Below are 72089 nucleotides of genomic sequence, written 5' to 3'. Positions count from 1 at the left end.
AAGAGGAGTTGAATCAATTCCAAAGAAATAATATTTGGAAACATGTTCCTAGATTGCCAAACCATACCACCATAGGAACAAAATAGGTCTTTACGAACAAACTTGATGAAAGTGAGCAACTTGTTAGAAACAAGGCTAGGTTGGTTTCCCAAGGGTATAATCAACAAGAGGGAATTGACATTGATGATATGCACCCGTAGTCCGGTTGGGACTCCATAAGAATGCTATTGGCATTTTTATGTCATACAAACTTTAAGCCATATCAAATAGACGTGAAAAGTACATTTTTTAATGGACTCATTATGGAGGATGTGTATGTTGCATAACCTCTGGAATTTGAAGACTCTACCTACCCTAACCATGTATTCAAACTTAAAAAGGTTTTATATAGACTCAAACAAGCTCTAAAGGCTTGGTATGAAAGGTTAAGTATATTCCCTAGAAAAAATAAGCCCAACCTTAGTGTCTTAGATGGCTTGTTGTTTGGACTCAAATGGCTTGCCATTTGGGCATTTAGAGACACACCAGTTGACCAGAATACACTTTTGATTATCTTGTCCAAAAATGATCCAATGGCCATATTAATGACTATATTTCTAAGTGGCTTGCCGGTTGTCCCAAACGGCTCACCATTTTGGATTGAAAACTGGCTCATTTTGCTATCTGTTATGACTTATTTTGTGGTATTTGAGAGCTGCTGTGAAGTGCAATCAACTACACACTCTCATATACTCTCAAGCTGTCAAATTTCTTGTGAACTTGTCTCTCACCCTTACCCACTCCCTAAAGCTTATCCTAAGGAAGGAAGCAAGCTTGTTGAAGCTAGATTGTAATGGTTAAAGGCTTTTTGATCATTCTTGTGTTGCAATTCATTCAATCTTGAGCACTCATTAATATTGCATCAATTTCACACTAAGGGTAAAGTGTCACACTCCTTATTAGGTAATACCATACATCAACTCTTGTAATTAATTAAATTGTTGTTGCTTAATTCTAGTCTAGGTTTGATTAGAATTGTAAGTGGGTGCTCTTGCTCGTGAACAAAGATTTGTAAACGAGGCTTTTGCCCAACACATAGATTATAAGAGTTTGATTCTCTACCCACCATATTGAAAGAAAATCACTAGTGGAATCTCTTTTGAAGGCTAAAAGAGGAGTGGACGTAGACTTGGAAAGTCAAACCACTATAAAACTCTTTGTGATGTGGGTTGATTACAATTGCTTACTTTCCATTTGTCAAATTATTATTGAAATTGCAATTAGTTGAATACTTAAGCTAATTTGCTAGTTTCAACCTATTCACCTAACTCTAAGTTGCTTTAATAGTTGGTATAAGTGTGGGAGCTCAACTTGAGATTGAAATCTGTAACAACCCTCCTAATTTTGAAGCAAGATCCGTATTGCAAGTCTGATAACCCGAAGGAACAGCTGAAATGAGTTGTGGAGTATCCGGATTGAAGTCCATGATCCATACCCTGAGTCCATAGATCTAGATTCTAATGATGAAGAATGTGCTTTGGAGAATCTAAAGAAGAACCCGTAGAAACCTTGATGGACTGGGAAAGTGGATCATCAGTCAGAGTCAAGGTGTGTTTGAAAATGTCCGGAATCAAAGTAAGATCACCCATACATGTGGTATAGGGTTAGGTTTGAGTTGCGGATCAACCCCTTGAGCAAAGCACCCAAGTACTAAAAATTACTAGGGGGTGGTTGCTTAAGACGATTGATTGGCCAATCAACCGCCCCAAGCGATCGCCAGGTATGCTTGTGGGGTTTTAACCCTAATTTCCCCCAGTCTCATATGTATAGAAAACCTTGACCTTTTTACTCATTATTCTATTCAGGATTGCTGCTGTGGACAGTTAGGAGGCAGAGAACACGTGCTTGAAGGTGAGAGAAGCGTGATTGGTGAAGAAGATCCAATCCTTTGTCAGTTTTGCAAATTAAGTGGAGGTAAGTGATCCCATACTCTCTATATATTTTCCTCATCCCTTTGAATACTATGGATCCATCCTCCTTGATGAGAGGAAGAGTTAATTGTATTGGTTCTATTCCCCATCTGTGATCTTGGTTAGGTCATGTCCGAAAACGGATCCTTGCATTCGAATAAAAGATAGATCTAATCGAAGGAGATGACTTGAATATTGAATCAGTACAATTTTAGGGTTTTGTTTCATGCTTGTCTTGTAGACTCCTTAAGGACGAAATTCAGATTTAGATCACAACAAAATTGGATTAAAATTGGGAGATCAAAGTCAGAATTTCGGATGTAGAAGTAGTCTGGAATAGGGGCGCTCGCTTGACCAACCAACTGCCTCAAGCGACCGGCTGGGTCATAGCAACTCTATGAAGTTGGTTATTGCTCTAATTTGACTCATGTCTTCAATGTATTTTTGCAACTCTATATTTTGGTGATCTCTTAGGTTCTCTGAAACTGTTGTGGGTGAGGTCTACTTGCATTTTTAGTAAGTTTTTTACATATTTACAAGTAAGGACACACTCTTATATATATATATATATATATGATATGCTATATGATGAACTATTTGGTTTCTTATATATATCATTGCTCTTATAACTTGTTATAATTGTATAATTCAATCATTAGTAGTTGAATATATATTGTAAATGATGTTTGTTGTAGTTGATTACTTTGTGATATAAAATGAATGGTTATGTAATAATGGTTGGTGATGTGATGTAATTGTGATGGAATGGGTGTCCATTTGGGTATCCATTGCTTGGGATATCAAAATGCTATGGCACTGCTTATTGATGCCCCTAGCACTATCATAGTTGTTGGATGACATACCTAAGGAGTCTAGATTGCATGGCTAGGTACCCATACATGCTACTACTACCCTTTTGAAAGGGGAATTGAAGCCGAATGACCCGTGATAATAGTGACGTGATTCTATTTCATCCTACAGCGGTAACCAATCTATGTGGAGATTCAGTGGTCCAATGTTGATCATGCATTGGTAGGGTTGCCTATGTTAAGGTTTGGGCTCATGGACATCCAAAGAGTGGCCGGGAATCGTGAGGGGTCATGAGAGCATCCACCCCAACAATATGTGGATGACCCTAGGGTTAGGGAGTGGAGTCCAACAGCGTTAGCCAGTCTATGAGGGTTCTCATTACTAGGTAGGGAAGGATATTGAACCGAGTTGGTTGGTGCCATAAGGGAAGTATCTGAACTAATGTAGCATGTCACCTTATGACCTTGCATTGGATTAGAAACCTTGACATGTGCCAGTAATCAAGCCAATGGTCATGGTGAGAGAGTGTGGACCTAAACCCCAGCCATGGTTGATTGACGAGGACTAAAGCCCTTTGCCCGGGATCCCAATAGAGGTAACCAGTCCGTGAGGGATCATAATGACTAGACCTACCCAGAGGAGGGCTGGTGTTATATCTTAAAGCATGTCTGCCATTTAGAGACTTGCATAGTTAGATTCTAGTTGCATTCATATATTTGCATATTATTATTTATATATGTGTTTTCCTTACTAAGATTGTCAAAACTCATTCCTTTTCTTTGTATGTTACATTATATTATATAGATGGGTTTACCGAATCAGGAGAAGTTCCGTATGACTGGAGTGACTCCTGTGAAGAGGATGTGGCGGCGTCAGTGGGTGATGGAGATGTATGTCATGAAGCCTCCTACAGATGCATGGAGTGCGCTTATAGCACCCATTGACTGCAGAAGGAGACAGATCAGTCGGTATTTTGAGAAGTCTTTGGAGCAAAGCTAGATAGCTCCCATCATTGCTAGAATTGAAGAGAAGGATTTAGCCCAGGGGCGAGCTAAAGGAATAAAACTGTTTCAATTTAATTTTTGCTTCCGTTGAACTTGATAAATTTTGGAACATGATTTCTTTAATTCCTTTTCTTTGATTCATTCCTTTGGAGTATTTGGACTCCTGAAACCTTTTTATTTAATTAATTGAACTTACTCTTGCTCTTGATTATTATTACTTGCATTTATTGTTATTAATGATAAAACCGTGGATCCTATGACAGATCACACCCACGGTTTGTCGGGCGGGACCGATACTGGCAAGTGGGGTGTGACAAAATCAACCTATAAAAGAGTTTATGACCGTTGCCTCATTCACAAACCAAATTCCCTCAAGACCTGAAGGACTTAGCACCTCTAGGTCTCTAGACTTTGATGGAGAAGGATTTTCCTATTGGAAAAATAGGTTTGAAGACTATACTTGTGCTTTTGACATTGATATTTACGACATCATTACTTGTGGAAGAGATTACAAAGGTGGATAAGGGTGGTAACAAGGTACTCAAACCCAATTGAATCACAAAGGAAAAATGTTCTTGTAATGTGCCTCAAGTGAATGAGCTTATAATAGATGTGACACTTATAAAAGTGCTAAGGAAATCGTTGATAAGTTGGTTGTCACATATAAAGGGACCGACCATATCAAATAAATGGACTTAAATGTTTATATGCTTTAATATGAAAATTTTAGAATGTTAGATGATAAGAATATTACTTCTTTATTTAATAGATTCACTAATATTGTTAACAAGTTACATAGCTTTGGAAAGGATTTTACAAATGTGGAAGTGGCAAGAAGATTTCTAAAGGCACTTCCACCTTCATAGAGAAGACCATAATTCAAGAATAGAGTTACTTATCAAAAATCAATCTCTATGAGCTTATGGGGTCCCTACTTGCATATGTGGCAAAACTAGAAGATGACAAGAAATATGAAGAAAGTCATCCGAAAGAACAAAAAAAGAAAACCATTTCCCTCAAGAGCTCAACCAAGGTAGATGAAGAAAGTGAAAGCGAAGGAGATGACTCCGACATTGAAAAAAAATATCATAGATTATAAGGAAGTTTAAGAAGCTCCTCAAGAAGAGAAAAGAAAAGTACCCTTACAAAGGACAAGGATCCAAGGAATCAAAAATCGAAAATTTTCTAAACAAAAAGAACCTTGCCTACAAACAATAGAGATGTCATTTGCTTTGAGTGTAGGAAATTGGGCTACTTCAAATCTGAGTGCCCAAATCAGGGCAAGAAGAAAGCCTTCTAGGCTGAAATCTCCTACACTGCAAGCGATTATTAAAAAGAAATGAGGAATCCAATGATGAAAAGATCAACTTGGCCCTAATGGCAAGATCAGAAGAAGATAAAGAAGACCTTGAGGTAAATTCTTCATGTGGTAGCTTTAGTTCAATTGATGATAATAATGAAGATATAGATGAAATAAATGATATTGATGAGGAAGATCTTGCAAGTGGCTCTGAAATTCTATATAATATAAGCAATAAACTTAAAAAGAAGAATAACGCCTTAAAGGGGGAAGTGTCTTCTCTAAAGAATACCATAAATGATCTACATGAGTAAATCAAGAAAATTGAAAAGGAGCACATTGATCTAACAATGCACTTGTCATATTTACCAATGGGCAAAAGAACCTAGACAACCTACTAGGAACCCTTCAAAAGAGACCTCAAGATAAAGGAATTGAATTCAATGGTGAAACCAAAACTTTAAGAAAGAAAAGGAGGTTAAATTTGAAAAAAGGATAGTCTAGTAAAAATATTATACCAAAACCCCCAAGTACTCAAGGAAACAATCAAAATAGAAACAAAACTTATCCTCAAACCAATAAAAGAAACAATGGAAAGGGAAATTACAGTTACCAAAAGAAAAGGCAAAATTGGAAACAAAATAATGGTCAAAAGGATTACTTTGGAGGGAAAAACCAAATTATTCTAAGCAAGGTTATTAAAAACAAAACAACTATCCTCACAAAAATAATGAAGGATATCAAAACATTTATGACCATAGGTAGCAAAGACCCCAAAATTAATATAATGTCCAAAGTCAATATCTACACTGATTTTGGTCACATCTAAATCAAATGATATTCAATTATAGTTGACCATATCTCTACTATAACCCTTTTGATTATATGTCTCGACCATCTTTTAGGTCACAAATGCCTAAGCAACAAAGACTTAAAAGAAATTCAAATTACTGTCAAAATAAAACAAAGGGAATAACTAATGAAATCAAAATCCCAAGGGCAAAGGAGTCAAAAACCTCGAGTTCAAGACCTCTTTGATATTTGTGATGCAAGATACCAATACCCCAAAGGCTACAAATGCACATGGTATCTAAAACACCCATTGAATTTAACAAAAGTGGAACCATGTAGACATGGGGATCAATGCATGTCCTCTATTGTCTTATGTAAGTTTGCATGATGAACACCCAAAGAAGTAAAATATATATTGATAGCGGTTGTTCTGAGCACATGACATCCAATCCAAAGCTAAAATCATACATGAAGGATACATCACTTATGGAGACAATAACAAAGGACAGATTATAGGCATCGGTAAAGTCAACATTGGAGGTGTTACTGCACAATCCTATTCGTCCCTTCAACCGGTTAAACCTGCAAGAATGAGCTCGACCGTGGAGGTTGAGTTTTTACCTCCGACGATCTAGTTAGGGATCCGACTAAGGAAGACGAGAAAGTAATGAACAATAAGAATTCGAATAGTGATAGTTCTATTCAGCGTACCTTTCTCTTGTGATGTCATACCTTTTTATAGCTTTTCTAGTAAGTCGGCTACGCGAATCCTAGTGATTGAGTATCACCCAAATACGAAGAGTTGAATTCTACTGGAACACTATTCTTCTTGGAATATGACTCACTATTCCGCCAACCTTACTTGGTCCAGTTCGAATCTTAGTCATTCTGCCGACCTCCATAAGGTCGGTTTTATCCTGGTCGGCATCTTGGTCTGACCTGGTTAGGTTTGTACTAAACTGGTCAGGTTCGTACCAAACTGGTTCGGTTCATGCCGAGCTGGTTTGGTTTGTAATGAACTGGTTTACTTGATATATTTCTCCCTTATTAGGAGGTACCTCTATTTTAAATGTATATCTTGTTGATAAATTAGCTTATAATTTGCATAGTGTAAATAAATTATGTAGCACAAACTATCAATTCTCATTTGATGTGTCTTATTGCCATGTTAAAAATGCGAATAGAAAATTAATTTTGAAAAGTAGTAGGAAAGAAAATATATATATACATGTATGTTTGAAAATGTTCCTTTAGCATGACTTGTCTCACATCACATAATGAATCTATTGTTGACATAAAAAACTAGGTCACATTAACATGAAATTAATAGAGATCATTGCATTAAAGAACCCAGTTAGAAATCTTCCCAAAATGAAGTTTGATAAAAATTATTGTTGTGATGCATGTTAAAAGGGAAAAAAGCATTGGAGTTTGGATTACCTTGTCTCATACCTCTCTACACCAAAATAACCAACTAGGCCACCATTAAGCAACACGAAAATTGAGAAGAAGTTAAGATCATCTGTAACCACCCTCTACATTTGTCAAAGAAACCAAACTAGGAGAACTATCAGGATCTAAATCCCACACTGCCCCTTTCACTATCTTTTCTAAAGATAGAGAATTGAGTCTTCTCCGATCCCCATCCGACAACACACTAGGGATGACATTTAACAGCTCAGAATGAATCAAAGTGTCCTCTTTTTATGAAAATCAACACAATAAGCATAAAAAAACATGTTGCCAAATATCAGCCGAAAGTCGCTAAATTTCGGCCGATTCGACATTTACAGATTTTTTTTTCTAAGCGAAGCCAAAATGTACGAAAAATGGCCGAAAATTTCAACCTATTTTTCATGAATTTCTCTCTCTTTTCTAGAGCTCCCCAGACCTTCTCTTTCCTACTTCTTGCATTCTTAACATATTTTTCGTAGATCTTCAACATATAGTAGTTGGTCTCGCTTCATTCTTGCCATATTTACATATGCATGGCTATGGTTATAGGGACGATACTCGATCATATGGCTCATACGGCCATTTCGATTTGACAGACAGCTTGTCGAGTGTGATGGGGTCCATGAGCTTAGAGGAATCCCTAGGCTCCACATCTACTTATGGCTATAGGGCTTATGGTTATGGTGTCTATCTCGCTCATGGACATAATGGTACATACCCGTTTGTTAGGAGTTCGCACTACTATGGTATGATGATGGATCATTTATGAGCTTGAATGACTCCAAAGGCGCCACTTGGACCACATCTACTTATTGGGGTTATGATGGTTGGGGTCATCATCATCAAGTGTCCCGATTATCCCTCCCAGGGGCCCGAGGACAATTGGTATGCTGGAGGCGGTATACCAATATGGTATGCAACCAAACCTACCATCATACGAACCAGCACCAACACCACCACACCCAGAAGGGTCTCCTAACTCTCTTCCATATCTATATTCTCATTACCCTGCTGATGGGAGTCATTTTGCATCAATAGATGATGTCAATTACGGAGCTCTAGTTTCTCTGTACCTCAATACCCATCGGCATGAAATGTCATGGAGTGACTTTAAAAATATTATGGAGGAGAAGCTCATTATTGTAGCCTTTAGGCCTTTTAGCATGAGACATGAGTCACATGACTCACAACAGATGGATCCACTGAGGCATAGTACTTGGTATTGACATGATGCAGGTGGTGCTAGCACAGGTATATTAAACTTAGTTGTATTTGTATACTAATATTTTATAATAATGTTTATTGTCCTTGTGCATATTTATTTTGGTTTAATTGTTTAAAATAATGTTCTAGAATTCTAGTATTGCCCGATATGCCAATCGAAAACACTAATTTAGGTGAGGTTTTAGGCAAACAATTCTAGTGTGTTATTGGCATCAAATTAGGGTTAGACACCAAATTTGTGACCAAAATGACCCCCAAAATTGGGGGGGGGGGGGAGAGAATCTAGCGAACACGACGAAATTCGCCAAAATTTCACACTATGACGATAAGAAGAAACAAAATCAACAACATTAGACTGACTTGTCACCAATACCCCTTCCGCCATCTTCAATGATCGAATACAAGCATTAGCCCACTTGATTTTCACACTAAGGTGGAAAAATCTGAAATTTCTATCATATCCCTTCAACCACCTAATGTGGGACTTTCATGCAGCTCTATAGCTCTAAGCTGTTTTTTTCATCCGCCTCCCTTACAAAATTGTCATTCATCCCATGGAGAGAAATAACACCTTGGACAGCATCTAATTCTTTTTTGCACTCTCAACAGCCTCATTCAAGTGGAGGAAAGTAAGTTCGGCCCGTGTGCTAATCATTGCATTTCCATTTGGAGATAGCCTCCATGTTGCACTAACCAAAGGCAAAAAAATCTGATCTTCCATCCCAAAATTATTAATCTAAAGGGAATGTTAGATGGACGTTCTCCGAACTCCAAACAAATAATAACGGAGCATGGTCTGACACCACCGACTACAAAACCTCTTGATGACATTCTCCAAACCCATCAAACCAAGACCCTATATAGAATCTTTAGTCCAACACAGTAGGCACATGACCCCTTCTTCTAAAGTTAGACCAGGTAAAGAACTTTCCATGGGAAGGCACTATTACTAACTCATAGTGATCTACCATGTTTGAAACACAACCACTGAAGCACTGTTAAAGCACCTTGACCCCCACTTCTTAGATGATAATAAAATAGTATTAAAATCCCCCAATAATTGACCATGGCATATGAATAGAGACTAAGGCACAAAAACTCTCCCTCAACTCTCTTCTATCCGCCATAAAAGAGCTTGCATGTGCACACACCACCACGACTTTGGAATTTTTCCAAAGCAACTTCAATGCAAAAATTGAGTAGAACCTGATGGGAGGCCAAACAATATGCTAGTGTAAATTAAAGCAACAAACACAGCAATAATGGACCAAGCATTCAACAAACAAATCACCACAGACACACAAAAACTTTTAACTTGGAAAAATCCACAAGGGAAAAAACCACGGGACTGTTATCGGAGTCCACCCAAACTTCCATTATCACTAAATGATGATAATATGGGTACACAATCAACATTCCATCTCTAGATAACACTAGAGGAACACAAAGTCACAACCACATCATCAAAGAATTGGAAATCTGAGAGAATGTAGAAAAGTCACCACAGAGGCTTCCTGTGAACTATGGTAGAATGATATTCTGACCGCTAGATATAAAGAGCTAGGTGCCATGACCATTCCTTTCAAATTTCAGCTCATTCTAGCAACGTTTCACCATCAGATTTGCCGGAGAAACCCAGGAATGCCTCTTCTTCTTCTTCCTCCCATTTATGCTCTCTCTCTCTCTCTCTCTCTCTCTCTCTCTCTCTCTTATTTTCTGCATTTTTCTGTTTCTCTCTCCTGTTATGTGGCTACTGTTCAAATCCAAAAAAACCCTATTGCTTTGCTTTTTGATTCTTCTAAAAAAAATGGGCTCCACATTTGTTTTATGGGTTGGACCCAACAAATCTCCCCCTCTATGCCCATGAGGGAGAAACTACAAGTTGACTCCTTACTTGGAATTCATGTGCGCAAGCTCCTTGCACACCTCAAACTTCTCTAGAGTAACAATCTTTGTTAACATATCAGAGGCATTCTTATTGGTGCGAATTTTCACAATCTTCAACAACTCATCTTCCACCATTCCACATATCTTACATCAATGTGCTTTGTGCGAGAGTGATATGTAGAGTTCTAGCTCAAGTCTATAGCACTATAACTATCACAATATACCACGTACTTGTCTTGCTTCAAACCCAATTCTTGGAGAAATCTTTTCAACCACAACATTTCTTTCCCGCTTCTTGCAGCGGCAAGGTATTCAGCCTCAGTTGTAGACAGAGCCACACATTTTTGTAGTTCGGACTGCCAAGAAACAACTCCCTTGTAAAAATAAACAAATACCCAGAAGTTGACTTTCTACGATAAAGGTCACTCGCCATGTCAAAATCAATATACCCTTCAAAGACTGGATCTAAACCTCCAAAACATAAACACAATTTGGAACTTCCTCTCAAATATCTGAAGATCCATTTCACAACTTCCCAATGATCACTCCCTGGATTATCAAGAAACCTGCTCAACACTAACTGCCTGTGCAATATCTGGTCTAGGGCAGACCATGGCATACATATGACTACCAACTGCGGATGAGTAAGGAATACATGGCATTGTTTCTCTTTCTTGACTGGTAGATGAACATGATTGCTTACTCAATTTAATGTGACTAGCAAGAGGCATGCTTACAGGCTTAGCACCCTGCATGTTGAACCTTTTAAGCACCCGCTCAACATATTTTTTTTGTGACAACCAAAGCTTCCTAGCCTTCCTGTCACGAAGAATCTGCATGCCCAATATTTGTCTGGCTAGCCCTAAGTCCTTCATATCAAAGGACTTGAAAAATTGTTCTTTCAACTTCTTAATCATATATGCATCTTGCCCAATGATTAACATGTCATCAACATAAAGGATAAGAGCAATGAACTTACCACCTAGAAATTTTTTAAAGTATACACAAGGATCTGATTGAGTCCTCATATACCCAATAGCCACCATAAGTGAGTCAAACTTTTTGTAACACTGCCTTGGTGGCTACTTTAGTCCATAAAAACTCTTCTTTAACTTGCATACCAAGTGATCCTTCCCTTTGACTTCAAACCCTTCTGGTTGCATCATATAAATTTCTTCATTTAAGTCACCATGAAGAAATGCAGTTTTCACATCTAACTGCTAAAGCTCAAGATCCATGCTAGCTGCTAAACCCAAAATGATTTGAATGGATGTCAATTTTACAACAGGAGAGAAGATCTCATCAAAGTCAATGCCCTTCTTTTGTCCGAACCCTTTCACCACAAAAACGAGCCTTATGCTTCACTAGCTTCCCAGATGCATCTCTCTTTATCTTGTATATCCATTTGTTCTTCAATGCTTTTCTGCCTTTAGGAAGTTTTACCAACTCATAAGTATGGTTCTTATGCAAAGAAGTCATCTCTTCTTGCATAGCTTTCTTCCAACTAATTTTATCACTGTGGATCATTGCTTCCTGAAAGCTTTCGGGCTCCCCCTTATCAGTAAGAAGAATATACTCAAAACTAGGATACCTTTGTGTTGGTCTACTCTCTCTTGTGGATCGCCTCACTTGAGATTCTATAACCTCTTCTTGTGGGGGCTGCTGCCCCTACTCAATATCCTCATGCTCCATAGAATCATCTATCACAATCTCTGGATCATTAAGATCAACATGTTCTTCATGAGTAGGTTCTCCTCAACGAATGTGGGATCAAACATAAATTCTCAACATGAGTAGGCTTCTTAGACTTCTCAAAGTGTGTAATATTTTCAGCTTCACGAAATATAACATCTCTACTTTTGAAAGTCTTCTTCTTTTCTGCTATAATCTATACCCAAATTCTTCATTTTCATATCCCAAGAATATGCAAGGAATCGCCTTGTCATCAAGCTTTGATCTTCACTCCTTTGGTATATGTACAAATGCCTTGCAACCAAACACCTTCTGATGAGAGTAGGAGGCATCATTCCCTCTCCACACCCTTTTTAGAATATCAGACTCTAAAGGAGCTGATGAAGACCTGTTCATCAGATAACAAGCAGTGCTGGTTTCTCCCCGAAATGGTTTTGACAACATAGCCATCTTCAACATGCATCTCACTTTCTCAACAATGGTTCGGTTGTATCTCTTTACTACTCCATTGTGTTGAGGGGTTCTAAAAACTGTTTTCTCACGTCTGATGCCATACCTAGAACAATCTCTTGAACTCTATTGATGTGTACTCTCCTCCATTATCAGTGCGGAGACACTTTAAAATTTCCTATTTCTCTTTTGGCCATGACATGGAACTGCTGAAAATAATGGAATGTCTGGTCTTTCGTTTTCAACAAAAACAACCACACCTTTTGTGATGCATCATCAATAAAAGTAATAAAATATCTATTACCTCCTAATGATGGAACCTCAATTGGACCACAAATATCAAAATGTCCAATTCTAATAAATTTGATTTCCTACCATAATGCTTTTGAAATGAAACTCTATGTTGTTTACCAAATAAACAATAATCACAAGGATTTAAAAACATACCTTTGGCAAGAGGAATCAATGACTTCTTTGCCAGAACCTAAAGCCCCTTGTCACTCATGTGATCCAATCTCCTATGCCATAGATCAGGTAAGGAATCATCCTCTAGTACATTCAATCCACCTTAAAAGATTCTCACTTTTGTCTTGTACAAAGAGCAACAAATATCTCCTCTAGCAACTACCAATGACCCCTTGGTGAGCTTCCATCTTTCATTAGTGAAGATATTCTGAAATATTTTTCTATCTAAAGCAATCCTCCATATCAAATTGAGACGCAAATCAGGAACATGCCATACATTTTCCAAAATGAGTGTGTAGCCCATGTTTGTCACTATATAAACATCACCAATACCTACAATATTGCAGGCACTGGTGTTCCCCATCTTCACAGTTCCAAAGTCTCTTGCTTTGTATTTAGTGAAGGACTAGCTAATAAGAGTAGCATAATAAGAAGCTACCATGTCAATAATCCACTCAACCTGATGATCTGACACGTGCAAACACTAATCCTCACCAGAAAGAAGAAGAACTAAAGCATCCTTAGATGCTATAGAGGCGGTGTTATTATTTTATCTTTCTTCTGACTACTCTCTTCATTTTGCTCTCTTTTCCAAATTCTGCAATTTCTTTTCATATGCCCCTCTTTGCCACGATGGTAATATTTGAATTTTTCTCTAGATTTTGATCTGTCTTTTGATTTACTACAACTCTTGGCTTTATCACGACCTTTGTTAAACTTGTCTTTGCTCCTCCCCCTGTTCTCTATGATAAGTGCTTGTGCATCATTTGAACCCATGGACTTCCTTCTTGTCTCTTCATTCAATAATGCACTAGTAACCAAACTCATTAATACTTTACCCTTTGGAGCAGAATTGTTAATTGATACAACCAAAGCCTCCCAAGAATCTGGTAAGGAACTCAATAATAATAAAGCTTGCAAATCATCTTCAAGCTTCAACCTCATTGTGCTCAACTGATTTACTATGCTTTGATATTCATCCAAGTGCTCAATAAATGAAGTATCTTCTTTCAACTTCACATTAACAAGCTTTCTCATTAGGCTTTATTCTCAGCTGTTTTCCTCTCATAGAGACTCGCTAACTTCTTCCAAAGTTCTTCCGCCACTGTCTCATTTGCAACATGATGGAAAACACTAATGTCCAGCCACTGTTGAATCGTGGCAACAGTTTTCCTATTTAATTTGGTCCACTCAGCTTCAGACATATCTGATGGTCGATTAATATCACCTTCAATAGGTTCATATAAGTCTCTACAAAATAAGAGATATTCCATCATAGGCTTCCAAATCAACCAATTTGATCCATTAAGCTTAACCATAGTACTTGCAGTACTTTCCATTTTAATTTACACAACTATCAACCAAGCTCTAATACCACTTTGATGGGAGGCCAAACAATATGCTAGTGTAAATTAAAGCAACAAACACAACAATAATGGATCAAGCATTAAACAAACAAACCACCATATGCACACAAGAATTTTCAACGTGGAAAAAACCCACAAGGGAAAAAACCACGGGACTATTATCAGAGTCCACCCAAACTTCCACAATCACTAAATGATAATAATATGGGTTACTATCAACATTCCTTATCTAGATAACACTAAAGGAACACAAAGTCATAGCCACATCATCAAAGAATTGGAAATCTAAGAGAATATAGAAAAGTCACCAGAGAGGCTTCCCGTGAACTGTGGTAGAATGATATTCTAACCCTTGGATATAAAGAGCTAGATGCCACGACCATTCCCTTCAAATTTTAGCTCACTCTAGCAACGTTTCACAATTGGATTCACCGGAGAAAACAAAAAATGCCTCTTCTTCTTCTTCCTCCCGTTTCTGCTCTCTCTTATTTTCTGTGTTTTTTTGTTTCTCTCTCTTGTTATGCGGCTACTATTCAAACCCAAAGAACCCTATTGCTTTGCTTTTTGATTCTTCTAAAAAAATGGGCCCCATATTTTTTTAATGGGTCTGACCCGATGGAACCCGCCTACACAATTGGCTTAACAATCTCTCTTTTCCATTAAATCCACAAGTTAGGTAATCCCTTACTTCTTTAATGCAAAATCACATCATTACAATAATCCAAATGATTAAAAAACAACAAAGTGATCAAGTGACCCCAATCATAGGCTCTACAATGCATAAAACCTTTGAATTATGCTGCTGCAACAGTAAGCTTCCCCTATAACTTTCTTCTTCATCCCACTTACATTCCAAAAGAGGTTCTTCATTAGATGCAAGAATCCTCCCCACTCTGAGACTGCAAACCAGCCCCCTCTAACAGCTATTCATCAACATGCTTTAGTTCTCCTAAAGCCACTGCCAATCTCTCCTCTATACCTTCTATAGGTTAAATTCTAGATCTCTATACTCGAAATAGAAGGGAGAAAGATCCTTACCTGGATTTGCTTTCCCAAATATAGAATTTTCATAGTGGAAATATTTTGGATCCACATCCTCGTTCCTCCTTGAAATCATCACTGGTTTGTTTCCACAATCACGAGGAAAGGGAATGTATTCCACAACCCAAATGCAATATGGATGGAAGAAAGTAGAGACCAAGACTAAGGAGAAGAAGATCGACGAAGAATTTCTCCTTTCTACGTTTCTTGGAGAGAGGGAGAGGGAGAGAGAGAGAGAGTCGCCTTTTCTTAGAAATCTCATGTATGCATAATGCAATCACTCTCTTAAGTTATGTGGTGGTTACCAAAATATATAACCCTATATTTCGTAACTGCCCAAAAGTGACTTTCCAAATTTGCCCTTGGGCATATTATTATTAATAAATGCCAACATCTCCCACTTGCACAAGGGCAAGTGTTAATCTCTCTGTCACAGTGTGTCCCAGACACACGTATATCCTAGATATACACATTCGATTTCTCTATCATAGTGTGTCCCAGACACACATGTATATCCTAGAAATACATATGTTGATCTCTCTATCACAGTGTGTCCCCAACACACATGTATATACCAGATATACATATGTTGATTTCTCAGCTATGCATCCCAAACACATAGACTACTTGTGTCCTAGACACCAACATCCACAAGTCATACTGGCAAATGGGTTGTGCGACCGATGATATACCTGCACTCGTGAGCCCCAAACTAGAAACCTTCCCAGAAGGCCAGAATGGCACATCACTCAAAGAAACACATTAAATAAGCATTAGTATAGCACAATGTCATAGGTTTATTCAAACATACTAGACTAAAGGTATCTTAATTAATTCCTCTAAGAGATCACCTTCTTGTCCATAAAATGTCCACTACTGTAACACATACAGTTGGCACCAGTAAACACTTTTAGGGTGCAATTGAATCAAACCTTTGTTTTTGCCCCAAACTATCACTAAACTTGGGATTGACTCCTTTCCCGGTAATGCTCCTTTAAGTCGAATCAATCATGACCATAGGTAACATCTCAAAGTAGCCACATCAACCCTTCGTCTCATGATGTCAACGAAAGTTACTAAGAACACTAATGGACCATAAGGTCCATGACTCACACAATGAAAGGAGCAGGGATCCGTGCTCTCATTATCAATGATTGCTAAGCACACATAGTATGATATACGTGCTATGGTGGAGCATTCTATACACAATAGAACATATGTTCCTCTCAACACCATATAGGTCTTAGTCTAGTCGCAACCTCTTGTGCCTAACCTGGGTTTCTTTATTGTTGCCACCCTAGCGCCACATAAAGTACTCGCACTGACTTCTATAGGCAACATGAATGGTGGGAACATTCATGTCGATTCTCTTTATAATAGAGAAACTCATCTTGATTCCAAATTAAGGTGACAACATGGTTATGAATTGACCTACACAAGGTCATTCACAATCCGTCTCATCTTTGCTCACCTCTAAAGCGCCAGAGGCGAATGCTCGTGTGAGTGAGCCATTCTCATGCCTATTGACATATCATGTTTTATGCTAGAAGACACAATCACACAGAAAGTGAAAAATAAATGCTGGAATGAACTCGTATTACTCAATAATCAAAACGTTTCAATACAAAATTAAGTCACAATCTATGCAAACCCAAGAACTTTACATGAGAAATAAAAACATCATTGCTATAGGTTTGGTAAGAGGGTCAGCTACCATATGATTAGTAGATATGTGCTTAAGTACAACTTTTTACCTTGCTATAATGTCTCTAACAAAATGATATCTTAGTTGTATATGTTTGGTCTTCCCATGATACTTGGGGTCCTTGACATAGTTAAGAGCTATCGTACTTTCACAGAAGACAAGGGAAGGCTCTTTGGATGTCAACACAAAACCAGTATGTCGTAGGAATCTCCCAAATAGCCTCTTGAACCACAGTTGAGCATGCCACATACTTTGCTTCCATGGTCGAAAGTGATATACAAGTTTGCTTCTTGGTACACCACGAAATCGCCCCACCATTCAACAAAAAAGCATATCTAGAGGTTGATTGTGCTCATCAATGCCTCCAGCCTAGTCAACATCGCTATAGCCAACTAACCACAAATCCGATCCTTGGTAACACAACAAGTAATTGCTCGTTCCTCCGAGATATCTCAATATTCTCTTGACTGCTTTCTAGTGCTCTATGCCTGGTTTTGATTGTTACTGACTAACCAAACCCACTACATAACAAATATCCAGCCTGGTACACATCATAGCGAACATAAGGTTACCCATTGCACTGGAATATGGAACTCTTTCCATCTTGGTTTTCTCCTCTGGAGTCTTAGGACCCATGTCTAGGCTCATATGCAAACCCTTTTCCATTGGAGTATCTATTGGTTTGTAGTTGTGCATCTGGTATCTTATTAAGACATTGTCAATATAGGTCTCCTGAGATAAACCCAGTAATCTCTTTTGCCTATTTCTAACAATCTTGACACCAAGCACATAGCTTGCTTCACCCATGTCCTTCATATCAAATACGGAGGACAACCATTTCTTAATGGTTTCCAATAGCTCCTTGCTATTGCTAGCCATGAGTATGTCATCTACGTACAGTGTTAGAATGACATAATTACCATTAGATCTCTTGGTGTAAACATAGCTCTTCCTCAAGCATGGAAAAACCATCTTCCATCATAGCTTGGTGGAAGCACACATTCCACTATCTAGATGCTTGCTTTAAGCCATATATGGACTTCTTGAGCTTGCACACTTTGTGCTCTAGTCCATTAGCTTCAATGCCTTGAGGTTGATCCATATAGATCTCTTCCACAAGTTCTCCATTGAGAAAAACAATCTTTACATCCATTTGATAAAGCTCCAAGTTCAATTAAGCAACAATGGCTAATATGAGGCAGATGGAGGCAAACCTAACCATGGGGGAAAAAATTTCCTCATAATCAACGCCCTCTTGTTGGGTGTAGCCCTTAGCCACTAAACAAGCCTTGAATCTCTTAATAGATCCATCTGCCTTTCTCTTGATCTGGAGAACCCACTTGTTCCCAATTGCCTTTCGGCTCGGTGGTAAGTCAACCAAGTCCCAGACATGATTGACTTTCATCGACTCCAACTCTTCCTTTATCGCTTTCAACCATTCCTTTAACCTTGTCCCCGCAAGAGCTTCCTACACGCTCTTCGGTTCATGCTCATCGATTGGAGTCATCTCACGGTCAGTCTCTTCAGGAGCTACCATGTAGGCTTCATCCTCTATGTCGAAACATCGACGAGGAACTAGCCCACGCTCACTACGGTGCAAGTGCATGTAAGATTGCTCATCCTCTGAGGAAGCTATGACATCTGCACTCCCACTCCCACTAGGATCTTCTAGATGAACCCCAGGTTCATTATCCAGAGTTTGAATCCCTGGAGTGACCTTATCTTGTATTTCAAAGAATTTCGATGATTATTTGCTAACTTCTGAAAGAGATGGAAAATCATTTTCCAAGAATGTTGCATCCCTAGACTCGAGTTCCAATCTCCTCTCTCTCATCTAGCCCAATGAAGATGTGGCCCTTCGAGAGTTCAAAATATCTTACAAAGATACATTTTCTTCCTTTGGGTCCAAGCTTCCCATATTGGTGAGATGTAGAGTGAATATATGCTGCACATCCCCATGCGCACATGTAACTCAAATCTGGCTTCCTTCTGGCCCACAACTCATATGGTGTGGAAGGAACTGATTTGGTTGGAACCCTGTTGAGGATACAAGTTGCAGTCAGTAAAGTGTCTCCTCGATAATAGATGGGTAGAATTTCCTGTGTGATCATGGATCTCACCATGTCTAGAAATGTTCTATTCCTCTCTCAGCAACCCAATTTTGTTGTGGAGTCCCTGGAATAGTAAGTTGCCTAGATATCCCCTTTTCATCACACAACCCTTTGAACATATCGAAGAGATACTCTCGTCCGCTATCCGTTCTAAGAGTTTTAATTCTTTTATCCAACTAATTCTCAACTAAGCTCATGAACTTCTTAAAACATTCTCGAGCTTCTGACTTATGAGAAATTAGATAAATGTGACCATACCGTGTATAGTCATCTATAAATGTGATGAAATAAGCCTGTCCTTTTCTAGTAGGCAGATTCATGGGTCCACACACATCTGAATGAATAAGTTCTAGAGAAAGAGAGGCTCTCAAAGCCTTTTTGAATGGTTTTCTAGTTGCTTTCCCTGTTAGACATGACTCACCAGTTGGCAAATCAAATAGTGAACCTTGGCTCAAGAGACCTTCTCTTGCCAACTTGTTAATCCTATCTAAGCCAATATGTCCTAGTCTAGCATGCCATATATTAGAATCAATACACATAGTATCTTGGCAAATAAAAGCACTACTAGATGATAAATAATCCATTGTATCTAATACAATAAAACCATTTTGAAGAAAACCATAACCATAAACTGTATCACCTAGATACAAAACCAAAGAATTGTTCTAAAAAACAACATTAAAACCATGTTCCATAAGAAAAATAACAAAAACAAGATTCCTCCTAATCTCTGGAGCATACAACACGCCATGGAGTAACAGCGTCCGACCACCTCGCAAAACTAATTTGCACTTTCCAATGCCATGAACCTCCACACTTGAGTTGTTCCCCATCGTTATTCTTCTGCTTCCCTTTGAAATACGATGGTATTCCACGAAGCTCGGGCGTTCCCTCATTATGTGTTCTGTTTCACCTAATCAACAATCCACAAAGGACTTAATTCAGTAAGCATAGTAGAACTTGTTACATAACAAGATGAGGTATAACACACAGTACATACCTCCTGCTCAGTGCAATCATAAGAAAAATGATCAGGCTTTCGACAATTGAAGCAAATCAAAGATGATTTCTTCTTGCTAGCACTGGTCCCCCTTGAATGCTTGGGGCCACTCTTGTTTCTATCCCCACCTCTGTTACTTTGCCTGGGACGCTGAGGTTGAGCTTTTTCCCTTTTGTACTTAAAGCCTACACCCTTACTAGTGCTCGCTTCAACGGTAAGTACTTCAATGGGAGGGGCATCAGCCAACATCCGATCCGCCTCCAGCTCAAGGTGCTTGGTAGCTTGATCAATAGTCTTGACATCATCAACATGAGTCAAGAAGATCTTTATATGCTCCCAAGTCTTTGGCAGTGACCTGACGACTACAGAGACTTGTTCCTCATCAGTCTTTTGGCACCCACATAATAATGTGTTGCCTCATGGTGTGACCCTGGCGCATCTTGTAACCATCAAAAGTGAGTCTGAGCTAGCGGCCTTTAGTGGTGGAAGTCCCTCCATACTAGAACTTCACAGCCTCCTATAAAGACTTTGTAGTCCTATGCTTCTTGAATCGAAGCATCAGGTCATCTCTCATAGAATTTAGGATAGTAATCCTAGCTACCCTGTCTTTCTTCTTCTAGGCATTGTAAAGCTTAAGGTCCCTGTGATGCTGTGTAGTGGTACCTTCCTAAGGTGCGGACATTGTGAAATCCAGCCCAAACCTAGCCAGGACACCCTATTTGTTTTGGGTTAAAGAAAGGCTTGTTTAATGTTAGACCTTGAAGTCGAACCTTGATTTCAATGTTGCTATCTTTGAAAGCCTTAGGAGGTCATGTCCGACCTTTTCCTTAGGGTAGATCCAATGTCCCGAAGTGAAGGAAGAAGTCCTTGTGGGTCCTCTTTATGGAAGACATGGTGTTTGACCCGAAACCCATGGATTTTGAGGATAGTGCTTCATACTTGGAAGCATTGTCAATGACTATTGAGAAACTGTGCATTGAAGAGGGTTAAATTATCTGAAGTACCTAATGAACTCCCATCCACGATCCAAAGGTATTTCCTGAAACTAGACTTCTTGATTGACTTGTAGGAGAAAACCCCACTCAATTTGATCCCGTAAAGCCCTCTGAATCCCTGTCTGAAGTTGCTGAACTATGCTTGGTCGATCCCATCAACCAAGGAGCATCGACCAAGGCTGTCCAGCTACGAGTTAAAGATTCTTTAGGAATATTCCACCCTCTATTTAGCCTAGCCTCGTGTTTTGAACCCTATTCTAATCATTGCAACACCTGAAAACTTGGAGAAGGTTCCCCAAAGCTCCTCCTTGATATTGGTGAAGGATATTCTACTCTAATCATTGCAATCATTGTCTATTGCCTCCATTATCATTTTCTAAGGTATGATTCTCTCTCTTGCTACTCATCCCTCTTCTTCTTCTTACTGTTGAGACCATGGCCAAGGTGCTGCAACCTTGCAAACACCTTTTCATGTGTGTCCCCTCCCATTTACATTAGTTTCCCCTTCATTCTTTTTATGCCTCACTTTCATTTTGATCCTTGCATATGCATTACTATGATTCCTTGCTTAGCAACTTGATTTCTTGTCCTAAACTGAAGTGTGAAGTATGATTAGCCTATGTAATGGCTTGCAAATGATTGTAATCTTGTTCCTAACCCATCCCCCAACTAATTCCCTAGCTTCCCTTTCAATTACATTGATTTCTCATTGATACTATGATTCTTGTCTCTAGAATTTAGTATTCCAATTTGGGGCTTTCTAATTAAACCATTAGATGATGTAATTACTTGCTTAGATGTATTCTTATATTGTTATTAATCATCCCTCCAAGTTTCGGATCGATCCGAGCCCGGGAAGATTGATTTCAGACCAAAAATCCCAAAATCCACTATTCTGCCCGCACTGAATTCTGTTTGGTCGATCCCATCAACCAAGGAGCATCGACCAAGCATGCTGCTGAACTTTGTTTTTCGCCGTTATGACCCCTTCGACCTCTGATTTCCCGATTACTTCTCTAATCTTTCATTTATGTTTGTCTAGGGTCTTAATACCATCATTGGATCATTCTTTTGTGACCTTTGGATCATCATCATCACGGCTTAAGGTAAGGACGGTTATCTCAATATAACATAGACTATATGACTTTTACACTGTTGTTGGCAACTTAGTAGACTTAGCTTATTAGTTGATTTTAGACATCATATGACTATTGTAGTACCTTATGATAGTAGCACCATGCTTAATTACTTTGTTTATCATGTCTATTTATCCTTGTCATTACTTATACACTTGATCATGAGATGTTATGACATATCTTTCAATATGATGATGTATCGTTGATATATGATATGATGGAAATAAGCATGTGATTGATTAGGTATAATTTGGGATTGGGGAGTGTCCTATTGACGCTTCTATCCTTGGACATCGAAGGGAATAGTATGGGATGTTCTCCGAAGATGTCCATCGACACTTTCTCGGATTATTTGATGACATACATAGGACTGTCTAGTGGTGTGGCTAGGATGTCCTTATCGTATCAGACCCGAATCGGAAGGGTATTTGACCGAACGACCCGTGGAAGCAGTGGGGATTTGTGGGCACTCAAGACCGGTGAAATGATCCGTGAGAGGTCATGAATCACATTGTGGGAGCCATTTATTGGTAGGGTTGCAAATGGCTAGACTTGGGCTCACGGGCACTCAAGACCAGTGAAATGATCTGTGAGGGGACGTGAGAGCTTCCTGTCTACTATTTGTGGATGTACAACAGGGTTGATGAGTCCGTAGTCCGAGAGGGAATACTCTGACTCTAGAGTGAAGGATACCGGAAAGGATCCAAGATATCTTAAATGGTTGAGGAGGAATGGACGTATCCGGATCTGATTTGATACGACTGAGTAGATGACTTGCATTGGGCTATGCTTTACCGTGACATGCGCCAATACTTATACCAAATGGTGATGTGAAAGAGTGGTGACCAAACCCTAGCCAAGGAATGTCAGAGAGGGATGCAGGACCCATTATCAACGGGCTGCCCAAGATATCTTAAATGGTTGAGGGTGTGAGCGGACCTACCCAAAGAAGTATGGTGCTATGACTTAAAGCATGTCTACCTTAGAGACTAGCATTCATAGAGTTAGAATCATACTTGCATTATGTGTTCATATCATATTGCATCATGTTATGGCTTGTATTCATATGGCTTATGTTTTATGGAATAACTGCTGAATTTTTTTGAACTCACTCCTTTTTGCAACATCTTTTGTTAAACTTTCCTACAGGTACTACTACTATTGACTATAATGGTCAACACTTTGAAGACCAAGTTGGTGACTCATACAATACTATTTACGGCGACAACGTCGGTGAAGACTATCAATTCGATACTGATATTTTTCAGGAGCAAATTCGGCCTTGTCTAGTTTCTTATGATTATCTTATTACGGAAACATTGTATAAGTTAGAAGAAACTGTAACTTAGTCGTTTACCTTTTTCTTTCCCTTCTTTTGAGAACTGGTTGTAACCTTTATTTTTATTCGATCTACCTTCCGCTGTTATTGTAGAATGGGTTTCCCCTTTTATTTCGTACTTTGACTATTTATTCTATTAGTATCATTTTCCGCACTTTGATGTTCTTTGTGATCCTTCTGAGATCATTTCTTGATTTTTATTATTAAATTACTTGAGTACAAAGATTTGTTCCTGCTTTTTGATTATATTATTATGCTAAGTGGTTATGATCGTTCCTAAACTAGATCGTCGGGACTGTCGATCACTCCCTTGAGTAATCTAGATAGGGTATACCCTAGGTGGATTTTAGGGTGGATGTGACAGATGGTTTGGTTTATGGTTTCCAACATGTCCTGTCTTCTAGGAGATACTACACCTTTCGGTGCCAGAGGTCATAATTCCTCTCATTCAACTTATCTTCTTTTGTGAGGTCAGCAACGATGCTCTTGGTAGCAGCCTTTAAACTAGAGCCAATATATATGCAAGGATGAATTCAACTATTCTAGCATAAAACACAACACAAGCAACAACAATTCACACTAGGATAATCAACCTATGGGATAAGCATTTGAAGAAAAAAAAAATGTTAACAAACATCCAATCAAATTTTCATGCAAACCCACATAGACTTATATAATAGTTTCATTCTGTGCTAGAAACATGATTAAATGACCCATAAACAATACTATTTTACTAAAAATAAAACACCCAATCATGTTAATGCTATGAGGTGGTTCTCATAGAACGCTTCTACCTTAGTAACTCCCACTTAGTCCCATTAGGATCTCAATGCCCACACATCACTCAGAGTGTTGGGCTTCTGGTGTCCAGTAAGTTAGAAACACATTCTAAACTGGATAGACCACCGACTCAAAATCCATCTCCCAGATGAACTTCCTTCTGAGCAAACAGAAATTCTGTCAGGTCCTCTATGACCAGATGGACTTTCCGTCTGGTAATAGTGGACCAGATGGTCTGCCGTCTCACAAGACGGACTTTCCGTCTAGTCCACTGTGACCAGACAGACTTCTGTCTGGTCCATCGTGGACAAACGGCATTAGTAATTCTCTTTTGCGAATTTCGGTTCCGTGGAACAGAAAAATCCATTTTTCCTCCCGAAAATTCATAAAAAAAAAATAATAAAAAAAAAAATTAAAAAAAAAACCCATGAAAAATCTAACAAACATTAAACAAAAATGCATTCGTGGATTATCAATTCATGTAGTTTTTACAGAAGAAAAAAAAAATACAAGGATCCTCCTCCTTGGATCCAAATATAAAAATTAGGGTTTCTATCAAACCCTCGTTCTCTCATGGGTATCCATTAAACCTTGGATTCTCCACAAGTTTATAAAAACCCTTAATCTTCTCATTGGATCCATTCAAGAAAAAGAAAAAAATTGGGAGGAACAAAGAATCGTGGGAACCTGGCTCGATACCAATGTAGGTTAAATTCTATATCTTTATACTCGAAATAGAAGGGAGAAAGATCCTTATCTGGATTCGTTTTCCCAAATATAGAATTATCGCAGCGGAAATATATTGGATCCACGTCCTCATTCCTCCACAAACTCGTCACCGGTTTGTTTCCACAATCACGAGGAAAGGGAATGTATTCCACAACCCAAATGCATTTCTTGGAGAGAGGGAGAAAGAGGGCCGCATTTTCTTAGAAATCTCATGTATGCGTAATGCAATCACTCTCTTAAGTTATGCGATGGTCACCAAAATATACAACCCTATATTTCATAACTGCCCAAAAGTGAGTTTCCAAATTTGCCCTTAGGTATATTATTAGTAATAAATGCCAACACCTTCATTGTGGGGGAACGACCCGGCATCAAGGTCTTGAAGCTCGCCTTCTCTACTGTACTCCCCAACCGCAAGAGTGACAATGCCGAGAAGCCAACCCGAACTCAAGATATGCTTCCTACCCCCCCCCCCCCATTTTGTGTATATATCTCGACCGGCGAGATTAGTGGCCACCTGCTCAACCAGATTTTCTTCTTCGTGTGGCGCCAAAGTCACCTCTATATCCGCTGCCAATATAGCCATGTCATGACCATTATTTTCCACACATCTCACATTCAAAATGGATCCTGGATCTTCGGCCATATTGCATTCAAATCCACCACCGGTTCTGGTTCGCCCACACCATTCATAACATTAGATATCGGCATATCTGAATGGCGGGAAGAATTTTCTCCACACGACCGCTCAACGGAAGGCTTCTCTGCCGGGAAAGGGATACGTCAAGCGTATCTATCTGGGATTCAAGGGGCTATAAAGTCCGACTCAAAGATGACTCCACACCAAACACACTAGCAGGCTTTTCATCTCAAATTCTACAGCACACACCTCCTTTGGAGTGTGGACAGTCCCAATTGCAGCCTTGCATTGTGCCGCCAAATGCCTGAATTGTTTGCATGACGAACACATACAGTCTCCTTCATAAACCACCTTGAATAAAACTGAACACTGTGGCCAAACCAGGTTCCATCGTCTCCACCCGAACCTCACAAACATGGTCAGTATCTTTTTCAATTCAACAAAGACCCCGCAAAATTCCCAATCAAACCCTGCAAAATCTTCTTGTCAAATGCAATTGAGTGGCCTACCTTTTTGGCAATCGAAAACAATACCCTGATATTTTAGTGTTCCAATGGAAGTTCAGGAAAATGAGCCAATACCAATTTTATGTAGGGTTGGGCGACATTCACATTGAAATTAGGTCTCATCGCTGAAGCCACACCAGTTGTGATCAAATCTTACACGGACTCCTCCACCAAATCGCCGACTTATCTCCCTTAGATCTAAATTGAAAAATCACAAAGCCTGTCCCAGTTAGTGAAGAATCACAGGAGCCGATAGTTCCCAGCCTCCTTACCTCTAAGCACAACATTCATAGTGGTTTTTCGAAAATCAAAACGTTTGATCAGAGCAAATTTGAATGGATCTCAATGGGTTCATAGTCTTCCTAAGGAACTAGAATTCTTCTGAATTGTCCAGCCTGAATTGGATCAGGCAAATCATCCAAGGAGGTCAAGACACCCTGTCCCACCACGCCAGCATAAGATATCCTTGTCATCGACACGAATCTGGTAGATCTGATCAAGAGTCCTGCGGCATAGCAGAGACATGAATTTGGTCTCCAAAATAGTCAGAGGTTCTCTCTACTATCTTGAAAATTCCTCCCTCCTGCTGTTAATCCTTCATCGACTGTTCAGTTTGCTTATCTAATGTTCTAGTAATCCTGCTTAACATACATTCTCCAGTACATACCTACTACTTGACATGCATTATCTGATGCAGATTGAGCAAGCAATGGATTTGAGTAGCACTCCCCTATTGGCTATGCCATATTGCTTGGCATTTTCCTAAGCATAGAACAGTTGTCCATCTTTCACTTGATCAGATCCGAGGCATTAATTTGTAGATTCATGGGCTAAAATGATCTGGCTTGAGGTTTTATTTATTGAGTTGGAACATACCCTATCAAGTTTCTTGATGCTAAAATGTGAAAACATTGGGTCTATTTTTATAAGATAATCTACTATTTCATTCTTGAACTAGACATGTTGAGATTGATCACCATTTTGAACAAGAATATTTCACCACTCCTCAGCCTTATGTTTAGTTAGTTTCTACCGTTGATCAACTTGCTAATGTACTGATTAAAGTGGCACAAAGTTGAGCAAGAGAGACAAGGGAAACTCTGTTGATAACTCATGCACAGCTGACCTATATCAATGTTGTCAAATAGCAAATTAACCACAAAAAGATACATGGACTATATAAATATATATGTACCCAAACCAAACACTTTTGAAGATAAGTTTCAATCTTGATGAAGGAACAACTAGTTGAGAGGCAGAACTTCGATTGAGTCACATCAAAATTCTCCTTTAGGTTTTTTAACTGTCTCTTATTTTGCAGTTCGTGTTGATGTGTGATTATAACTCCAAGATAAAAAAAAACCCACTAACTACAAAGGCAAAACTCCAAATGAGATTATGGATGGAACCTAAAATCTATTCTCAAGAATTCCTTGGTCAAAGAGAAGAGTAAAGAATCCAAAAACAAAATTAGAAACATAAAAACCTTGAAGGCTGACAGAATACAAGTCGACAACACTCTTGAGTTGTGAGGGTTTGAAAAGCAACAGTATTACACTGCTGATTCTTTAGTATTTGTAGAGAAGTTAAGTATGGGTAGAATTTATGGACAGATATCAGGAGCTTTTTGGACAACAAATCAGCTTGGAAAAGACTATTACTGGGTCAGTTACCTCCCCACAGAAAACACAGAATCGTACATCCTACACATTCCAATCACTCAAGATATCTTGAATTCTAAATTTTTTAGAGGAAGAGTGACTCGCAAAGGCTGCTGCCAGTGCTTGATAAGATCAAACGTCTCCTTCAAGGGTGGAGAGGAAAAAACTCATGTCTATGGCTGGTAGGGTTGAGTTGGTTTGCACAGTGATTTCCAGTATGCCGATACATAATTTTTCGTTATATTGGTGGCCAGAGAACATCATCAAACAGGCAGAGACTTTGATGCAGAATTTTATTTGGACAAGAAGCACTGAAACAATCAAGGAAATTACAGTGAAATTGGAGTTGATGTGTAGCCCAAAATGTGAAGGTGATTTGGGCATTAGATGATTGAAAGATGTGAATTTTGCTTGCATCAGTAAATTGGCATGGACACTTAAAACACAAGGACTCCTTGTTTACTCACTTCTTGAGGGGCAAGTTGTTGGATTCTAAAGGTAATCTAAAAGTTGCAGTGCAATGCTCTTCCATTCTTTCTGGACTTAAAAAGGTGTGGGAGTTTGTAAAAGAGAATTAACAGTGGACAATTGGTGATTACGTTGGGCTGCATCAAGAGGTGGAGGTCTCTCTTCGAGTTGTAGACTGTATCCATGAGAAAAAGTGGAGGATTATTACTGAGGTGCAGTCAGGTTGCTCAAAAGAGGTGCTGGAGTTGGTGTTTTCTACCCCTCTTCCAGATTCGAATAAGCAGGACATCTGTCATTGGAAAGGTACCATTCTTGGCGATTTCTCTTTAAAATCAGTTTGGAATCTATATAGGAAAAAGTAGAGAAAGTGGCATGGGCAAATCAATTATGGAAGTCACACTTACTGCCTAGGCAGCTGTTGCTTGGCATTTTTTCCATGGTAAGCTCTGTTGAATTCAAACCCGACTTGGAAGGTCGGCAAAAATTCAAAGCAAAGACTAGAAACTTGAAGAAGATTTCAGAACTGTGCAGAATTTTTGAACTTCAAGTCAATTGTAGAAAGTTGAAGAAGAGTCAAATAAATCAAGCATCAAAGTCGGTTCAGTAGAAACAGAAACATTGTAGAAGCTTAAAGAAAGATAAAGGCTGTTGAAGAACAAAAATCGGTTTAGGAACCGACTGTTTTCTCTAAGCAGTTAAGAATCACTATAAATTGAAGTTTTTGGTATTATGTAATGAAATTAGAAAAAGAAAGAGAGTTAGTGGAAGGAGAGAAGAAAGCAGGTGTAGAAACTTTGTTTGCCAATACGCGTGAACAGAACGCGTATGAAAGGAAGAGTGAAAAGAGAGAGTTTAAGAGAAGTGCTGTAATACTTCTTATATGTAACCCTTTTTTATCTTGATTATAAAAGTGTTTTTTTGTAGTGTATTTAATCCTCTTTCTTGTGAAAATCATATATAACTGTTTTGTGAGTGATTATACCATCATCTTGCTGCACCAACACCTGGTATCAGAGCCCTGTTTGATTCTAGTTCATCGGAAGCATCAACTTGATACGAGATGGCAAATTTGATACAACCTCAGATTCCTAAATTAACGAAATCTAATTATGATAATTGGAGCATTTAGATGAAGGTACTACTCGAATCTCAAGATCTATGGGAGATCGTCGATGAAGGTTATATAGAACCAACTGTAGAAGTAGACTTGTCCGATGCACAGAAAAGTGCGTTGGAGGATTTAAGAAAGAAAGATAAGAAAGCTCTATTTCTCATTTATCAAGGAGTTGACGAATCAGTGTTCGAGAAGATTTCAGATGCCAAATCAGCAAAGCAGGCATGGGATATTCTGTAGAAATCCTATCAAGGCTTTGATAAAGCAAAAAATGTATGCCTTCAAGCTCTAAGAGCTGAATTTAAAACTCTTAGAATGAGTACATCTGAGACTATTGTTGATTACTTTAGTCGAGTTCAAACTATTAGTAATCAAATGAAGAGAAATGGAGAAATATTAGATGATGTCCGAATTATGGAAAAGATCTTTAGATCCCTTGTTCCTAAATTTGAACATATTGTGGTGGCGATTGAAGAATCTAAGGATCTATCCACAATCTCTATTGATGAGCTTATGGGTTCTCTCCAAGCTCACGAGCAAAGGATAAATAGAAATAAAAATCCCAGTGAAAGTCTGGATCAAGTCTACAGAGTAAATTATCCATGAAAGATGAAGGACCAAGTAGTAGAAGTCAAGGACAAGGATAAGGAAATCATGGACGAAGCCGTTGTGGACGAGAAACATTTAGAGACAACAACTATAGCAATCATGGTGGACGTGGAGGATGGAGAGAACAAAGTAACTATGATCGAGAACAATCCAATATAAGAGGTCGAGGTTGGACATGGTTCTTATTCTCAAAGAAATGAAATATCCTAATATCAATGCTATAATTGCAAGAGGTATGCTCATCTTAGCTATGAGTGCCAGGAAAAGCTAGAAACAAAGATCAAAGAAAAGACTCACCTTGCTAAAGAAGAGGCGAACGATCAATCCATAGTGGTGTTGACCTATAGAGGAGATGGAAAAGAACAAGAGCATACTTGGTTCCATGACACTGGCGCAAGTAATCACATGTATGGCATCAAGGAGTATTTTACAAAATTGAACAAGACAGTCCAAGGAGAAGTCATGTTTGGTGATTCATCTAAGATTCTAGTCAAAGGAAAAGGCAAGATAATGATCCAGGAAAAGAATGGAGACCACAAGTTTATCACAGATGTCTATTATGTTTCAGGACTACAAAGCAATATAATAAGTCTTGGACAACTCCTAGAAAAGGGGTATGATATCCATCTCCAGAATTTCACAATCACTATTATGAACAAGGTTGGAGATTTGATTGCAAGAGTAAATATGTCTAAGAATAGACTATTTACTTCTTAGACTATTTACTTTGGACATCAAAGAAGAAAAGGTGAAGTGCCTAAACTCCATCATCAAGAATGACTCATGGTTATGGCATTTGCGGTTTGGGCATCATGGCTTCAGCGGCCTAAAATTACAATGGAAGTAAAAAATGGTAAATGGTTTACCAAAGATTGATCATCCAGATCAAATTTGTGAAGGATGCATCTGAGGAAAGTCGCACAGAAAAGGCTTTGAAGTTGGAAAGTCAAGAAGAGCAACAAAGCCATTGCAACTGATTCACAACGATATAGTTGGACCACTTGAGGTTGCATCACTTGGAGGTCACAGGTACTTTATTACTTTTATTGATGATTTTAGGCACATCAATTGGGTATATTTCATTAAAAAAAAAAATCAGATGCTTTAGATAAATTTAAAGAGTTTAAGGCACTAATTGAAAAACAAAGTGGCTATCGTATCAAAACTCTCAGATCAGATAAAGGAGGCGAGTATACTATAAGATTATTTGAAAATTTTTGCAAAGAGAATGGAATCTTGCATCAATTTATAGCTGCTTATACTCCACAACAAAATGGAGTCATAGAACGGAAGAATCGCACGATTCTCGACATGGTGAGAAGCATGTTGAAAGATAAGAATCTACCAAAAGTCTTTTGGGCTGAAGCTGTAGCATGTGCTGTCTATCTACTCAATAGATGCCCAACTAAAAGTGTCAAGTTCAAGACTACACCTTTTGAAGCATGGATTGGGTACAAACCTAGTGTTGGTCATTACAAAATCTTTGGATGCATTGCATATGTACATGTGCCAGAGAAAAAAAGGAAAAAAGCTAGATGATAGAGGAGAAAAGCATATTTTCATAGGCTATAATGCAAGAACAAAAGCCTACAGACTCCACAACCCAATTAGCAAGAAAGTTGTAATATCAAGAGAGAAGTAGACAAATCAAGAAGGAAAAGCTGAGAAATACAAGGTAAGATTGGTTGCAAAAGGCTACAAGCAACAACAAGGTATTGATTATGATGAAATATTTGCACCAGTTACAAGGATTGACATCATCAGACTTTTGATTGCATTGGCAGCTCAGAACAAGTGGAGAATCTATTAGATGAATGTAAAGTCAGCTTTTCTCAATGGATACTTAGAAGAATAAGTATACATTGAGCAACCCCAATGATATGTGAAGAAAGGCCAAGAAGATAAGGTATACAAGCTAAAGAAAGCATTGTATGGCTTAAAGCCAGCACCAAGGGCTCGAAACATGAGGATTGATGCATATTTCTAGCAAAACGGCTTCATAAAGAGTCCATATGAACATACCTTATATACAAAGATAAATGGAGATGGAGATATCATGTTCATTTGTCTCTATGTGGGTGATATGATTTTCACAGGTAATAATCCATGTATGTTCAAAGAGTTTAAGAAAGCCATGACTCGAGAATTTAGATGACAGATATTGGAAAGATGTCATATTTTCTTGGAATAGAGGTAACGCAAGTAGATATAGGAATCTTCATTTCACAGAAGAAGTATGCATAACAAGTACTCAAGAATTTCAAGGTGGATCGTTGCAAGGCAATAGAAACACCAACAGATACAAATGTGAAGCTGAAACGTGATTTAGAAGAAGAGCATGTCAATCCTACTTTTTATAGAAGCCTGATTGGAAGCCTAACTGATTGGAAGCCTAAGGTACTTAACTTTCACAAGACCAAACATCATGTATATAGTAGGTGTCGTCAGCAGATACATGGAAGAACCAAAGCAGTGTCATTTCATTGCAGCAAAGAGGATTCTAAGGTACATAAGAGGTACAACTTCTCAAGGTCTGTTCTATACTCAGTCAAATAATCCAAGACTAGTTGGCTACACCGACAGTAATTATGGGAGAGACCTAGATACAATAAAAAATACTTCAGGGTATGTATTTCATATTGGATTTGCAGCAGTTTCATGGTCATCAAAGAGCAATCAACTGTGGCGCTTTCATAATGTGAAGCAGAATATATTGCAGCAGCATCATGTATGTGCCAAGCAATATGGTTGAGGAATCTTATGCAAGAGATGCATCATCCACAAAAGGATCCTACAACCATATACATTGACAATAAGTAAACGCTTTCTCTCGCGAAGAATTCAGTGGCCCACAGCAGAACTAAGCACATTGATACAAAGTACCATTTTATATGATAGCATGTGAAAGACAACAATATGAAGCTGGTATATTGTCAAACTGAAGATCAAATTGCAGACATTTTTACAAAGCCACTCAAGACTAAAGTGTTCAAGAGATTAAAAGCACAACTCGGCATGACAAGTTGAGTTTGAGGGTGAGTGTTGAATTCAAACCCGACTTGGAAGGTCGGCAAAAATTCAAAGCAAAGACTAGAAACTTGAAGAAGATTTCAGAACACTGCAGAGTTTTTGAACTTCAAGACAATTGTAGAAAGTTGAAGAAGAGTCAAATAAATCAGGCATCAAAGTCGGTTCAGTATAAGCAGAAACATTGTAGAAGCTTAAAGAAAGCGATAAAGACGGTTGAAGAACAAAAGTCGGTTTAGGAACCAACTGTTTTCTCTAAGCAGTTAAGAATCACAATAAATTGAAGTTTTTGGTATTATGTAATGAAATTAGAAGGAGAGTAAGAGAAGAAAGCAGGTGTAGAAACACCTTGTTTGCCAATACACGTGAACAGAACGCGTATGAAAGGAAGAGTAGAAAGAGAGAGAGTTAATGGAGAAAGAGAAGTGCTGTAATACTTCTTATGTGTAAGCCTTTTTTTATCTTGATTATAAAAGTGTTTTTTTGTAATGTATTTAATCCTCTTTCCTGTGAGAATCATATATAACTGTTTTGTGAGTGATTATACCATCACGTTGCTGCACCAACAAGCTCCATGTGGATGACTTGATAATGTTTAAGGGAGTGTCTTTAGCTTCTCGCTGTAGTTTGTGCTTGGCAGCCAAGGAAGACTTCATGCATCTAATGTTTTCTTGTCCCTTTAGTCACTCTTGCGGGGAAGGTCTGGTGGCAACGTTTGGTTTGAATTGGGTAGTTCATTCTACCATTCAAGAGAGCTTAAAGTGGTGGTTCCAACAAGCAAAGTTGACTCCCCTAGGGATGACTTGGTTAAAGACGCCTCCTCATGATACACTATCTATGGCATTTGCAAAATAAAAAGAGATTTGAAGGTATGTCTCTTTCAGAGAATGGTTGTTATAGGAAATTCGTTTTGGTCTTGCAAAATATGCGATTGGAATTTAGGGGAGGAAAGTCACTCAAGAGGTTTACTCCCACTCTAGACAGTTGGGGTTAACCTTGAAAATAAAGAGCACCTCCCATCCCCAAGAAGTTTTCTGGAGTCCTACCTCACTTGGGTGGGTAAAAATAAATATAGATGGTTGCTCTATGGGTAACTCTGGAAAGGCAGGAGCAGATGGTTTGTTTCGAACAAAGTTAACAAGTATTCTCACAAATTATAGCATTTTCTTGGGCATTAAAATTAACTTTGAGGCTGAAATGGAGGCCTTTGTACATGGCCTAGAATAGGCAAAATGCTTGGATATTTAGTGTTTGTGGATTGAATATGACTCTGCGGCAATAGTTGTTCTCTTAGAGAAGACGAAAAATTCTTGTTTCTTTTCATTTTCGCATATTAATACCAATGGCCTTTTAATGAATAAAGGGTGGCTATATATATGTATATGTGTGTGTATTACGCATCTTTTCAAGTCATCTCCTTCCATTTTATAAATATCTTAGTTTTGGTTTGATTGGTTTCAAATCCAGTATCTTTCTATTATTCATAGTTATCCTAACAGGTGGGATATGCACTGTCTATTAGAGTACCCAATCAAACCTTAAACATGAGAGGAGAGGTAACACTCTGTAAGTAGCTCTATCAACCTTAAGAATTCATGAATACTTATACAATCTGACAACTTTGTAGATGACCAATGTGGGGCTAAACATTTCCTTTGGTTCATTTGCAAAAACCAGTCGTGATTCAGCTGGAGTTGATAAGGAATGATCACTTGGCTAGATTAACTGCAAGGTTGGAATTGTCAGTGGTTGATACTCATTGGGAAACTTCAAGGTTAGGAGAATCACAGTGAGATGCTTCTGGCCGTTCTAGGTTTTGATTCAGAGGCTCCTAATATTGTAATGTAGTAGGTTATGCTAGTGGGGGTTCTCTTTCCTCCTAGTTTCCTCCTAGCTTTCTTGAAATCTTATTGAGAGATGAACCAGTAGGATGAGTGGCTTTGGTTCCTTATATTGAGTGGTTTTGTCATGATGTTGTATTTCTCTTTCGCTTTTAATGCAAATGACCTTTTAGTGGGGAAAAAATGCAGTTCCAAAAGAAAATGAAAATTTGAACATGCCACAAGGTGAAATATTTGTTTTGAATTTTATAGATCCAACACCCAGTGCATCAATCATGTGTCTAGAAGCTACAACAGACTGTGAAGGGATATAAACTGGATCCACATATTGAGAGTCCAATCCACCTGAGGGATAGATAATTGCAAAATGTTCCAAGTTGATTTGGTATAGAAGAGGCCTGAGGAGTTTGAAGGTGATTAATATCTTCCCCGCTGTTCCAACCAAAACAACAATCAGAAAGACTGATCAATCTCTTCCATAGAAATCCGTGAGTACGTAGAGAGTAAGTACTCTCTAAGATATAAAACTATATGTATGGATGAATATCTTTGACCAAACCACCGGAGACCATACCATGTTCCAAGCAGATGGAACAACTTTGAACAACTTTCTTGAGGGAATTTTCAGACTCCTGAACTAGGTCGCCACTCCCTCTGGGCTTCTTAGAATAAACTTTACAAAAAGAGGGGGATGAGAGGCCATCAAAACCCAAAGGTATGGCAAATAAAATAGTAAATTTTGACATCCCATCAAGCCTTCAGCGTCCAACATACTGTCCCCAACCCCATTGCACTGGTAGCAGCGGTACTCATATCTATAGTAATCTAGTAATATTTTCTTTATGGAAGTTTATAATTTGTTCAGGGAGAGAATTCGTCTAGATTTTGGACTGTTGAAAGAAGTTGAGTTGCTGTATGCTATCCTCGATGTGTTGAGGAAGGCTGAAAAAAAGAAAATGAAGAAGCATTAGTGTCTCGCTTATTATGAGAGACGGAATTGAGGTGATAGATCATTGAAAGGAACAGAATGGGTTTTTCGGTAGAGGCATGCTAGTAGGGTGTCTTGTAGTGAGGAAAGAAAATGATTTCAATTGATTGTATAGAATAATGAAGGATTACATCCTATATATCCACAAGTCTCTCCCTTACGCCTAGGAATGGTGGTGTTGTTCAACCAAGGAAATGTAGGCATCCTTGTGTTTAATCCCCTATACTTTGCCTCTATTTTCTAAAATTCCCATACTCAAAACTTTCACATCTGATTCTTCTACAAAACCAAACTCTCACCTCTCTTTCTGCCTTGATATTTTTAGATACTCAAGTTACCCTTACATTTTTCTTATCCAATTGTTTTTCCTCTTTTCAATTTGAGTTGGTTCACATTATCAGGTTCAACCTTATTACTTGAACCATCAAACTATCCTCCATCTTCTCAAGTGTTGAAAAATAAATAAATAAATTAGAATCAATCTATGCCTACAACTTTCAAGATATTGATGAGGCACTTAAGGAACACTACAAGAAGGGTTTGGTCTCTTGATTTATATAAATAGATCTAGCTTGCCTGATCACATTCGATAACATAAATAGTTTAATTAGAAAATTTCTATGAAAAAATAATCCCAAGTAATAATGTTGGGAATTACTTTTACTATTTGGGAATTATTTTTCGTATGAAAATTTTTAATGAAACTAATGTTGCTATATTATGTGATCTGTAAGGCGAGAGCTATTTATATAAATCAAGAGACCATACCTTCCTTATAATATTCATTCCTTAGGTACCCCATTATCAATGTCCTCAAAGTTGCATGCATAGTTCATTTTTCTTTTTTCTTTTCTTTTATTATTATTATTATTATTATTATTATTATTATTATTATTATTATTATTATTATTATTATTATTTTATTTTTTTTGTATAAGTTGGTTGCTACATTTGAGAAGATGCTGGATAAGTTGTTGGTTTATGTAATAAGTTTGAGCCAAATAATGTAACCCGACTCAAGTCGGAATAGAGAAAAACCAACTAGGTTGGAAAAATACAAGGATAGCTTGGGTATTTAGAAATATCAAGGGAGAAAGAAAGGTGAAAGTTTGGTTTTTGAGGAATCAAATGTGAAAGTTTGAATAGGGGAACTTTAGTAAGTATAGGAGAGTGATAGAAATTTTCTCATCTTTTTTTAGTTTCCTTCACAATAGTACCCTCCCCTCCCATCCCCCGTCCCTTCCCATGTTGCCCCACCCTCCCCCTCTCCCTCACCCGCCACCTCCACAACACCCACCATCCCGAGGAATAATAATAATAATAACAACAAAAAACTACAACAACAATGATTAAAGGCAGCAATTGAATTCGGTATCAGAAGAACATTAACATTTTTGGGAAAGCAAGTTATCAATGTTGATATTTGCTCAACCATGTTGCATTGGTTTAAGATACACTAGGAATTCAGATCAGAAGCAGCAACTGTTCTCAAGTATCCTAATGCATCTTCAAGTACCAAAATGAACAAGAATATTAATTCTTCATATTGACATTGAACTGTAATTTAGTTCTAATCATAAGATGTAAATGAAAATAGATACCGAGTAAAGAATTATAAACTTCTTGTCAATAAGGGATAGGGTGCATGTCACTCCAGATTTCAGAATCAAGTCAAACTCACTTCTTCTACCAAATTTCAGTAGCCGTCACTAATTGAAAACATAATCTACAAAATTAATCTGGTAACACCATCGAGGTTATTCATAAAAAAATAATTCATTAAACAAACTGCAACTTACCAGATATGAATCCCATACTTCATTTTTCCACATCAAATGAAGTCCTATTTCTGTTTGAAAGTCCGTGACTAAGAAGCCATATCTTCCGTTATCTTAACCCATCTCAATCATTAGAATACTTATTGGAACAGTAAATTAAATAGTATCTCATTGCAAAGCACAAGTAACTACCAAATTTGAGGTTTAAGGAAAACGCTAACAGAAAAGGCATGTTTCAAATGTTGGGTGCAAGGTAAGACCAAAAAAAAAAAAAATGTTGGGTGCAAGGCATATATATTAGGTCTTGAAAAAGTCTGCAATTTTGATTCATTTAAAGAGAGCAATAAACCTTGAATAGCCATAATGTATTTTTAATGTCAAGTCTGTAAAACAAAGGTATGAAGGAGCTTAGGTTGTCACATAGCATCCAACAGTGGTAGAAGGACAATCTTGCAGAAGGTACAAACTAAAACTGCAATGGCATTCTTAGATTTAATTTGCATATAAAGAGAATTCAGTAGAATTGAGTTACTATACTTTTCATTTGAATCTTTTAAGCCTAATGTCTGAGGGACCAAAAGTCGTTGTATGGTGAAGTTGCAGAGTCTTTTTCTACCTGTAGATGCTCAAAATCTGAGATTAATTTGCAGTACTACTAAGGATTTGGCCTTTTGGATTCATCAGAAAGTAGGTTTCACCTTGAAAGAAGAGAGATCTCTTTTCCAAAATTCATTCTGTTTCGATCTTATTTGCTCTTTGAAGAGCACTTCTTGATTCGATCGCTATCGTAGCCTATAGAAATTGTTTGTTAACAGATGATGGATTCAAATTCAGTACTTGGATAGGTGACTCAAATTGGACACTTTGTAGCACACTGATCAATCATTTTGTGGTCAGAAAGCTGAACCTGGGTCTCCGATGGGTTTGTAAAGGAACTCAACCATAGATATGGACTCCATCTAACAAATAAGGCATTTGCATCAGTTAAGATATTTGAATAACAAGTATATTGATAACTCAATTATAAGAAACACTCTATATGGGCTCCCCCTTGGTCAAAATGCTATTCGTAATGGTTCTTATAATCTCTTGGGTTGCTGAGGGCTTGAAGATTCAAGATAGGAACCAGCAGCAAATCCAGCTTCAACTGTATTAATAATAGCTACTGCTATGGTGTCTATAAGATATTATAATAGTAAATTACCGTTCAAGAGAAGAAGTTCAGGAGAACTACTGCATCATCGGGTTGGGATCTTTGCTGGCCACGGGTAGACTTCTCTTCTTCTTTTTCTTCTTGTATGGAATTCCCCTTGCCTTAGCTTGACACTCCCTTACCTCACGCAAATAAACACGAATAGCACCGTTGCCGAAAGGATTTGTCTCCTGAGAGCCACCGTTCTCTTCGTACGCAGCACGGAGACGGCCAATGAGTGCATCAAGACTTCCCCAAGCTTGCCGGAGAGGACAGGTACAAGGAGCAGGTGGTTCTGGTTGCCCAAAAAAGATACAACCATGTAAGTGTACTTTGGTCTTACCGAACTGATCGAGGTATCGAAGGAAGTCCAGTATATGGTTGCAGTTGCACTGTGAAAGTGAAACTGGGGGTCTCTGGTTCTTCAAGTACTGACCAAAGGTGTTCCAGTCCCTACGCTTTTGTGATTCATACCGACTTAGTGGAGCTGATGATTGCTGCTGCTGTTGTTGTTGTTGCTCACCGGCAGATCGTGATGATCCCTCTGCTGAGTCTTTTGCTCTATTCACAGTAGACATGGTAATCACTGATGAGCTTTAATTTTGTTTTTCCGTAAAGAGGAATGGTAGAAATAAGCTCACAGAAGAAAAAGAAGAGAAAGATGAAGATCAAATCGTTGGGCCTACTCAGAAGATGCCATGGGACCTATGAAGGTGCTTTGTTCCACTTTTTCTTCATCTTTGGGTCTATTTTCTTCTTTCTAATAATACCCCTTAGCATTACCTATATTTTTCCATGTAAATTACAATTATTGTAGGACATCACCCACGTAATCAATATCGTTTTCATTACAGTAATTACCACAATCCCTTTATACCACTCGATGGTGGAGCAACTACAACTCACCGATGATTTGGAACGGAAGAATTTAAGTTAGAATGATGCCTGGACGGTAGAGTAATAATTTTGAAGTACTTCGCTTTGAAAGTCATGAGAAAATACAAGGGATGACAGAAAATTATGATAAATTAACTGTAGTTGAACTCGAACAAATTCCTAGTTACTGTTGTTTGAGCTGAGTTAATCTGTGAACAGTTCGTTTTAAGCCAAAATGAGTGAAGGGTAGCCTAGTATGCATGGAATAGATTCTAAAATAGCGAGCCAGCGATTATGGATTTTCAGTGAAAAATACAGTCATCAAATTCACCATCACCATTGCTAATGCATTATAATACTATATAATTTCCCACTCAACTGCTACTAGTGATGCATATCGTTGGGATCCTTGTACTCTTGATATTTCATTGTTTTACCCGAACACGAAAGTCCTCCTTAACATTGGATGATTCCTCAAAATACTTACCGAAGATGACAACATTAAAGTGAAAGTTGAAAGGAATTGACCTGAAGAGATTTGGAAACATTTTCATACAATATTGAAATGGAATTGACCTGAAGAGATTTGGAAACCGCAATGGTAGATCAGCCGAAAGGCTCACGCAACACTTGAAGAGGTTTAGGACCAAGGCTATGCTGAAGCTGGATCATTCATCCAATAAAGAAGATATCAAAAGGATATCTATAATTTATAGATGGCTTACAATGTGAATAAACTTAGGGCCAAGGGCAAAGCCTCACTGTGTAATTAGATAATGCAATAAAGCTATACGCTGAGAATGTAGTTGATGAGGTGCGTATAAGCTGGTGTGGACGAACCTCGGTTCTAAAATAAAACAACTTAGATGGGGCAAATAGGATAGACGAGCGGAAATAGTCTCTTTATAAAATGCTAATAATTAAGAAATAAACTGCAAGCAACGAGATTATCCAACTTTGTCATGTCTATGTTTGCTCCTTCCAGCACTAGAGAGTTCAACTAGTATCTTCATTTTACCATTGCAGGTAGACACATGAATCCTATACAAAATCTTTTAATTATAAGGGGATCATTTCGATCTTGATTCGAGTACCAAAGGATCCCAGTCTCTAAAGGACACAAGGATTGACACATTTTGCATGATTTCTGGGATCTGATTGGCTAAGGTCCTTCTATCATATACCTTTTTTTGGGTGAGGGTGTGGGGGCAAAGCACCTATTCTACAGCACCGTACAACCTGGACCAATGCATTTATCCATTTGGAGCACTATTTACCTCCCTCACCTTCTCCTGGAAATTTACTTTGAGATTTGGGGATCGTTGACTTAAGGTTCTGTGAGAGGTTGCAACATCATTTAAAAGGTGTTCTGGGAGATCTCTATTATGATCTACTTCTATGCAAACTGAAAGTTCTAGACAAGCATTGCCAGAAGGCATAGAGCATGTCACATCTACCCAGCCGGTACCCTATTTGGCATACCTGAGTGTGTGATCCACAGTCCACAAAATCCAGTAGTTAGTGAAATCATCCTCCAACATTAACAACAATATAATCAAGAACAAGACTAAATCAATGTTAACAGTATTATTCAAATGAATAAAAGTAAAGTAACGAGATAATCATCAGAGTGCGGAAAAGATACCAGTAGATATATAAATTAAAAGTAGAGTGAGGCGGAATCTTACTCCAAGAGTACAGCGGAATGTAGTTTGAAAATCAAATGGGATTACAACCGATTCTAAAGACAGGAAAGAAAGATATAATCTAACTAAACTAGAGTCTTTTCTACTTTATAAAGGATGTCTTCATAAACATAGACTTCATCGATTATGCTCAGACGCTCCCACTCCACGGTAGGGCTAATCCTGGTAACAAGAGAGATCACTCGAGGGATCCTCACAGTAATCTTCGTAATCGCCAACACTTTGCGTATGGTACGCTTCTTCATCTTGCGCTTCCTCATATTGCGCTTCATAGCCATCAAAACCTGTAGAATAGTCTAACAAAAGATATTGTACAAAAATGAGTGAGTTTCAAAAGAAACTCAGCAAGGCAAGTTATTCCATAATAGCATAAATAACATAGTATCAAAACAAAGCATATAGTGATATGATGAGACAACAATGCATGTATGAGTTTAACTCTATGTATGTTGGTCTCTATAGGCAGACATGCTTTAAGTCATAGCACCATACTGTCTCAATCACACATCATCGGTTGGCAAAGGGTCCTTCATCCATCTCGGACAATCCATGGTTAGGGGTTAAGTCACCTCTCTCTCACATCACTGTTTGGTCTAAGTATTGGCGTATGTCAAGGTAAAGCCTAGCCCAATGCAAGTCTTCTACTTAGTTACATCAACTCAGATCCAGATACGTCCATTCCTCCCCTCTCGGGATCCTTTCCGGTATCCTTTACACTAGAGTCAGCGTATTCGACTCTCTCAAATACGGACTCATCAACCCTATAGGTCATCCACATATAGTAAACGGGAAGCTCTCATGTCCTCTCACGGGTTGGTTACCGGTCTTGAACGCCCATGAGCCCAAGTCTATCCATATGCAACTCTACCCATAAATGGTCCCCACAATGTGATTCATGTCCCCTCACGGATATAACTCACCGGTCTTGAGGACCCATGAATCCCCATTGCTACCATGGGTCGTTCGGTCTCAGTACCCTTCCGATTCGGGTCTGATATAACAAGGGTATAACCTAGCCAAACACTGCTAGACAAGTCCTAGGTATGAAAACCAATAATCCTGGAAGGTGTCAAAGGGCAACATTAGAAATATCCCATACTACTCCCAATGAGGTCCAGGACAGAAATGTCAAAAGGACATTCCCCAATCCCAAATCATACCTAAACAATCACAATCATAATTCAGTCATATCATCCACGACAGATATCTCATCATATGAAAGAGTATAATAAGACAAGATCAAATAAATAAGAAAACATACATGAGTAAGTATTCATACATAATCAAGTACATAAAGTAAATAAGGAAATAAGATCCTAATGTACTTGCAGCATTCATATCATAATAGAAACTAACATAACAATAGCAAATCTAAGTAGTTCCCAATTTAGAAACTAAATCTATGCAAATCTATGTTAATATGGTAACAACTTTCCTTACCTTAAATATATTCGAATGTATTCCGGACGGACAAGAGGATGAATCCAAAGTTAGCAAATAAACCCTAGAATAGCATCACACAATCATTAGGAAGTAGTCCTAAAAGAATAAGCATGAATCGAATCGAAGGACGAAGAAAACAGATTCTGTTCTTACGGGTTGATTGGCTGGGTTGAGTGCTCTAGTCGACCCAGGCAATCTGCCCAAGAGCAAATCCGGAAATAAAAAGAGAATCTTGATCTGAAACCTATGCTACACAAACCGGAATGCTACGAAACTTGGAGAGATTGTCTAACACAGTAGTCTAAGACTAAAAAGCATAATTTAGACATCAAACCACCATTAAAACATTACTTACTAAATTAGAATCATAGTTTCTATTTTGGTAAAAATCATAGTTTTCATTGGAAACATGCTATGAATGAAAGAGATGAACTAGAGATGATTAGATCTCATTCTAGTACAAGAACACAGTAGATCATAGGTATGAATAATCATAGAGAAGCATCTATAATGCTAGAATGAATCAAAATAGGAATATTATCATAGTTTAAGAAGAAATCATAAGAATCATGTCAAGAATGAATGAGATGATCATAGTACAAGAGAATGAAAAGAGATTATAAAGATATGACTACAAGGTTGCAGCATCTTCATCATAATCTCAGTTCAGAGATGAGAGTGATCATAGAAAGAATAAATCATTAACATAAAAGATAGATTACTAACCTTTATTTGAAGAACAAGAGAGAGAATTTGCAAGATTGCAAGATTAGGTCTTCTTCTTTTTACTCTTGGAGGCTTGGAGATGGTTTCCCTTCGTTCTATAAGTGTTATGGAGGCTAGGGATACTAAAATCATGAAGTCATGGGGTATATATAGCAAGATACTCAAAATAGAAGATTCTGTTCGAGTTCAGCATCTCTGGGTCAATTGGCTGGGTAGCATGGCCCAGTCGACCCAAGCACTCGACCTAGGCTGACAGCAAAGCCAAAGATAGGGATTTGAGGGTCTTCCACTACTCAGAATCAAACAAAACGTTAAACACATATTCTATAACATACCTAGCATGGAAAAATGGCTTTAAATCATATCCCACCAAGCTCTAAGGTCATCAACTAATATTCTCTTCATCAAGGTGCAGTCTCTTCTCTATATCCAACATTGTATTCAAGTATGGGGCATCATCTTCAATCTCCATAGGTTCGGAGTCGAACACTATATCTTCTACCAATATGGCCCATAGTTGACTTTCACTTCTACTTCGGGTCTTCGGACCTACAATCAAAGAGTATCCGGGTTAAGGTTAGGGCCGGGTTTCACAGAGCACCACGTTACTATGTGAAACACATTAAATCTTTTTGTTGTCATGTTTTGTTTCCATGGTTGTTCTATTTCAGGAAGGTAAAGTCATTGTACTAGCCTATGTTAGGTCTAGAATCAAGTACAAAACATATAGTACAAATATAGTAGAGGAACTATTAGCCATAATATGACCGACCGTTGGAGATAATATGACCGTTGGAGATCTTGGATAATATGACCGTTGCAATTAATTTCCTTCCTTATGTATAGCGTGCTACATTTATTTTATTCTTTACTTGATTGTATTATATATACATATGAAGAGGTAATACAAAATCACTTCCACACAAAATCATCTTAACATGGTATCATTTTAGGACGATCCAAACATTTTCAAGAGCAGTAAACGATCCCTACGTTGTTGTTTTCTTTCCGCTGCCTTTACAATGATAGATCCATCTCTCAATGCTCTTGCTACAGCTGTTGTTACTTCCAATAATGCCGTTTCCATCAACTTTGATGGTTCTTCTCCATATTTTCTACATCATTCAGATAATCCTGGTGCTATACTCGTCACGCAGCTTTTACGCGGCGATAATTATTCCACTTGGAATCGTGCGATGCGAATGGCTCTTGAGGCCAAACATAAACTTGCATTTATCGATGGCTCCTTGCCTAAACCTGCCACTGATTCTTTGGAGCTTCATGCATGGACACGATGCAACAGCATGGTCCTTTCTTTGTTGCTAAATGCTCTCTCACCTGATATTGCTAATAGCATTCTCTACACCTCTACTGCCCATGAGGTTTGGGATGATCTTTGTGATCGTTTTTCTCAAAAAATGCTCCTTGGATTTTTGAGACCCGACGAAACATTTCTAATCATCGTCAAGGAACCTCTTCTTTGGCATCTTATTATACTATTCTCAAGGGTTTCTGGGATGAAGTCGACTCATACAACTCGTTCCCGCCCTGCACTTTGTGGTCTTTTATCAAAACACACTGATCTTCAACGACACGATCGCTTACTTGAATTTTTAATGGGCCTTAATGATTCTTATTCTTCTGTTCGGAGTCAACTCCTTTTGATGGAACCGTTGCCTAACATCAATCGTGCTTATTCTCTTCTATTGCAAGAGGAACGTCATCGCTCCCTCCATGAGTTACCGAATCCATCATTGCATCAATCTGCCCTTGCAGCCACTGCTCCTCGTACATATTCTAAAAATGGTAAGAAGCCTATGTATCACTGTGATTTTTGTGGCATGGACGGCCATTCAAATTCCTGTTATTTTAAGAAACACGGTTATCCTCCCAAGAGCAACAATACACACATTAAATCAACATCACCTGGACTCTCTGCTCAATCATTTGCTGCCATCAACCCAGGAACAAATTCTGCCCCCTCTTTTACTTCAGCGCAGTATCATCAATTATTGGCATTGATTGAATTGGGTAATCCCACTCCTTTAGCAAATGCTGTAGGTAATTCCCCTTCCCCATGGGTTATTGATTCTGGAGCAAATTTTCATATGGCTTCTCAGTTACAATTCTTTAACAATGATACGGTGGTTCCTTATACATCTCTGATTACATTACCCAATGGTGAAATAACCCCTGTGTCCCATTTAGGGACTTGCACCCCCACCCCTTCCATCTCTCTTAATAATGTCTTATATGTTCATTCATTCCGTTTTAATTTATTATCCGTAAGTCAAATCACTAACGCTCTCAATTGTTCAGTAACATTTTTTCCTCATCATTGTGTCTTTCAAGACTTACCAATGAAGAAGATGATTGGATTGGGTAAAGAGCGTAATGGCTTATATTATTTAGAGTTGCTTCCCTCCATTATTACAGCATCATCCACTCATTCCCACTCCTTTGATGTGTGGCATTGGCGCTTAGGCCACCCATCTCGCAACATTATTACTTCTTTATCACGTTTTAATTCTTGCATTTCAGTTTCTAATAAATGTGTTTGCACTATTTGCCCTTTGGCAAAACAAACCCGGCTACCTTTCCCAACTAGCTCCATATCCACTTCATCCTCTTTTGATTTAATACATTGCGATGTTTGGGGTCCTTATTATATTCCTTCTATATGTGGTGCTAAATATTTTTTGACTATTATGGATGACTATTCTCGCTATACTTGGGTTTTTCTAATGAACTTCAAATCTGACGCTTGGTCTTATTTGCATGATTTTTTTGCAATGGTTAAAACTCAATTCAATTTTCAAATAAAAAAAATTCGCACTGATAATGCTCATGAATTTTTTACACCACCTCATTTTTCTCCAACCATGGAGTTATCCATGAACATAGTTGTATTGACACCCCACAAAAAATGGTGTTGTTGAACGCAAACACCGGCACCTACTCAATGTTGGTCGGGCCCTTTTATTTTAGGCCAATCTTCCACAAGATTTTTGGGGTGATTGCATTCTTACGGCCACACACATTATTAATAGGTTGCCTACCAAACTTTTAAAAGAGAAAACTCCTTTTGAACTTCTTTTTAATAAAAACCCCACATATGTTCATCTTCGTACTTTTGGTTGTTTGTGCTATGGACACAACCATTCCACCATCAAGCACAAATTTGACCCCCGTGCTTCTCCAGGAATTTTCATTGGGTACCCTTTTGCTCAAAAAGGTTATAAATTTTTTTTATCTCACTTCTCACAAGGTTTACACAAGTAGAGACATTGTTTTTATTGAACAGATTTTTCCTTACCACCTAAAGACTTCCCCTTCATCTATTAACCCTACCCTCCCTGTTCCAGTTCCTGATTTTGAATCCTCCTCCATCCCAACCAACCCAGTTTTCCCATCTCCACCATTGGACCCACCAACCCCACCACACAACCCTTCCCCACCTCCAGTTGTGTTGTTGCCACGTCACTCCGCCCGGTCGCATAATCCCCCCTCCCATTTGAAGGACTACATATACTTGGCTACTCATGCCACATCATCTTCTTCAGATGCCGGTAAACTCTTTCCTCTTGATTCTTTTATATCTTATAAAAAGGTCTCACCTTCTCATCTTAAGTTTATCAGGTCTCTTTCCTCTTCTGAAGAACCCACTAGCTTTGCCAAAGCAATGTTGTCACCTGACTGGAAAGATGCCATGCAGTCAGAGATTGAGGCTCTTGAAACCAATAACACTTGGTCACTTGTTCCCTTGTTGCCTCAAAAGAAAGCTATTGGTTGTAAATGGGTCTACAAAATTAAACGACACTCTGATGGTTCTATTGAATGGTACAAAGCACGTTTGGTGGCCAAGGGGTACACCCAAACTGAAGGTGTTGATTTTCATGAGACTTTTGCTCCTGTGGCCAAACTCGTTACTGTACGCGTCTTGCTTGCTCTTGCCTCAATTAAAAATTCGTCACTTCATCAACTTGAAGATAATAACGCCTTCTTACATGGCGATCTTGACGAAGAAGTATATATGACTCTACCTCCTGGTTATCATCGTAAGGGGGAGAATATTGTTTGCCGCCTCCACAAATCTCTCTATGCTTTAAAGCAAGCTTCTTGTAATTGGTTTGCCAAATTTTCTACTGCCTTAATGAGTGTAGGCTTCATTCAATCGACTGCAAATTATTCCCTTTTTCTAAGGGCCACGGGAATTCAACCATCTTTGTATTAGTATATGTGGATGACATCCTTATTGTTGGTTCTGACGCTTTGGCGATTCCACCTTAAAGAGTTCCCTTCACCAACAATTTCGTATCAAAGATCTTGGGCCCATGAAATATTTTCTTGGTCTTGAACTGGCTCGCTCACAAAAAGGTATTTTCCTTAATCAACGAAAATACACTTTGGATATATTATCGGATGTCGGCCTCACCGGTGCTCACCCAACTTCATTTCCAATGGAACAAAATCTCAAGCTGATGGACTCTGATGGTGATATCCTTCCTGAACCTACATCTTATCGTCATTTGATTGGACGGTTGATTTATCTCACCATCACTCGTCCAGATATTGTGCACATTGTCAACATTCTTAGCCAGTTTATGCACCAACCTCGCAAACCACATATGGACGCTGCAACTCGCCTTCTGCGATACCTTCACAACTCACCTGGCCAGGGTATTTTACTTCCAGCTAATAGCACCTTATCACTTCGTGCTTTTTGCGACTCGATCGGGCCAGTTTGTCCCATGACTTGCTGCTCCACCACCGGCTATTGTGTTTTTCTTGGTTTTAGCCCTATCTCTTGGAAGACTAAGAAACAACATACCGTTTCTCGATCCTCTGCCGAGGCGGAATATCGAGCCATGGCAATGGCCACTTGCGAGCTAATTTGGTTAACTTCGCTCCTTCAAGATTTTGGTGTTCATTTGAAGCAGTCAATCCCTCTTTTTTGTGACAATCAAGCGGCCATCCACATTGCCGCCAATCCTGTGTTTCACGAGCGCACCAAACATATTGAAATTGATTGTCATGTCATCCGTGATAAGATACGGTCTGGCCTCATCCGCGCACCATCCACACTTCTAGTTCTACCCAAATTGCTGACATTTTCACCAAATCCCTTGGCAAAGATTCTTTTATATTCCTCAAGGACAAGTTGGGAGTTCTTGATATTCACTCTCCAACTTGAGGGGGAGTATTAGCCATAATATGACCGATGGAGATCTTTGGAAAATATGACCGTTGGAGATAATATGACCGTTGGAGATCTTGGATAATATGACCGTTGCAAATAATTTCCTTCCTTATGTATAGCATGCTACATTTATTTTATTCTTTACTTGATTGTTTTATATATACACATGAAGAGGTAATACAAAATCACTTCCACACAAAATCATCTTAACAGGAACTATAGTATAAATACTTGTCGAGGATAATGTGACACTTTACGCTTGAGTGAAAAATCTAATCTAGAAAGATGCTAGATTTAGTAGTGCATTCCGCAGATCTGAAGGTTTTACGCCAGAGCTGGAAGTGTATCCCGGGGATTTGGAAGCGTCTCCCGGGGATCTAGAAGGTTTGTTGCTGCGAGAGTATTGTGTTGCTGGTCACTGTCGGTGTGTCTTCGCCGTCGCTGTTATTTCAACCCTTGTGGCGTGTTATCTCTCCGCCCTTGTGGTGTGTCTAAGTCCGCCTTTATAGCGTGTTGCCTCTTTGGGCGTTTGTGCTTAATTGTTACTGTGGTTGTTACAACCACTATTCTAAGGGCTTGGGCTCGACCTATTCCTTAACCAGGATGACCTTGTTTATTGCATGTATGACATTGGGTCAATTTCCATTCCTTGGTTCGGATCGAACCTTGTGTTTTCATGCATTTATCTTTTGTATTTCTTTTTTGTGTCTGTATTTTCTTTCAAGTTCATGAATGAAGCTTTTCAGTTTCGTAAAAAAAAATGATGTTACAATATAATGTTGATATATATTGAGATGTGATGCATCAATTGCCTCTCCTATGAGTGTTTCCTTTTTATAAATTTTGAGGAGATTTGAAGACAATGTGCTTGAAATATTACTTAAACGAGAGCTTTAACAGAATGCTTGAACCCAAGATAATTTTGGTCTTCTTTGAAAGAATGGTACAAATATAATGAGCTTAATTGAGGGGCAGCTAAGATTAATTTGGAGTCTAACAGATATATAATAGTTTTTCAGATCCGATGTCATTGGTTGTCATCTAGTGTTGCTAGAATTGCAACTATAGCCATTGGGATATAGCCGTCAGGAGAAGCAAACAGTCAATTATGCTTGGTCACCATCTATAATCACCGATTCTAATGGTGCATGGTTAGATAAATCTGGAATCATGCTATGTGAGCCTCTACAGTTTTTATTAAGAAATTCCTAGGCTCATCAGGTGGCTTGTTTTAAAATTCAGCATCACCAGTTGTTCATCTAACATGCCAGTTGATAGAACTCACACTAGGTTAGTGTGAGTTCCTAAATTATCTCCATCAACCCTACCGTGTTGTTTAGAGTTTTATGTCAACAAAAAAACTCATTTAAGGAGTCCTATACCATGTAAAACTCAAAAATGTTATCACACCAATTATTGCAAATAAAATAAATAAGTTACCAAGAGTAAGTCATCCTCACCCTAAAGCCACATCCGTTCATGGTATCAAAGTCAACAACCTAAAAACCTAGGAAAAAAAAATCCCACAAGCACAATATCCAACAATTCAATGGGGCGCGGCTTCTGCAAGTTCAGCTACTTTACCACTTTCAAACCTTTATTAAGTACCACCAATTACCTTCTATGGAAAAAGCAGCTAGATTCAATTTTTATCACCTCCTTTCTGATGGCACTTTGGTAGCTCTTTTTTGAGGGGTGCTACAGGAGGCAATTTTTTCTTCTTCTTTTTTTTTTTTTTTTAGGTGGGGTTGGGGGGTGGGGATGCTTGTCACATCCCACCCCAAATCCACCCAGGGGGTACCCTATCTGGGTTATTCGGGAGTGATCCACAGCCCAACAGATCCAGTTTAGGAACGATCATATCCACTCATCACAATAATATAATCAAAAGTAAGAACAATATATAGTATTCAAGTAATCTAATAATAAAAGTTAGGAAATGATCACAAAAGGATCACCAAGAACATTAGAGTGCGGAATAACAAGTACTAAATCAAAAGACAACTATAGAGTATAGCAGAAATATACTCTACAACGTGTGCAGAAGGTAGATCGAAATAAGGTAAAGGTTACAACCAGATTTCCAAAGAAGGGAAATAACAAGGTAAGCAACTAAGTTATAGTTTCTTCTAACTTATACAATGTCTCATTAATAACATAATCATAAGAAATTAAGCCAGGCCGGGTCTACTCCTGACAAATATGAGTGTTGAACTGATAGCCTCCGCCGATGTAGTCACCGTAGCCAAAGTGGTATGAGTCACCAACTTAGTCTTCAAAGTGTTGACCGTCACAGTCAACAGTAGTAGTACCTGTAGAAAAGTCTAACAAATATGTTGCAAAAAGGAGTGAGTTCAAAAGAACTCAGCAAGGAAAGTTATTCCATAATAACATAAATCATATGATGCGCAGCATAGCATGATGCAATATGATATGAGACATATGATGCAAACATGAATCTAACTCTAAGTATGCTGGTCTCTATGGTAGACATGCTTTAAGTCATAGCACCATACTTCTTTAGGTAGTCTCAGTCACTCATCACCGAGGGGAATTGGGTCCTGCATCCCTCTCGGACAAATCCATGGTTAGGGGTTTTGGTCACCACTCTCTCACATCACCATTGGGTCTAAGTATTGGCGCATGTCAAGGTATAGCCTAGCCCAATGCAAGTCATCTACTTAATCATATCATGTCAGTTCTAGATACGTCCATTCCTCCCCTCTCGGGATCCTTTCTGGTATCCTTCACACTAGAGTCACGGATATTACTCACCGGACTCATCAACCCTATTGGTCATCCACAAATAGTAGACGGGAAGCTCTCACGTCCCCTCACGGATCATTTCACCGGTCTTGAGAGCCCGTGAGCCCAAGTCTAGCCATTTGCAACCCTACCAATAAATGGCCCCTTTCGAGTAACTGCAATGCAATTCATGTCCTCTCACGGAATGGTTACCGGTCTTGAGCGCCCACAAATCCAAACTACTACCACGGGTCGTTCGGTCTCAATGCCCTTCCGATTCGGGTCTGATACGACAGGGGCATCCTAGCCATACATCTAGACAAGTCCTATGTATGTCATCCAATGATCTAGGAAAGCGTCGATGGGCATCTTCGGAGAACATCCCATACTATTCCCTCCGATGTCCAAGGACAGAAGTACCAGTAGGGCACTCCCCAATCCCAAATCATACCTAAGCAATCACATGCTTATTTCCATCCATTACATATCAACAATACCTTATCATATTGAAAACATGTCATAACATCTCATAATACAGTGTATAAATAAATGACAAGGATAAGTAAACATGATAAACCAAGTAATTAAGCATGGTGCTACTGTCATAAGGTAACTACAATAGTCGTATGATGTCTAAAATCAACTAATAAGTTAAGTCTACTAAGTTACCAACAATAGTGTAAAAGTCATACAGTCTATGTTATATGGCAATAACCGTCCTTACCTCAAATTGTGAAGAAGATGATCCGTAGTCACAAGAGAATGGTCCAACTATAGTCTTAAAACCCTAAACAAACATATATAAAGGATTAGAGAAGAAATCAAAACAATCGGAGATCGAACGGATCAAAACTGGGCAAAAGTTTCTGACAGCAACCTTGTTGGTCGATACTATCGACCAACAAGCATCGACCAATAGACTCTCGGACATCAAGCTGGCTTTTTGGGTTTTGGTTCAAAATTGGTCTTTCGGGTCTCGGATCGATACGAAACTTGGAGGGGATGATAGGAACAGTAGCAAGAGGCTATGTAGCAAGAATTAACATGATCCAATGGTCAAATTGAAAACCCCCAAATTGAGGTCCTAGGTTTAAACTTGCAAGAATCATGTTCTTCAATGAAAACCATTACAATTGCAAGAGAACTTAGGAATTGGATTAGGGAAATGATGGGCAGTAAATTAGAGTACATACTAACATATAATCAGCCCTATTTAAAGAAATTAGATTAGGCAAAGGATTCATGTTTTTATGAAGAAAATCATAGTAAGAAGGCAAGAACATTATGCATAATAATCATAGCATGAATATGATATGAAAGGGTTTATTCAAAACAAAAGAGGTTGTAGAAGGGGTGGTTGCAACGTTGCAGCACCTTCTTCCTAACCTCAGCAGCAAAAGTAGGAGTAATTTGGAGTAGGTTAGAGAAGGGAGAATAGATTACCAATGACTGGAAGAGGAGCTGGGCCTGGTTGGAGTTTCTGCCGGAGTTTCCCCTTGCATCAACACCAAGCTCTCCCCACCAGTTTCTTCCTTATCAGGATGAGGCACATAACATAATTCTGAAAGCATCTTTAAGGTTCTGTCACTTAGAACATTCAGGTCAAGTGAAACTACAGAGGTTGGTTGCTATTCTTGGGGGGCTGAGTCATTAATAAGCAGCCTCAAAAGAGAAACATGCAGAAGGTGAACAATAGGATTTCTTTAAGCCTTAGACCCACCAATGAACTGGAGCCGCAACTCCTCCTTGGAGGTCTAATGATTTCAAAGAGAGGAATAAATAGAAATGTTGGACAGCAAGTTCAGGGTTGTGGCAAAGGCAGCTTGACCAGCAACAATAGCTCGACTCAGTTGGGCATTTTCACGAACATGATCAAGGAGTTGCTGAATCTTAAGGTGCTGTAGAGATTCACCAGCATCGAGTTTCTTGGTTGAGAAGAAGATCTGATGATCACAGAGCTGTAAAGGCTTCTCCAGCAATTTCTGGGTTGAGAAGAAAATGATGATTACAGAGTTGTAAAGGTTTCTCCAGCATGAAGAAATAGGAAAGCCATATCATGAATGATTGATGGTGATTCAGTACTGGAACAGCATCCACAACAGCTCGACCAGAAAATGCTTGGTCGTGGGTTGGAGAAATCCCTGGGCTATAGCTGCTGAAGAATCAATATGGTGGCCGAGCTTCATAGTCATCAGAGGGCCATAGATCTTTGCTAAATCAGCGAGTGACTTGCTGGGTTTGTGTTCTGATTCAAGATAGGGGTTGGAGAAGAAGACAAGGTGGAAGGTAAGAAGTAGAGAAGGCCGTAAGAAGTAGAGAAAGCTGAGACAGAGAAGAAGGTTATAAGAAATAGGTTTTCTGATATCTCTCAGCTTAACATGTGTAGTAAGGTTACAACACCTTCTTCACGAACTCAGTAGCAAGAACAAGATGAGGTAGAAGTAGATTAGAGACAGAGTGAGAAATTACATACCTTGGAGAAGAGATTATAGAAGAGAGACAATGATTCTTGAAGAAGATCAACACCCAAGCCAAGGAGGAGGCTTAGAAGAGCTTTCCCACGTTCTCAGATGTTGAAATGAGTGAAATAATGATTTAGGTTCAAGGTTTCACTTAAAAAGGAGAAAGGAATATCCAAAAAGCACCTTTTTCACGATTCTGGGCTTGTTGGTCATTACCTTTGGTTGATAGTATCGACCAATAGTATCGACCAACAGCAGTTTCAACAGAATTCTCAGGAATAGTTCAGCAACTTCGAACAGGGATTTGGAAGGCTATACAAGGTCAAATTGAGTGAGGTTTTCTCCTACAAGTCAATAACAAAGTCTAGTTTCCAGAAATACCTTTGTATCAAGCATGGGAGTTCATTAGGTCTACCAAATAAGCTCACCTTCTTCGATGCGCAAGCAGGATTTTCCAGACATAGTTCAGCAACTTCGGACAGGGATTTGGAGGGCTATATGGGGTCAAATTGGGTGGGGTTTTCTCCTACAAGTCCATCAAGAAGTCTAGTTTCGGGAAATACTTTTGGATTGTGCACAGGTATTCATTAGGTCTACCAACTAATTCACCCCTCTTCGGTGCGCAGATTCGAAACTAACACTAACAATGCTCTCAAGTGAGAGGCATCATCGTCAATGTCCATGGGCTTGGGCTCCGACACCAAATCATCAACCAAAAGGGTCCACAAGGACTTTTTCCCACCACTTCGGGTCATTGGATCAACAGACAATACAAATTCTGGGCCGGGTCAGGGTAAGGATAAGGCCGAACATGGCCTCCTAAGGCTTTCAAGGATAACAACAATGAAATCAAGGTCCAACTTCAAGGTCTAACATTAAATAAATCTTTCTTTATCCCAAAACAAATAGGGTACCCCGGGCTAGGTCTGGGCTGGATTTCAGAATGCTAGTGGAGGAAGAGTAGGGTTCGGTGAGGCAATCTGTAGAAGGGAATTAAGTGTGATATATTGAGGATCCGATGGTAAGGGAGATAATTTTAGGAGATAATGCAATGGAAGGGGAATTCAATTTCTGCAAAAAATAACATGCCCAAAGATATAGACATCACCAGCTATTGGGTCCAAGCACTTATAACCTTCGGGAGAGAGGCTATAACTAATAGAGCAAATTGCACTAGCAACCCAAAATAGAGGCCTTAAAGCACTAAAGCCACACTTTATGTTTGAAAAACACACACCCCAAAATTAGATTTTCATTGGATATGTCACACCCCACCCATAGGTATCGGTCCCGCCCAACAACCTATGGATGTGATCCATAGTCACAAGATCCACGGTTTAGCCATCAATGACAATAAATGCACATAATTCTAAATCAAGAGCAAAAAACAGTTCAATACTCAACTAAAAGGATATACAAGTGTCCAAAATCCAACAAAGGAAAAGGTATAATCTAAAGAATTAATAAAAAGAAACGTGTCCAAAAAGGGTATTTCAGTGGAAGCAAAAGAATATCATAGCTTAATTATTATTTTGGTCTTTCTCGAGGCTGGCACTCTTCTCTTCTAGTTTCTCGATAAAATGAGTCATGAAACCCTGCATCATCAACCTATCAAAATGGTGAACCACATAGACCGTCTTACCATCAATAGGTGCTATAAGCGCACTCCATGCACCCATAGGAGGCTTTGTGTAGTGTAGCTCGACATCCAATTGATATCTCCAGAGTCTCTTCATGGGGTTTCTCCTAGTCATACGAAACTTTCCTACTTCAATATAGCCATCTGAGTAAAATAGAAGTAATCCACAAAGGATGATGCTGACGAACTCAGTAAGGTAACAAATCTCATATATATATCAACATCAGAAACATGATAAATTAAATAAAGGAAAGATGATAAGCATATGTATGGATGCACCTAGTAGCTAACCATGCAAGTCTCTAATGTAGAAAACATGCTTTGAGATATAATGTCACACCCCACCCAGCCAAATCCGGTCATACCCGAATACTCGTGGGGGTGATACACCGCAAGATCTAGGTTCAATGAAAATTCCATACAACACATGATATAACATAATTAAATAGACAAAAATAAATCAAGTTCAAGTGTTAAATTATCAAATCTGAAATAAAAGAATTACAATTGTCCAAAACTTCCAATCAAAAGCTAAACATCATAGTTCTAAGAAAGAAAGAAAGTCTAAAGTCCGCAGTGGAAAATAATCTAAGGAAAACTCTAAATAAAGGTGATTCCATAGGAGCAATCTTGACACAAACAAGAAGCATCATGTGCTTCCACTTCTTCTCCGATCATGTTCTCCTGGTAACCACTCGACAAAGGATCCTCAATGGAAGTGGGGTCCTCATAACCTGTAGAGAAGTTTAAAGAACAAGCAAAAATAAAGGAATGAGTTCACAAAACTCAGTGAGGGTAATTAACATCCATTCCATACATTCATCCAATTTCCAATTCTTAGTCCAATAAATAACCAAGAATTTATAATACAAATAAGTAGATGCATGATGACATGATGATGATATTCCAACTCTATTATGTAGTCTCTATGGCAGACATGCATTAAGTATAAACACAAATCTCCTTTAGATGGTCTTAGTCACTCTCCCTCAACAAGAGGCATCTATTGGGTTCTCCGCAGTTGTTGGGTAAAAACCTGTCAAACCGTGGTTAGGGTAAAGGTCACCACTCTCTCACATCACCATTTGGTATGAGATTTGGAGTGTGTTAAGGATAAACCTAAGCCCAGTGCAAGGTCATACGGTCTCGTGTTACATATGGTCCAGATATCTCCCTTTATGCCTAATGCCCTTTTGGTTCAATACCTTTCTACCTATGAATTGAATCCTAAACAGGAGGCATCTGTTGGACCCCATTCTTTAACCCAGCGGTCATCACATATAATTGACAAGATGCTCTTCATGCCCTCTCACGGGTTGGTTACCGGTCTTGAGTGCCCAGGAGCCCTTATCTATTATATGCAACCCTACCTCTCTATGCTGATAGTGGGCCTAGTCAACATACAGAACCCAACCACTAGCATCATGGGTTAACCGGCTTCAATACCCATACCTGAAGGGTAGTAGTACTCTTAGGGATTCCTAGCCCAACACTTCTAGACACCTATCAATCATGCATTTGGGTTTAATGCCACCACATAAGGTCACTAGGGTAATGGACGAACCCACAACCCTAGTTGTGAAATCCATCCCTAACCTTAACCCAGAAACCATGTTGTTTGTAGGTTCAAAGACCCGAAGTGAAGGAAGAAGGCAACTATGGGCCATCTTAGTGGAAGACATGGTATTTGATCAGGAACCCATGGAAATTGATGATGGTGTTCCATACTTGGAAACTTTGTCAGAGTTGAAGAAGAAACTGCACATTGATGAAGAAGAGCTTGGTTGATGGACCTAAAGCCTAGTTGAACATGGTTTGAAGGCATTCCTCTATGCTAGGTGAGTCATTTGTTGAGTTGGGAGAAGCCCATTTGAATTTGATGAGGTTTAGGCTTTGAAGTCCCTGACTTGGACTTGGTGTCAACCTTGGTTGACTGGTGGGTCGACTGGGCCAATCGACCAATCAATCAACCCACTACTGACAGAATCTATGTGAGATCTTCTTTTAGGGTTTTGATGCTCTATTTAATAGGACTTCGTATTTCTTAGGCTCTTTTGTTTCTAAAACCTCTAGAGAATGTGGGAAGCCTCTCTCAAAGGCTCTCCTTGGTGTTGTTGAAGGACTCTTGCAAATTCTCAAAGTTCTTCATCTCTTGTTCATCATTAAGGTTAGTAATCTCTTATCTTCTAATTGATTTACTCTTGTATTAATGTAATCTCATAGCTGTGATTATGAAGATGGTATTGCATCCTTGCAAACACCTCTTCTACAATCTCTACAGTTGAGAATGAATCTCCATTCATTCCAATGATGTTATGATCTCCATATTTTATTTTTAGAAGAGATCATTGATATCTTCATGAATGCATGATTAATCTTATTGTTTTGATTTCTCTTGCATGTAGATCCATTCTCACGTTAGTTCTTACCTCTGATCTAGTGCTGATATTCATCTAGAGTGAAACCTTGTTTTCTCTAATTTCTCCATTGATCTATGGATTATTTTCTATAAAAAAAAAATCATTGTTTTGATCAAATTAGAAAGTTATGATTTTTATCATGGTTGTTGTTTAGCTATGCTAGTTGATCTTAGATTACTATTCTAGAGTTGTCCTTGAATTTTCGGAGTGTTTTGAATCCCGAAAGATGAGTTTTGGATCAAAATTCTGATTTCTGCTGCATATTGTTCATTGGGTTGATTGATTGGTCGATTGGACCAAGCTTCCAATCAAGCTGCCAAAGCTAATAGTATGGGATTTCTTTGTCCGATTTGATCCGTTTGGCCTCTAATCTTCTAGGGCTTCTTCCTAATGATGTATTTATGTTTGTTTGGGTTTGTTTGCTAACCTTAGACCTAATCTCTTGTTCTTCCGGAATTCCATCGAAGTTAATTAAGGTAAGGACAATTATTTCCATAATAACATAGATTGCATGATCTTAGTTTCTAATTTGGGAATTTCATGAGATCACTATTGTTCTTATAGTTTCTTATCATGATATTACTGTTGTAAGTACTTAAAGTACAGTAGGACCTTGTTCATGTATTTATCTTATTACATTGATCATGTATGAATACTTATTCTTCTATATATTGGAATATCAGTGGTGTATGTTATGACTGAATTGGGAATGTGATTGCTTAGGTATGAGTTGGGATTGGGGAATGTCCTTTTGACGTTTCTGTCCTTGGACATCAGTGGAAGTGGTATGGGACATTTCCTCTGGTGCCCTTTGACTCTTTCCTTGATTATTGGTTGTCATACCTAGGGCTTGTCTAGCAGTGTTTGGCTAGGATATCCCTATTATATCAGACCCAATTCGGCAGGGTATTGAGACCGAGTAACCCATGGCAGCAGTGTGGGTTTGTGGGCACTCAAGACCGGTATCCAACCCATGAGAGGACATGGATCACATTCTGAGGGGCTATTCATTGGTAGGGTCGCATGTAGTAGACTTGGGCTCATGGGCGCTCAAGACCGGTATCCAATTCGTGAGAGGACATGAGAGCTTCCCGTTTAATATTTGTGGATGACCAATAGGGTTGATGAGTCCGTAGTCCAAGTTGGTTGTAGACATAGGATATGCCAACTCTAGTGAGAAAGATACCGGAAAGGATCGCGAGAGGCGAGGAATGGAATTATCTGACTCTTACTTGATATAACAAAGTAGAAGACTTGCATTGGGCTAGGCTTAACCTTGACATGCCCCAATACTCAGACCAATGGTGATGTGAGAGAGCGGTGACCTAAACCCCAACCAAGGAATGTCCAAGAGGGATGGATGACCGAATTACCACCGAAGAACCCAAGATACCAAGATGGTTGAGGGAGAGTGATTTGAGACCTACCCAGAGGAGTATGGTGCTATGACTTAAAGCATGTCTGCCAATAGAGACTAGCATACATAGAGTTAGATTCATACATGCATGTTTGTCTCATCTCATATTGCATCTGTTATGTTATGCTATCATGTTTTACTACATTGTTATGAAATGAACTGCCTTGCTGAGTTATTTTGAACTCACTCATTTTTGCAAATATCTTTGTTAGACTATCCTATAGGTATTGATGACTATGAAGGCTAGTACTATGAAGCACAAACAGATGATGCATACTACTCCCAAGGTGTCACATCCACCCAGCCGGTACCCTATCTGGCATACCCGAGTGTGTTATCCACAACCCCGAAGAACAAGTATCGAGGAAATCATCCTCCCACATTTACAATAACATAATCATGAACAGATTATAATCAATGTGTAATAATATAAACAATAGATCCAAATAAGGAAAGAAATGACAATGTAATCAGAGTGCGGAAATGATACCAAATGTAGATATAATAAAACAGAGTAGAGTGAGGCGGAATCTCACTCCACAGTTACAGGAATGTAGCTTATAAATCAAAGAGAAAATACAACTGTTCTCAAAGGAAAGTAAAGAGATGATAATCAAACTAAACTAAATGTTTTCTACTTTATAGAGAATGTCTTCATAAACATAGACTTCATCAACCACGCACAGACGTTCCCACTCCACAGTAGGGCTAATCATGGTACGTAACATGATCACGCAAGGAATCATCAACGTGATCTTCATAGTTTCCAGCACGTTGCGTGTAGTACACTTCTTTAGCTTGCGCTTCCTCATATTGCCCTTCATAGTATTTAGTACTTATAGAGTAATCTAACAAAAATGTTGCACAAAAAGAAGTGAGTTCAAAAGAACTCAGCAAGGCAAGTTAATCCACAACAACATAAATTACATGATTGCAGAACATAACATGATGTAATGCGATATAAAACAAACAATGAATGTATGAATCTAACTCTATGTATGCTGGTCTCTATAGGCAAACATGCTTTAAGTCATAGCACCATACTTCTTTAGGAAGGTCTCAATCACACAATGTCATTTGGTAATGGGTCCGGCATCCCTCGGGACAATCCATGGCTGGGGTATAAGTCACCGCTCTCTCACATCACCATTGGTTTAAGTACTAGCGCATGTCAAGGTAAAACCTAGCCCAAATGCAAGTCATCTACATAGTCATATCAACTCAAATCCAAATATGTCCATTCCTTGCCCCTAACGATCCTTTCGGTATCCTTCACACTAGAGTCAGCATAGTCCCTGACTACGGACTCATCATCAACCCTATTGGTCATCCACAAATAATAAACGGGAAGCTCTCATGTCCCCTCACGGATTGGTTACCGGTCTTGAGCGCCCATGAATCCCTATTGCCACCATGGGTCGTTTGGTCTCAATACCCTTCCGATTCGGGTTTGATATAACAGGGGTATTCCTAGCCAAACACTGCTAGACAAGCCCTAGATATGACAATCAATAATTCGGGAAAGTGTCAAAGGGAACCATTGGAAACATCCCATACTATCCCACTGATGTTCAAGGACAGAAATGTCGAAAGGACACTTCCCAATCCCAAATCATACCTATTCAATCATATTCTCAAATCAGTCACAACATACATAACCGATATCTCATCATATAAAAAGATACGCATAAACATGATCAATCGCATATGTAACTGATAAGAATAAGTATTCATAATCAAAAGAATACATGAACATGATACTATTGTAGTCAAAGTACTAGCATCAGTAATAGAATAATAAGAAAATACATTTATGGCAGTGAATCTAAGAGAATCCCAAAAATAGAAACTAAGATTCACGCAATCTATGCAATTATGGAAATAACTGCTTACCTTAATTAGCTTTGATGAATATCCAAAGATCAAAGAGAGAGGTTCCAAACTCAGGAAATAAACCCTAAACAATCATAGATACATCATTAGGAAAGAGGCCTAAAAGATCGAAGATCAAATGAATCAAATCGAGCAAAAAACAGAGCTACTGACTTGCTTGGTCGATTGGGTGGAAGCTTGGTCCAGTCGACCAAGCAATCGACCTCCTGAGTCACTACAAAGCAAAAATGTGATTTTTTATCCGAAACTCAATCTACAAGATCCGAAACTCTACGAAACTTAGAGGAAACCTCTAGAATAGTAATCTAACACTAAAGTAGTATAGATTAGCCACTAACAATGATAAAAAACACTACTTACTAATTTGGAATCATGACTTTCTAATTTGGTAAAATCCCTAGTTTTTGATGAAAACATGCTATGAATCCAAAGGAAAACTAAGATTCTCATCCTAGTAGAGGAGAAGAAAGAAAAAAAAAAAAAAAAACAACCCACACACAACCAACACCCAAAGAAAAGGGAAACAGGGGGGGGGTGATCTTTGGGGGGGGTTGCCCAGGGGCCCCCGCGAGGACCAATGTACCTATCAAAAACCTTAATAATGGAAGGAGATTATAGAAGAGATGGTTGCAAGGATGTAGCATCTTCTTCATAGTCTCAAACATAAAGAATAAATCATAGAAGAAGTAGATTTATAAGACACATGAGAGATCACTAACCTTAGATTGGAGAATTGGAGATGAAAAGCTTGAGATCTTGCAAAGTTCTTCAAAATCACCAAGGAGAGGCTTTGAGAGAGTCTTCCCACGTTCTATGAGGGTTTTAGAAACAAAGGAGGCTATGAAACTCATACTCATATTAAATAGAGCATCAACAGACCTAACAAAAGATTTTGTCAGATTCTGACCCTGTTGGTCGATTGGCCCAATCGACCACCCTGTCGATCAAGACAGTCAGCAAGGCCAAGACAGGGAATTGAAGGCCCAACTCAAGTCCAAACCTAATGAGCTTCTCCCAACACAACATATGACTTACCTAGTATAGAGAAATGCCTTCGAATCATGTCTAGCTATACTTCAAGTCCATCAACTAGACTCATCTTCAACAAGGTGTAGTTTCCTTTCTAGTTATGAACAAGCTTCCAAGTAAGGAACACCATCATCAACTTCCATGGGTTCTGCGTCAAACACCATGCCTTCCACTGAGATGGCCCATAGTTGGCTTCTTCCTTTACTTCGGGTCTTCGGACCTACAAACAACAAGGATTCCAGGTCAGGGTTAGGGTTAGGATAGGGCTGGATTTCACATAAGGTGTTGGCTACGGTGACTACGAAAGTGAGGAATTCATGGGTGAAGACGTATCGCATCAGGATTAGTCATACTCACGTGCATGTTACACGTTATCTAGATTCTGAGACTTTTTACTTTTAGAAGTTGTATTTATAGGGAAAATGTTAATCTCTCTGTCACAATGTGTCCCATAGGCACACATGTATATCCCAGATATACACATTCAATCTCTCTATCACATTGTGTCCCAGACACACATGTATATACCAGATATACATATTTTGATGTCTTTGCTATGTATCCCATATACATAGTGTCACATCCTCCCAGCCGGTACCCTAACTGGCATACCCGAGAGTGTGATCCACAGCCCTAAAGATCAAGTTTAGGAACTATCATATCTATTTCGCACAATAACATAATCAAAAGCAAGAACAAATCATAATGTTCAAGTAATTTATAATAAAATCAAGAAGGATTGAGGTACTATAAAATATCGAGTGCGGAATAACAAGATACCAAATCAAAAGACAACTGTAGGTATGGATTCCCTAGAACACTGGGTAGATTCTTGCTCTGCTAATACAGTAACTAAAGATAAGTCTGAGAAAAGGATCTAATCCACATCTTGATCGCTCTTCTTGTTCTTCGGTCTTCATCTTCTTCACCTTGGCTTCCTCATCGGGCCGTCAAAGAAATCCAAACCTATAAAGAGTCTAACAAGTTGTACAGGAATGAGTTTGGAGAACTCGGTAGGCAGTTAATCCATAACAACATAAATAACATGGAGCAAACCATAACAGATGCAATGCAATATGAAACAAGTAATGTATGTATGCATCTAAACTCTATGTATGCTGGTCTCTATGGCAGATGCTTTAAGTCATAGCACCGTACTTTTAGGAAGGTCCGCTCACACCTCAACCATATAAGATATCTTGGGTTCCCTCAACCATTTAAGATATCTTGGGCGGGTTGGTATGGGTCGCATCCCTCGGACAAAATGCGGGGTTGTCAACACACTCTCTCACAACCATTTGGCATAAGTACCGGCACATGTAAGGAAAGCTAGCCAATGCAAGTCATCCACTCGGTTACATCAACTCAGGTCCAAATACTTCCATTCCTGCCCGGGCTCCTTTCCGGTATCCTTTCCACTAGAGTCACGGATATTACTCACCGGACTCATCAACCCTATTGGTTATCCACATTGGTAAGGAAGCTTCATGTCCCTCACGGATCATTTCACCGGTCTTGGCGCCCATGAGCCAAGTCTAGCCATATGCAACCCTCCAATAAATGGCCCCCACAATGTGATTCCCGTCCTCTACGGATCATTTCACCGGTCTTGAGCGCGTGAATCCCCATTGTTACACGGGTCGTTGGTCTCAATACCCTTCCGAATCGGGTGTGATATACGGTGTATCCTAGCCAAACATGCTAGACATCCCTAGGTATGACAACCATTGATTCGGAAGCGTCGTGGGCATCTTGGAGAACATCCCATACTATTCCCTCCGATGTCCAGGCGAGCATCAAAAGGATACTCCCCAATCCCAAACCAAACTTAAACAAACACATTCTCAGAGTAGTCATGACATACACAACCAGCAATTCATCATATACAAGAGAATATAAGATCATGATCAATTCATAAAACAATATAGTAATAAGCAATCTCACATAAGTCTAAGTAATAAAAGAAACATGATAAAGAGCTACTGTTCTCACAGTAGTAAATTAGAATATAAAGTGTACAACTAGTAAACAACTCATAGTTTCGTAAGTAGAAACCGAGAGCAGCATCTATATAGTTAAGGAATTAACTGTCCTTACCTTGATTATCGCGAAGATAATCCAAAGATCAAAGAGAGAGGCTCCAAACTTAGCAAATAAACCCCTAACAATCATAGATATAACATTAGGAGAGATACCTAAAAGATCAGTCGACCAATCGAGTCAGTACGGGATAGTGAAAACTGTTTTGGCCATAACTTCTTCGTTTGAAGTTGGATTGATACGAAATTCGAAGGGGAACTTCCTCGGATGTATTAGAATCATATGGAAGATAAAATCATCAAGTCATGGTCAAAAGATGGGTTCTTGATTTGACCAAAGAAACTAGGGTTTCAACCTTATGGTTCCCATAAAAGGTTATGATCACGGAAAGAGGGGAATGATTGTTATCAAGACAATAACAAGAAATCATAGGAAATCTAGTTTAGGTTAATAGACATTGCCCTGGGTTTCCTCACATGGGAGGTTACAAAGGTTTCCGAAGATCATACAAGGGTTAGGGTTAAGGTTTCAAGAATCTATTGGCTAGGGTTAAGATCATGATGATGATCATAGATCTCAAAGAATAGAATGAGATCATGGAATAGATGGTTGCAAAGATGCATCATCTTTTTCCTGATCTCAATCAAGAACAAGAACAAAGAAGAATAATTAGAAATCCTAATTAGGTTAAACATGGATCATAAAGAAATATAGTGTGATCAAGGATAAGGATTAAAGAATGATAGGTTACAATTCTAGTAAGGAAAACACATTAATTGGATGTTAACAAGATCAAACAAAGGGTTCTTGGTTTGATCCAAGAGGTTAGGTTTCACCCTTTTTTGGCTCCCATGAAAAGGTTGAGAGCACCGGATGAGGGGTAATTGTTAGTCAAAAATAACAAGAAGAATCATTCAATGATAAAGTTTAGGTTCACATAACTTTTACCCAAGGGTTACCCTCACATGGGGGTTACCAAGGTTCTCTGGATGATCACACAGGTTGGGTTTCAGGTTGGTTTCAGATTAGGGTTTCAAGAATTCAATCGGGGGTTGAGATCATGTGATGATCATAGATCTCAGACAAGATGAGATCATGGGTGGATGGTTGCAAGAGTGCATCATCTTCTTCCGATCTCAGCCAAGAACAGATTAAAGAGAAATCAGAGATGGAGAAGAAAGAAAAGAGAGTAGACATACCTTTGCTGCGGGGGTGAGATTTCTTCAAGTCTTGTGAGAGATACAGGAATGCAAGGGATTGATTAGATTAGGGTTCTAACTCATTCCGAGGCTTAGGAGGCGAGGAGGCGGGTATTCCGAGATTTGACTTAAATAGAAGAGACAAGACCAAATTGGTAAATTCGGACACCATTGGTCGATTGATTGGTCTGTTGGTCCAATCAACCAATGAATCGACCAATCAGGACAAAAGGTTCAAAAGGGATTCGGAGGGCTATACGGTCAAATTGAGTGAGGTTTTCTTCTACGAGTCAATCAAGAGTCTAGTTTCCAGAAATACTTTTAGATCAAGAATTGGAGTTCATTAGGTCCACCAACTAAGCTCATCTTCTTTGATGCGCGCGGATTTGACGACATAGTTCAGCAACTTTGGATAGGGTTTGAGGTTATTGGGGTCAAATTGGTGGGTTTTCTCCTACTAGTCCATCAAGAAGTCTAGTTTCGGGAAATATAATCGAATTGAGCAGAAGATTTCATTAGGTATTTCAACTAATTCACCCCTCTTCGGTGCGCAGATTCGCAAACTGATGGCTCTCATGGCGGCTGGGGTAATCAGATTCACCCTAGGAAAAGAGAAACAAAGAATGCACAATCTGAAAAGGTGTTGGGAAGTTTCCAACAGATAAAAGAACATTAGGGTCTCAGATATGGTTACCTCTCATAAGAGTTGGTTACCTCCCATGAGGTTACCCATAATAAACTCTCAAAAAAACAACCCAAGATAGATAAAGGAACATCTCATTAATATTTCAAAATCAAGAACGGAAATAGGAAGGTGTACCAATGAGAGAAAAGAATGTAAATAAATTCAAAGGAAAGAAATCCTAATATCCCATGGGAAGACTAGGGAGAATAAAGATTCACCCTAGGGAATAAAGATAAAGAAATCATAATAAAGAAAGTCTTGGGGAGAATCCAATGAATTAATAGAAAATAGAAGGGTTGCCAATTGGTCCAAGGAAAAACAAGGATCAACTCCTCAATCATGAGGACAAAAGGGAAGGTCATGGTAATAGTATGAGACCTTCCCCACAATCATAAAGATAGGTAGAAAATTCGGGAAGTATCATCAAGATTGTTGGTGGAATCAAATTCAAGAATCATTGCCATATGGCTTCAAGAACATAGAGTGAATTGGGGAATTCACTCTAGGGCTAAAAGAATTAGAGAAGAGGTCATTACAGCAGTGCAATACCCTTCTCATAATCAGAATATCAGAAGTAGAGAGAAGAATGAATTAAAGAAGAAACGGATTGAATATTAACCTTTTAGAAGAGAAACCGATGAAGAAATCTGAACAGATGTTTGAGGGTCTTTCTTGGCTTTGAAGGAGAGGATCTAGGGCTCTTCCCACGTTTTCCAAAGGTTTAGAACAGATTGGGATTGAAAAACATGGAGTTCCCCCTCTTTAAATAGCACACAGAGTCCAAGAATTACTAGGATTTCACCAAACTGACCAAACTGACCCTGTTGATTGATTGGTTGCCAAAGAGGAAGTTCTAAGGTCCTTTCCACGTTCCATAGAGAGTTAGAAACCTAGTGGGAAAGTTTACCACGAAATTAAAAGAAATAAAGCTTTTAAAAACCTTCAAAACAGAAAATTACCAAAATGCCACTGCCTGGACAACTTGTTCAAAAATAGGGATTTAATGGGCCTAACTTCAATATTTTTGGATGGGCTTCTTTCAACGCATCATACTACTTACCTAGTATGGAGGGATGTCTTCAAACTAGGTCCAACTAAGCTTTAGGTCCATCAACCAAGTTCTTCACCAATGAGTAGTTCAACACCAAATCAATTAAAGTTTCCATAAGGAAACATCATCATCAATATCCATGGGTTTTGGGTCAAACACCATATCTTCTACTGAGATGGCCCACAAAGACATCATCCCTCATTTTGGGACATTGGATCAACCCTAAGAGAAAGGTCTGAGATGGCTTCCTAAGATTTTCAAAGATAGTAAAACTGAAATCACGGTCAAACTTCAAAGTCAACATTAAACAAAACTGAAATCACGGTCCAACTTTAAAGTCAACATTTAAACTGACCCTTCTTTACCCAAAACAGATAGGGTGCCCTGGCTAGGTTTGGGCTGGATTTCACACATAGACCTCTTGTATCCCAGACACCAACATCCACAAGTCATACTGGAAAATGGGTTGTGTGATTGGTGATATACCTGCACATGTGAGCCCCAAACTAGAAACCTTCCCAGAAGGCTAGAATGGCACATCACTCTAGAAACACATCAAATAAGCATTAGTATACCACAGTGTCCTAGGTTTATTCAAACTCACTAGACTAAAGGTATATCGATCCCTTTGAGAGATCACCTTCTTGTCCTCAAAATATTCACTATTGTAACACATACAATTGGTGCCAGCAAACACTTTTAGGGTGCAGTTGAATCAAACCTTTCCTTTCGCCCTAGACCATCACTAGACTTAGGATTGACTCTTTTCTCGATAATGCCCCTTTAGATCGAATCAATCATGACCATAGGTAACACCCCAAAGTAGCCTCATCAACCCTTCATTTCATGATGTCGTCAAAAGTCACTAAGAACACTAGTGGACCATAAGGTCCAGGACCCACACAATGAAAGGAGCAAGGATCCATCCTCTTATTTCCAATGATCGCTAAGCACACATAGTACACATAGCATGATATACATGCTATGGTGAAGCATTCTATACACAATAGAATGTATGTCCCTCTTAACACCAAACAAGTCTTGCTCTAGTCGCAACCTCTTGCGCCTAATCCGAGTTTCTTTATTGTCACATCCCTAGCGCCACATAAAGTACTCGCACCTGACTCCTATAGGTAACATGAATAGTGGGAACATTCATGTCAGTTCTCTCCACAATAGAGAATCTCATCTTGATTCCAAATCAGGGCGACATCATGATTATGAATTGACCTACACAAAGTCATTCACAATTCGTCTCATCCCTGCTCGCCTCCAAGGCGCCAGAGGCGAATGCTCGTGTGAGTGAGCCATTCTCTTGCCTATTGACATATCTCGTTTTACGCTAGAAGAAACACAATCACACAAAAGTGAAAAAAATAAATGCTGGAATGAACTCATATTACTCAATAATAAGAAAGTTTCAGTACAAAAGTAGGTCACAATCTACGCAAGCCCAAGGATTTTATATGAGAAATAAAAACACCCTTGGCTATAGGTTTGGTAAGAGGGTCAGCTCCCATCTAACTAGTAGATATGTGCTTAAGTACAACTTTTTTCCTTGATATAATGTCTCTAACAAAATGATATTTCAACTGTATATGTTTGGTTTTCCCATGGTACTTGGGGTCCTTGACATAGTTAATAGTTGCCATACTATCACAATAGACAAGGGCAGCCTCTTTGGATGTCATCACAAATCCAGTATGTTGAAGGAATCTCCTCAACCAAACGGCCTCTTGAACCGCAGCTGAGTATGCCTCATACTCTGCTTCCATGGTAGAGAGTGATATACAAGTCAGCTTCTTGCTACACCATGAAATGGCCCCGCCATTCAGCAAGAAAGCATATCCAGAGGTCAATTTGCGCTCATCAACGTCTCTAGCCCAATCAACATCGCTATAACCAACTAACGACAAATCCGATCCTTGGTAACACAACATATAGTTACTCATTCCTCTAAAATATCTCAATATCCTCTTGATTGCTTTCTAGTGCTCTATGCCTGGGTTTGATTGGTACCGACTAACCGAACCCACTGCATAACAAATATCTAGCCTAGTACACATCACCACGTACATAAGGCTACCCACCGCACTGGAATATGGAACTCTTTCCATCTTGGTTTTCTCCTCTGGAGTCTTAGGACCCATATCAAGGCTCAAATGCAAACCCTTCTCCACAGTATCAATTGGTTTGCAATTGTGCATCTAGTATCTCATCAAGACAATGTCAATATAGGTTTCCATCTCTTTTGCCTATTTCTGACAATCTTGACACCAAGCACATAGCTTGCTTCACCCATGTCCTTCATATCAAATACGGAGGACAACCATTTCTTAATGGTTTCCAATAGCTCCTTGCTATTGCTAGCCATGAGTATGTCATCTACGTACAGTGTTAGAATGACATAATTACCATCAGATCTCTTGGTGTAAACACAGTGGTCTTCCTCAAGCATGGAAAACCCATTTTCCATCATAGCTTGGTGGAAGCGCACATTCCACTATCTAGATGCTTGCTTTAAGCCATATATGGACTTCTTGAGCTTGCACACTTTGTGCTCAAGTCCATTAGCTTCCAAGCCTTGAGGTTGATCCATATAGATCTCTTCCTCAAGTTCTTCATTGAGAAAAGCAGGTTTTACATCCATCTGATAAAGCTCTAAGTCCAACTAAGCAACAATGGCTAGTATGAAGCGAATGGAGGCAAACCTAACCATAGGGGAAAAAGTTTTCTCATAATCAACACCCTCTAGTTGGGTGTAGCCCTTAGCCACTAAACAAGCCTTGAATCTCTTAATAGATCCATTCGCCTTTCTCTTGATCTTGAGAACCCACTTGTTTTCAATAGCCTTTCAGCCCACCGGTAAGTCAACCGAGTCCCAGACATGATTAACTTTCATCGACTCCAACTCTTCCTCTATCACTTTCAACCATTCCTTTGAGCTTGTCCCCACAAGAACTTCCTGCATGCTCTTCGGTTCATGCTCATCGACTGGAGTCATCTCACAATCAAACTCTTCAGGAATTACCATGTAAGCTTCATCCTCTATGTCGAAATGTCGACGAGGAACTAGCCCGCACCCACTACGGCGCAAGTGCATGTCAGATTGCTCACCCTCTGAGGCAGCTATCACATTTGCACTCCCACTCACACTAGGATCTTCTAGATGAATCCTAGGTTCATTATCTAGAGTCTGAATCCCTAGATTGACAAGATCCCTATCTTATATCTTAAAGAATTCCAATGATTCTTTATTAACTCCTGAAAGAGATGGAAAAATCATTCTCCAAGAATGTTGCATCCCTAGACTCATGTTCCATTCTCCTTTCACTCTCATCTAGTCCAATGAAGACATGGCCCTTTGAGAGTTCAGAATATCTTATAAAGATACACTTTCTTCCTCTGGATCCAAGCTTCCCATATTGGTGAGAAGTAGAGTGAACATATGTTGCACATCCCCATGCACCCAAGTAACTCAAATCTGGCTTCCTTCGGGTCCACAACTCATATGGTGTGGAAGGAACCGATTTGGTTGGAACTTTGTTGAGGATATAAGCCACAGTCAGCAAAGCATCTCCCCAATAAGAGATGGGTATGTTTTCCTGCGCCATCATGGATCTCACCATGTCTAGTAAGGTTCTATTTCTCCTTTCAGCAACCCCATTTTGCTGTGGAGTCCCTGGAATAGTAAGTTGCCTAGATATCCCCTTTTCATCACACAACCCTTTGAACATATCGGAGATATACTCTCTACCTCTATCTATTCTAAGAGTTTTAATCCTTTTATCTAACTGATTCTCAACTAAGCTCATGAATTTCTTAAAACATTCTAGAGCTTGTGACTTATGAGAAATTAGATAAATATGACCATATCATGTATAGTCATCTATGAATGTGATGAAATAAGCCTATCCTTTTCTAGTATGCACATTCATGGGTCCACATACATCTGAATGAATAAGTTCTAGAGGAAGAGAGGCTCTCAAAGCCTTTTTGAATGGCTTTCTAGTTGCTTTTTCCGGCTAGACATGACTCACAGGTTGGCAAATCAGATAGTGAACATTGGCCTAAAAGACCTTCTCTTGCCAACATGTTCATCCTATCTAAGCCAATATGTCCTAGTCTAGCATGCCACATATTAGAATCAATACACACAGTATTTGGCAAACAAAAGCATAACTAGAATTAGATAAATTATCAATTGTTTCCAATACAATAAAACCATTCTAAAGAAAACCATAATCATAAATTGTATCACCTAGATACAAAACCAAAGAATTGTTCTCAAATACAACTCTAAAACCATGTCTCATAAGAAAAATAACAGAAACAAGATTCTGCCGAATGTCTTGAGCATACAACACATCATGGAGTAACAGCGTCCGGCCACCTCATAAAACTAATTTGCATGTGTCTATGCCATGAACCTCCACACTTGAGCTATTCCCCATCGTTATTCTCCTGCTTCCTCTTGGAACACGATGGTATTCCATGAAGCTC

At 38.9% G+C, this 72089-nt stretch overlaps 1 pseudogene; it reads right to left on the bottom strand.

The window, feature by feature from the left end:
- Positions 1-38957: 38957 nt before the first annotated feature.
- On the bottom strand, positions 38958-39636 carry LOC149005035 (protein LIGHT-DEPENDENT SHORT HYPOCOTYLS 10 pseudogene; annotated as a pseudogene).
- Between the last annotated feature and the right edge of the window lie 32453 nt (positions 39637-72089).

The sequence above is a fragment of the Hakea prostrata genome, chromosome 9 (assembly GCF_041222555.1).
Source record: "Hakea prostrata isolate BN-2017 chromosome 9, UWA_Hpros_2, whole genome shotgun sequence".
Taxonomy (NCBI): Eukaryota; Viridiplantae; Streptophyta; class Magnoliopsida; order Proteales; family Proteaceae; genus Hakea; species Hakea prostrata.
The sequence above is the reverse complement of the archived record's forward strand: the minus strand, read 5'-3'. Positions and strand labels throughout refer to the sequence as shown.